We start from the raw sequence: 72089 nt of genomic DNA, 5'->3' as shown, positions 1-72089 counted from the left end.
GTTTACATAATTTCAGTATTGCTTCTCCATGTTTTTGTATTAAGGGGCTTTACATTAAAGTGCTAACTAAATTGCAGATAACCTATTAGGACAATCAGTGAGCAATGGCAAAACAAGTCTTATCAGTTATTAAAACAACAATAAAACTGAGCTTCATTTATAGCTTTACATAAGTAAATGATCAACTACAAACACACTATTTATTATGTTTAAAAATATTTCAACTTGCATCTAAAATCTCTAGTATAGAAGTAAACAGAAGGAAAATAAATCAATAAAGGCAAGATTTTCAGTGTTATTAAATTGCAACATTTTTGCAACAGAATAAAAGAAAACTAAATTTTTATTCAACTTCTAATTTTATTTCAGAAGCAAACTTGTCTTTTTCAAAAAGTCTTGAAATCCTTAGGTTTGACACCTTTTATAACCCAACTACCTAGCCACACTATAAGCCCTTGTGATGGATTTTATCTGTATCAGTGTTAATAACCTTCCTGGATCCTGCTAAACGCTATATCTCTGTAGATTCCCGGTAACTAAGGTAGGTTTAAGCTGGATTTTTTAACACAGTTTAATGTTAAAACCTGAATGTCGGCATATCAGCTGTACTGTTAACATGCTCTGAATCATTGAAGTAGATCTTCTGCATCCTTCCCTATGTTGCATTGGAATTAGCTAGCATACATTAAAACCACTAATTAAAAATAATGACAATTTAGAATTGTACTGTCAAAAGAAGGGATTCAACAGATAACCCTCCTCAGTCTTTCTGCTCTCCAGTATCATTTACTCATTGTACAGTCCTTCCTCTGAATGAATGAATATTTTCTTGATTTTCATTTATTTGTGTCGCTTTACTTGTGAATGAGTAAATACTCATAAAAAAGGAATTCCTTCTCTTCTGTGCTTTGTAATTGATTTGCTCAGTTGATATTACCACAGTCCTTTTGTTACACTTGTGAAAACTCTTCATGAAAACAAAAGTGGCAAACATTTCCTACATCTCCCTGCCAAAAAATCAGTCCCGCAGGGAAACATTGGTCTTTCTTTAAGAATTTAGTCTCATTCCTCAGTTTAAGAAGAAATGGAGATATACAAAATTGCCTTTAGAAAAGATTTCACAATGGCATCTCTTTTGTGCACAGCCCTCTGACATTGTTTAAAGTTACTTTCAGTGCTTGAGTGCTGAGCAGTGGTAATGACAGCAGCTTGGAAGTGATTCTTGGTATCACAGTGTTTCCAGCCCAGGCAGATGACAGGGTAGTAGAGGTGAGACCACCCTGTGTAGCCCCTCTTGGAGACTGTTCTCCAGCTCATCTGTCACTTCTTTCTTCCACTTTCTGCAGGACAGAGTTGAGCTCATCTCTTGTTCCTCTTTCCCATCCTCCTCCTGCAAACCAAATCCTCATACTCTCAGGTGACCCCTCTGCTCCTGTCTTTTCTGTCTCTTCCCTGTGCCGCATTTTGTGTAAAGTGGACCTCCTGCTGCAATCTGCTAGAGTAAATTCAAAGGAGGATGATAATTATTGGAGACAAGGAAAAGACTTGTACCAAAAGGGATAGAAAGAACTGAGCTCTTCTACTCTAGAAAGGTAAAAAGAGGATGAGTGTGAAAAATGAACATAAAGCAATGCCTGGGGTAGAAAAAGAAGATAGAGAGCCCTCGTCTTCCAAGACATTAAATGGTGCAGTGAGGCATTGGCTGGTATAAGCATCAGTTAATGAAAATAGAAGGCCACAAATGTAAAATTAAGGAAGAAAATAATTTTTCCAGTATTGCTGGGCTGTGAAACATACTGATACTGGAACGCATCCCAGCCAAGGATTTGCATCCCAGGACCAACCATTTACAGCGACAATAAAGATACCCACAATTATGACAGTTAACACAGACAAAGTATTGTAAAGATTTATAAATCTGTCTACTGTGCCCCGACTATTAGGGAAGGCATGAAATGACCTTTGTCAACTGTGTGGTTGTTGCACTTTCTTCTGACATATCTGGTACTATATACTATTGTAGACAGGCTACCAGACCAGATGGATCACAAATCTGATCCAATATGGTAACTCCTTATGTTCTTAAATGAAAATTTTACCAAAAGCATGTCAGGAAAGCTTTTGGAAATCTCAGCAAACTAACACAAAACATATCTAAGAAATTGCCACCTTCTGTCTGCTAAAAGAATGTCAAAGAATAATCATTTTATTGCTGTCTAATCCAGTATGCTTTCTGCTTTTTCAGGGCAACTGTAGTCATCAAACTGAACACTTCCTGAATTCCGTTATTTTTTTAGGAATTACTTCCATCTGTCTTCGAATAAACTACCTCTGATCTGTGTTCTGCATGTAGGTTGTATCTCCAAATGTTTTCCCTGGTCACATTCTGAAGCCTGGACAAAGTGTTTTCAAGGTGGATATATTTCAGTGCTGGAACAATGTATGTGAAGAAATTTATGACCCTTCAGTATAGCAGGTGTGATAGTAATATAAAAACCAGAACAGGCAATGCTTATCAGAAACAGGAGGAAAGCAGGCATATTTTTCCAAGATATGGTTCTGATCCCCTTATCGCATCTCTCCCTCCAAGGCGGTAGCTTTGATCAAATAACATTTCTCCCAGTAAAACTGGTAACAGTTTCCCTTCAACTGCCAGTTACTCTGAGTTCTGCAACACTCTCATCCAGTGTATTTTTCTTCTATCCCCAACTCATTCTGTTTTCATGATAGCTGGATTATTGAACCCCTGTAGGAGCGATGAGTGTGTTACATGTGGAGAAGACCTAGCTCGTTGGCCCTTGTTCTTCTTCACACTTAAGACACAATCAGGCACAGGGCATGTAAGTGTACTGAAATAGCTATTCACTGCTCCCTCTCCCATCCAGTAATATTTTACACCCATTTTGCACAGAGGAAAGGATGCAGTGAAGAATCAAGTCAATTATCCTTCAAAGCAGTGACAAAACAGCTTCTGACTACACACATGAAAGCTTAGCAGTAGCTTCAAGGCAGGACAACAGAGGTCTGCTGCACAGTGCCTGAGAGGCCATAAGAAATATACTATTTCCCAGTGGATTGCTCCTCTGGAGGACATGGACATATCCCTATTTGAAACAAGTCCATCTCATGATGTTGCCTCCCTCACACTCCACACTGCAGGTCAATCCCAGTGGATGCAGATTTAGAAAATTTCCAGGGACATCAGGTCTTTATTACTTCCCCTCTCACTCTCCCTGCAACAAGACAGTATAACAGTACAGTATTGTTGAGTACAGAACAACTGGCACATTCCCAGCACACCAGGAAAGTTTTCTTTTTCCACCCTGATCCACGGGTCCCAAAACCAAAGAAAAGCTGTGACAGCATGCCATAACTGAAGACTAAGTATTTTTCTCCATGGCTGCAACCATTTGCTGCGGCCACATCTTTACCATTATACCTTAACAGTTGTGGCATGTCCTGTCTCTGATTTAATGTAGAGGCTGCAACCCTGTTATACCATCTGATAAAGGGACAAGGACACAAGCACACAGTTTGAGGAATGAGTGTAAGATGTGGCCACATAGGTTTCTAGCTACTTCATTCACCTCAGGGCCTCATCTGATCCACCTGAATGTATGTCTGTGTATATATGTGTGTAATGGCATACAGGATGCCTTATAACAACAATGTGGCATAAAATATCTGTCAGATGAGATATTAGAGACATGACAAAGTTCTTGGCAGCACAGTGGGCAACATGAAGCACCCAGAGAGGTGATTCGTATAGGCTGAACTTCACCAGTGATTCTTTGCCATTTGAAAGGACATCTTCGATAGGTGTCAGATGTATGAATATATTCAGCATCTTGCAATAATCCCCACTTTCAAACTGCACCCTAGATTGCTTTCTCCTGGTTATCTGTCACACCTTTTTCTTTTGTTAAGTTCTTGCAATTTTGCTTCTCTAGGTGTTAAGCAGCTCAAATGCCCTTTGTCAAAGACAGACCATTATTTAGAACAATTGCAAAGAGAGAAAGCTCTTGGATAACAAGATATATATGTCTTGTCTTTTAAGCATGTGCAGCAATATCTTAAATAGAAAGGTTGTGTTGCTTTCCTGTTTGATCCTGCCACAGCCCTCTGTTAAAAAAATTCAATAAGTTGATTCAGAAAAATGTAATAACCCAATATACCAGAGCTTGCCTTTGTGAGTTAGGTCATAGATAGGGTTGATAAAATAATGACATCTCTCAATTACTAAGTTAGTACACAGCAATTCTAAATAAGGAAGAGATATGAAATTAGATGTCCAAAACTGAAAAGGGATTTGGGGCCAGTCTTGCAAGGTGGGTTGTGGCTGGGAGACACACTAACTGCTGAGTCCAACAGTTAGAACTGGCTGGGGAAGGAGTCGTCAGATGCTGAAACGAAGGTGAGCCAAGATCATGTGTCAGAGAAGGCCAGATGTACAGAGCCAAAGATCTGGGACAAAAGGATCCTATGGAGACCAGGCAAATGAAGGGCAAGACACTACTGATACCCCTCTAAGGCTGGCTGGCTGGGAGCAGGAGCTGCACCTGGGACTGCAGGAGGCAGGAGCTAGGGATGAGGAGTCTGAGGACGGCAGGAGAACCAGAGTGAGAAACAGGGGGCTGAGGCTCAGCAAGGAGGAGGCAGGATCAGGATTAAGGCTGGAGATTGGAGGCTGGCAACTGAGAAGTGCAAATCAGTAAGACAGGAGAGGCCACTCTGAGCAGGGCAGAGCAGCTCACTGGACTGCTTCCACCAGCTGAGAAGCAGATCAAAAGCTGAAAAGTATACCTTTGCTGGTTGCACTTTTCAAGTTCTGATGGTTGTCAACTGGCCAGCTGCAAACTTTGGTTATTGCAGGGTGAGGATGCTGCAGAAATGACATTTCTATTTCTTGTGGACAGTTAAAGAAAAAGGAAGTAGCCTCATTTGCCAAGGGGAGGTACAAATAGGAATACCTAGAGGAGCTTCAAGTAGGATATTGGAAAAACGAGATATCCTAACTAGTTAATCACCTTGGAAAAAAATAGGCATTAGTTACTAGAATGATTTATCTCTATTTGGCAACAAGGATCCTGTTTACCAATCTATACTATGTGTATGACACAGTAGTTCAATGAGAAGAGGAGTGATACAGAAATCAGGGAGACCACAGACTAATAAAGAGTTTCCTCTGCACAGGAACTAAAACTGAGTGAATAAACTGAAGAAGTGATTATCCAAGAAACATGTGAAATACAGAAGATCAAAGAGTGAATTTAACAGTGAACAAGGGATTATAGGCAGTTGCAGTTAACAGGGTCTAGTTACTAAACGGCAGTAAGAAAACTGGTTTGGGTTGCCAGCTGGTATAAACTGCCACCACTTGAGTTATTTCCTTTGAGTAGCACCAGTTTACACTATCTAAGAATCTTATCCCTCACCAAGAACATAAAAGAAGATGAAACACTGTCTGACATTACCTTATCTAAGCAGAAGTCAAAAATGCTGCATGTATATGTGTTTTAAGCAGATCTCCATTCTGTAAGAAAGTTAGGTCCTCGGTGAGCTGTCACAGAAGGAAACCAAACAGGGAGCAGGGAGAGGCCCACTCAGGTGTAATGCAAGCCCGTGAGGTGGATCATTTTGGAGGTGGGTACATCTTTTAGAAGGGATGGTTGGATAGAGGCAAAGGCGCGGCCATACTGCACAGCAGAAATTGAGACCCCCTGAGCTAGCACCAAGCCAAATCAGCTACAGAAAGAATGCGGCTGTGTATGTGGGGTGGCACCCTCGTTAGCTAGCTCTGCTGGGAGGTGGACATGATCAGCCCATTTAGAAGCACCACGTGACCATGGTTGTGCTTCTGTGAGCCGAGCTTGTTCTTTCAGAACAGGAATATCTTAACCACGTACAGCATTGTCCATTAACTAGGCATTTATTAGTCTCTTCATTTGCTGGGGAGAATACCTGTGCATGCAGTTTTTATTTACCATAAATTATTCTCCCCATGATGGAGAATGAAGAGCAAGAAAACTCTGCAGGAGAGAAATAGCTGCCATTCCTCTCACACCCAAACACCAGCCCTATGACTGGAGTTGCACATGAGGGGTCTGGCAGGACCACGCAGCTCTACTGTATTCTTTGTGTACCATATCCTTTGCGTACTAAACCCCTTGCTTACTGTATCCTTTTTATAAGGACTTATTTAATCTGCCTTTTAGTTATTCACGACGCTACTGATGCTGACTGGAGTATGCTGATCAGGTGCACATACGGTATGTTGGTCACTAAGCGCCAATTGTGTATGTTATTGGAAAAGAATAATTGAATAAAGATAATGATTGTAATAAAAATTAAATTTAAAAAGTAATGATTTATAATGAATTAAATTATAATTAACTTAATGATCTGTAATGAATAAAATAAGTAATTGAATAGTGATAAAATAATGAAAAAATAAACAAAAATTAAATAATAAATAAATTACCTACTCCATTGTACAATGTGGTTGGTTTTTGCCAACCTAAACCGAGATGTACAAAACAAGGTAATGGAGGGGAGGTTTTGTCCCTGTTGTCGTGTCCTGTCCCCCTGCCCTACCAACAGTTGTTATTTCCCCTGAAAACTTCCCATAACAGCATTGTTGAGCTTTGCAGGCACAAGGCCATGAGAGCAATATGAAAATAACGGCATGAGAAAACTGAAGGAGAAATATTGCAGAGGCTTTGAGAAACACTGCCTCAGCAGCTTCAGAGAAAGGTTACGACGATGCTAAGTGCTTGCTGTTTGCAGTGCTAAGGTACCAAAGTAAGTGTGCACCACAAATACTAGAGGCTTGTGATGGGGTGATATGGGGTGATAATTTCTCAAAGAACTGGTCAGGGATCTTAGTGGAAACCATGACTGTATAGGCCATGACATAGTGGGAGCTCAGGATCCTGAGGGACGTGGGGACGGTGTCCTGGTTTCAGCCAGGATAGAGTTAGTTTTCTTCATAGAAGCTAGTGTGAGGCTATGTTTTGGATCTGGGATGAGAAAATGTTGATAACATGCTGATGTTTTGAGTTGTTGCCAAGTAGTCAAGGACGGTCCAGCTTCTCGTACTGGCCTGCTAGCAAGAAGGCTGGGAGTGCACGGGAAGCTGGGAGTGGACACAGCCAGGACAGCTGACCCAGCCTGACCAAAGGGATATTCCATACCATATGACATCATGCTCAGTATATAAAGCTGTGACAAAGAAGAAGGAAGGGGTGGAGGGACGTTCAGAGGGATGGTGTCTGTCTTCCCAAGAACCCATTACGTGTGATGGAACCCTGCTTCCCTGGAGATGGCTGAACACCTGCCTGCCCATGGGGAGTAGTGAATGAATTCCTTGTTTTGCTTTGCTTGCGTGCGCGGCTTTTTCTTTACTTATTAAACTGTCTTTATCTCAAACCATGAGTTTCCCCACTTTCACTCTTCTGATTCTCTCCCCGGTTCCACTGTGGGGGAGTGAGCAAGCGGCTGCATGCTGGCTGGGGCTAAACCATGACAGAAGGCAACAGCAGAGTACAGACTCTAAGGCTCAGGAGAGCAGATTTCCTCCTCCTACCAGAGATGGGGGAACTCTGCATTCCAAGAGAATCATACATGTTACACCTATAGATAAAAATGGAAGAAGGATTTGAGGATTTGAACAATTTGAAGACCTACAGATACGTCAGCCTCACTTCAGTTGACAGGAAAATGATGAAACAAATCTTCTTGTGAGAACAAGATGACCAAGAATAGTCAATATGAATTCATTAAGGTTAAATGATGCTTGACCAATCTGTTTGGCTTCAGTGCTAAGTAAGATGAATCATTGCAGAAGGTAAGAGCAAACGATGTTGTCTACACAGACTTCAGTAGGGCTTGTGACATGTTTTCCTGCAATAACCCTGTGCTATGCAAAGCACTGCTCTGGCTGGCTGGCTGGGGAAAGAAGCTCTGGGTAGCTGGACAAGGTAGGTGTTCCAGCTGGCTGGCCAAGGCAAGCTGCTCTGGCTGGGCGGCCAGACAAGATAATCTGGCTGGCTGGCTGGGGCGAGAGCATCTGGCTGGCCAGCTGGAGAAGAGACTTCAGCTGGCTGACCAGAGTTGAGAGTCTTCGGCCGGCCAGCTGACTTGAGATGCTCTGGTGGGTCGGACGGGGTTGGGCAGCTATGGTTGGCTGGATGGGTAAGGTGATATGGCTGGCCAGCCGGGGCTGAGCGGCTCTGGCTGGCTGGTGTGTTTAGCTGGCTGGGGAGGGAGGCTGCGGGTCAGCTCTTGATTACAGAGTAGGGCAATGCTGGGTTGTTTGAAGGGAATTATTTTTGGTGATCTAGCAAGATTTGATAATTTATCCAAATAAAATGACAATTCAAACACTGTGGTAATTGCAAAGAAAATAAAATAATTAATGATTAAAGAAAATAGAAGTATAAAAATGAAAATTGTCTCTAATGACCTTTTTTTTTTCTGTGCTGGATTTTTTTGTCATGTTCATGCAATTCTTGCAGTTAATGTCCCACAGTTTAACTGTGTATTAATTGTCATTAAATTAACATCCCTTTTTGTCCAGGTAGACAATAGCAATATTTTTGCTCTCTCATGATACTGAATTGTCTAATCAGCTACCTTTTAAATATATACAGTTTAAGGAATCAATTGAAGGAGAAGCTGTGAATGACTATTTCTGGTGCTGTGATGTCAATTCTAGGTTGTACAATTCTGGAAGCTGAAAGACACAAACCCCTGGGCACAGTAATTGCAAGCTGAGGTGGCAGGAGGGAGTCCTGCATCTCATCTGACATATAGGCAGATACACCAAACTTGCTGCATCAGCTGGAGTGAATCCCTCTGTGTCCTCTGTAGTGGCATACAGTTTACCAGGATTTTCTGCAGCATGGCCAACTGAGTCATTTGCCTCCCTTGAGTTACCACTATAATGCCACCAAGCGTTCTAAAGTGAGTTTTTTCACTTTTACTTTCCCGATTGTCTCCCCTGTCCCACCGTGGGGGAGTGAATGAACGGCTGCATGGTGCTTAGTTGCTGGCTGGGGTTAAACCATGACAGCACCTCTGACAGTCTGGTTTAAAAAAAAAAGTAAATTGTAACAAGGAATTTTCTAGAGCTTTTATCTCCGTAACTGTTTTGATAGTTTGAATTCTTTTTATTCTGTTATTTTTATTTCATTCGATTCAAAGTCTTGTCAATCGGAGGCAGGATTGCTATTTCTTCCCCAATGGAAAGAAGTATCACTGTTTCCACCAAAATTGTGTGTCATGGAAAACTGTGGCCACACACTGTGGTCACACCTGCACATTGTCACTTGCACAGCGTCTGCCTGTGTTCTTTTTCTAGGAATACATAGTGCGATTTTCTACCTGTAATACATAGTGCGATTTTCTACCCATTCCCCAAGGATCATGATGATGAAATAATTCATCATTCTTCCTGTACTGTGGTATCTTCTCTAGTCTGCCCACATTGGATTTAATGTGCCATACTGAGAGCAGTGCTTTATACTTAGTCGTAACAAACAGGTGCTGCTCCTCACCACCTTCTTACCTAACACAGGATCTATTGACAAGGTTACCTTAGGATGAGGTGTTTGGGGAATGAATCATATGACCAGCTCGCATTGAAGCTGTGACCTCCAAATCTTCGTGCTCTTCTGCTACGTGCTTATTTTCCATTTGTACGTATGCATTTAGTATCTCCATCTCAGTCCTTCTGAGTGAATTTCACTTTGATTTGAGATAACTTTTGAATTCTCATCACTTTCTCTAAAATTGCAGTTCCTCCCCTGCCTATTTTGTGCATTCTTTCCCTTTTGTCATCCAAGACTGGATGCAAGGTTGAACAGGGGCCATCCTCTGACAGATCCTCACATTTTGAAAGCTAGCCACATTTTTTCCCCCCAACTATCCTAACAAGGATGCACACTCAATAATTCCCCAGTTCTCTTTGTTTCCCATATTTCAATTCATGTGCCATGATTATGCTTCTCCAGTCCTCTAGGAAGTCTCTAAAGGTGATTCAGAAATGGTTTTGGCTAATTTCCAAAGTACTTGAGTAAATTTCATCAGGTTCTGCTAACTTTATTATGTTTTATTCATCAAAATATTCTTTAACCTGCTCTTACCTTCTTTAAACCTGTGATTTTTTTTTTTCCTCCTGAATTTTATTAAAACTAATCCTAAAATCCAGGTAAGTATCTGAAAGCAGCTGTAGAGAAAAGGCAGCAAAACATTGTTACATACCTCAGTGCCTGGGTCTCCTTCTCCTCCCTTTGCTCCCAGGCAGCCAGTGCCTCCAGGAGACACCTCCAGTGGCTGCCTGCACCCTGCACCTGATTACGGGATCCTGAACTTCAGTAGTGAGGACTGTTAGACTTCTTGGCCTGTGCTTCTCCTTTGTCTCCTTTGCAATCGCCCAGAAAACAGGAGGTCTCTGACCTCCAGAGCTGGAATGAGACGGTACCTTGATGTCCGAGCAGGTGGAGGATGTGCGCTGTGAGTGTTAGCATTGCTCTTCCTCACAACAAAGGCCCCAGTCAGCCATCTTACTGGTGAGTATCACGGTTGGAAGCCAAGGGTGCTCTGCGTCAAAATCTGCCTTTTGTCAGCTCTCACCTGTTGATTCTTCTACCGCAGTGGTCTAGGCTGATATTTTGTGGATATGAAAAACTCAATTTCTTCAGATTTTTTCTTGCTGTGTGTACAGGGTGGGGGTGCCCAGGGGCTGGCAGGGGGGTGCCGGGGGCCCCTGTGAGGAGGGGCTGGGGCTGCCCCGTGCCGGACACAGCCAGTTCCAGCTGGCTCCAACCGACCCACTGCAGGGCCTGGCTCAGCCCCGCGGCCACGATGGTAGGAAGGGCAAAACACTGCCTGGCTGTGAGGGGTGAGGGGAAAAGTGTGAGGAAGAGCCCTGCGAGCCCCAAAGGGAGAGGAAGAAGAGGGGGAGGAGGTGCCTCAGGACCCCGAGTGAGGAGAAAGGAGCGGAGGGAGGAGCCACCATGGTCTGGCTGCAGCCCCTGCCTGCACAGGGACTGAGTGTCACCTGGCCTGGACAGGCAGGGAGGAGGGATGCCGGGGGAGGAGTTAAGCCTGGGGAAGGGGGGCAAAAGGCCTTTTCCCCAAGCACATAAATGGGTCTTTACATGGCCTTTGTTTTCCACTACCGGGATCAGTAATTCAATATTTATTTTAATTGTCAATTAATTGGCATTGAATTGGGAATTTCCCCAGGATGAGTCTGTCTGGCCCACAATAATAACCGGTGAGCGATCCTCCTGTCTTCATCTCTACCCATCAGTCCTCTCGCTCCTGTTCTTCCTATCTTCTCCCGTGTCCCTCTAAGAGGAGGGAGGAAGAAGCTCGGTGGGAGTTTGGCTGCTGCCCGGGACCAGCCTACAGCACTGTATTAAACACTCTACATTGGTACAAAACCCAGGATGAAGGGAAATCCAAATGGGAAATAAAAAAGAAAACAAACACCACAGAAAGGAAACATGTATTCCTCATCCATCCAGCCGAGTGCTGCACATCGGTGGATTGGCTTTATTTATCCCAACCATCTGTATGAAGGAAGTCTGCTTCAAATATTGGCTCTGCTAAAGGAAGAGCAAGAATGAGCAGAGAAAATATATTTGCATCAGAAAACACGTGATCAGTGGTTTGGCACAGAACAATATATTATTTGTTAAAGATTTTTGTATACTTGGTTTAGCCTAAAGGATTACATTATGCTTTGATGCACACTATCAAAGTAACTGTAGCATTAGCAAGAGTTTACAAACTATGTCAACACTGGTAAAGGTTTGGACAGTATCCAACATACAAACCCCATTCTGAGTACTCATCCAGCAGTAAATTTGGAAATGGCAATAACAATCTTTTGATCAAATAGTTACAGAGGGAGTAACACAATTTTCTTTTCAGTGGTTCCCCTCAAACATTTCTTTGCTCGCCTGCTTAAGACAGTGCTGAACATACCAAACTAATGGAAATCATTAAGAACTTAGCTAATCATTATTTTGGCTACTTTATGGCAACCATGACTATATTCATCGTTGGTACTGTTCATCCACACCAGTGGGGACAACCACTACACATCAAAGTACTCTTTGGAAGTCACAGCAATAATGGTTCTATAGTGAATGACTTCATTCTAAGAATGAAGGAGGTAGAGAATGGGTGAAAACAACAAAAAAAACCCCACAGAAAATAATGGGTAGGCAAAGTGAGAAATAAAAATACTCTTCTGTAAAACTACACTGATTTTCTCACATGACCGTAACCACTTTTGCCTCGTTAAAATATTCAGAGTTAATAGTGAAAGTTAAAATAACAGGATAATATAGTTAATAAATTGTTCCAAATGGTTACTCTAGAGCAGCTAAATGGAAAGGTGGGGAGTTCTTTCAGTGATGAGTCAGATTTGCTGCTGAAAACATAGCCCAACTTTTTCCATGGCATTTGTCTAAAGGCAGGATGTATTTGATATTGCTACGTGTATTGTTGAGGAACAGAAGTAGCAATGTGGAGCAATGTAACTTAAGAATTAATGGGCTTGAACCTACTGTTCAAAGTCAAGAACTGAGAACAGCTATATTTCTTCCTCTGAAAGATATATGAAAATGGTGCCTCTAAAAATGATACAAAAGTATGTATATTATATTACCTGATTACAAAAATACCTTTTGTAGCTCAACTTCTGTATTCTTCAGCTTTAAATTTTTTTTTTTTTTTTTTTTTTTTTTTTGGTAAGAAACATGAATTTTCATCTGGATAAGGAACGAAAAACAAAGGTTATAAAATTCAGAAATTGTAGGGCTGATTGTATGTATCAAGAGTGATTGCATTAGTCAATAGAGTCAAACTACCATACAATTTGTGAAGGGGTGGAGAATGCAAGAATAATCTTAAAATTAGAGAAGTTAGGAGCCTGCTATTTTCTGACACTATCCATTATGTCAAGAGTACTTTGAATTCTAACTGTGTCTTCCAGTATATTTTCAGCTCCTCCTGATCTGGTATTACTTACAAATTTCTTAAGTCCCAGCCTAGGGTGATGGGAAAACAATGTTTTTTTAAAAATTTTCTTGTGCTTACCCTGGAACAAAGGTGCCAAGTCTGATACTTAATGTTGGTTGTCCTGTATACATGATGGTTTCTAGAGTACGGCAAAGATATGAGAGAGGCAAAGTTGTATGAAGAAAGCCTTCTGTAGACTTTTCAAGTGAAACAGGAAATATGAAGGAGTTGTCTGGTTTGCAGGCTCCAGAGCTCATTCATTTTTTGCATCAGTCATGTCAGCTTACCTCATAAATGTTCACTCCCCCAGAAGACTTTCTTCATCCCCCTCTTCCCAAGGCAGGAATAAGCTTCTCAGTCAAAATGCAGCTCTAAGTTCACATACAGAAGCATCTTTTTCAGAAGGCAGACCCCTTGCCCTCTTCTACAATAGTAGAGGACCTGCCACTCCATTTCCTACTTATTTCTCACCTTCACAAGTTCTCAACTTCTAAGCTCTTCTGCATTTTATATTTTCAGCTTCATGTCCTCCTTTTCCTCTCATCTTTTTTGCTGCTTCAGGATTCCGTCAGCACCTTTTCTTATCTTCTGCTAACATCAAGTCAGTCTTCTTGTCACCTTTTTTCCTCTAAATATTTCTCCTGCTCCCTCTCTCTTCCTTCATCCTGTGTTTTTCAAATTGTCACCATTTTTTCCCTCCATTTTCATAAAAATATTTAGTTGTACATGATGTATAAGGAAAGGCTGAGAGAACTGTACTTGTTCAACTTGGAGAAGGCCAAGTGGGAGATCTAATTGCTCTATCTAGATACCTAATAGTTAAAGATTGAACTAAAGTATTCTTAGAGGTGCCCAGAAAAAGGACAACAAATACTGATCTTCATCAATGACATAGACAGTGGGATCGAGGGCACCCTCAGCAAGCTTGCAGATGACACTAAGCTAAGTGGTGCAGTTGACATGCCTGAGGGACAGGATGCCATCCAGAGGGCCCTGGACAAACTTGAGGAATGGGCCTGTGTGAACCTCAAGAGGTTCAACAAAGCCAAATGCAGGGTCCTGCACCTGGGTTGGGGCAACCCTTGGTACCAAAAACGGCTGGGCACTGAAGGGATTGAGAGCAGCCTTCCGAGAAGGACTTGGGGGTGCTGGTGGACGAAAAGCTGGACATGAGCTGGCAATGTACACTCACAGCCCAGAAAGCCAACCATATCCTGGGCTGCATCCAAAGAAGTGTGGCCAGCAGGTCGAGGGAGGTGATTCTGCCCCTGTGCTCTTGTGAGACCCCACCTGGAGTCCTGCATCCAGCTCTGGAGCCCTCAGCAGAGGCGAGACATGGACCTATTGGAGCGGGTCCAGAGGAGGGCCACAAAGATGATCCGAGGCATGGAACAGCTCTGCTAGGAGGACATGCTGAGAAAGTTGGAGTTGTTCAGTCTGGAGAAGAGAAGGCTCCGGGGAGACCTTATTGCAGCCTTAAATGGGGCTTATGAGAAAGATGCGGACAGACTTTTTAGAAGGGCCTGTAGCAATAGGACAAGGGGTAATGGTTTTAGACTAAAAGAGTGCAGGTTTAGACTAGTCAGAAGGAATAAATTTTTCACAATTAGGGTGATGAAATGCTGGAACAGGCTGCCCAGAGAAGTGGTAGATACCCCATCCTTGGAAACATTCAAGGTCAGGTTGGACGGGGCTCTGAGCACCCTGATCTAGTGGAAGATGTCCCTGCTCATTGCAGGGGTGTTGGACTAGATGACCTTTAAAGGTCCCTTCCAACCCAAAGTTTCTATGACTTTATGATACTAGCTGAGGCATGGGAAACTGAGGTTATGTGTAATGAAAAAAATTATTCACAATGACAGTCGGTCAGACACTGGTAAAGGTGCTCAGGGAGGCTATGGAATCACCAATAGTGGAGATATATAAAACCTAACTGGGCAAAGAAAGCTCAGAGAAACCTGACTTAACCTTGACATTTAACCCTGGTTTGAACATGGGCTTGGTCCTCAAGTCCTACAGAGGTTCCTTCCAACATAAATAACATCATGATTCTATGTCATTAAGACATAAGTTATGTCAGAGGCCACACAAACAGTATGTGACAAAACCCACCTTTATCCAAGGCACCCTGTTTTCGGTGTCAATTGACAAATAGTGACCACAGAATCATAGAATGGTTTGGGTTGGAAAGGACTTTAAAGATCATCTAGTTCCAACCCCGCTGCCATGGGCAGGGACACCTTGCACTAGACCAGGTTGCTCAAAGCCCCATCCAACCCGGCCTTGAACAGTTCCCCAGGGATGGGGCATCCACAACTTCTCTGGACAACCTGTTCCAGTGCCTCACCACCCTCGTAGTGAAGAAATCGTTTTACCCTTATGACCATTGTCTTAGTCTTTTCAGCTTTAATAGTAATGGGAAGTCAAGGTTATTCTGAATATGAGAAAATTCATCAAATTAAAACATTTCTTTTCACATGGAAACAAACAAAAATCACCAAATCCTAATATTTTCAGGTTCCTAATAAAATTAAAAATTTTAGAGTGTCAGATTGCTCTCAGCCCAAATAGCCACAAGTATCTTTTACAGGATACTACTACTGTCTTCTTAAAATGCTTATGCCATGCAACAGCATGATTATCCTTTGTTTACTGCACATGCTATGGTGAAGCCATTCCGAAATTTTAAAGCAACCTTTACAAAGTGCTTCCAAGCATCTGTCCCCAGTCATACTGTGCTTCTTCAACACAGTGATGTATGTGTGTGCTTGTCTGAAAAAAAAGAAAAGGAAAAATAACTTTAAAAACTAAAGAAAATACTGCCATAGTGTTGTAGTTTAACCTGGCAGGTAGCCAAAACAACCACACAGCCATTCACTCACCCTCCCCACCCAGCAGGATGGGGGAGAGAATTGGAAAAAAAAAAGGTAGAACTTGTGGGTTGAGATAAAGGCAGTTTAATAGGACAGGAAAAAAAAAAAAGATACTAATAATGATAAAAGAATATACAAAACAAGTGATGCACAGCACACTCACTCACCACCCGCTGACTGATGCCCAGTTAGCTCTCGACTTGTGGCCCCACCCTGGCCTACTCCCCCAGTTTATATACTGAGCACGATGTCGTATGGTATGGAATGTCCCTTTGGCCAGCCTGGGTCAGCTGTCCTGGCTGTGTCCTCTCCCAGCTTCCCCTGCACCCCCAGCCACCTTGCTGGCAGGCCAGAGCATGAATAGCTGAAAAGTCCTTGACTGCTTAGCAACAACTAAAAACATCAGCACGTTATCAATATTTTTTCATCCCAAATCGAAAACATAGCCTCATACACGCTTCTGTGAGGAAAATTAACTCTATCCCAGCTGAAACCAGGACACACAGGAAAACTGTCCCTTTGGAAAACTTGAAATCCAGTATCATCCTCAATTATCATACTCAAGAAAGTATTCCGGAGTACCTCATGCCTTATCCAATGGCATTAGCCTGAGAACATCTTCATTTTTTTCTGCACCTCCAGCTACTTTGGATTGTCAGGAGCAAACCATGCCTTGAGAGGATGTCTGCAGTCCCTTTTAAGTACTTCTGCTAAAATGAGGCTTTTTAGATTTCAACTACTCTGGACTTTGATATCAAGTAATAATTTTGTCCCTCCTTGAAAGGTGTATAGAATCTCCTGGTACTTGGAAAACAATATTTAATATTGCAATATTTTTCATACTACTACTTTGTAACGTCTTCAGCTTTACTAACCAAAAATGATGCTTTGATACAGATAAATAAATTTTAGATGCAATGCTTAGTTTTTCATTGTACTGTATTCAGATCTATGGCTATGTTATTCCAGATATTTGCTACCTTCAGTCTCCATTGCTTCAATACGTACGTAAGGCATCCATATGCTGGAAGAAGAGTTAGCTGTAAAAGGTAGCCCATTTGCTTGGAAATAGATTCACCTTGGGTACATTGTTCTATTGTCCTGGTTCTCCATCGTCTGACTCAAATCCCTTCTTGATAACAACTACTGGCTGGAGGAGCATCGTCTCTTCCTTTTCATGTGGCTTCACAGGAGATGAGACTGGCTGAACTACAGGGAAGGATGATGAACAAGGGAGAGAGAACCTTTAAAGGCGATAGACTCTGGCACTCAGCCCTACAGATTGCATCGCTGTCAGGGCTAAACGCAAATATCATTTTTCACCACAGCAGTACTTTTCCACACCCACAATTAGTAAAACCCTAGCCAAAGTAAAATCCAACCACTTAATTTAAAACAAACAATTTTCCCTAATTTGAATGAAGAACCTGCTTTGTTTGGGAGGAGCCAGACTCAAAGTAGACATATGTGTGTAGTATAATGCTGTCACCTTCTATCTCAGATGAACAAATAGTAGAAAATCAAGAGGGAGGGAAAGGGGTACAGAATTTCACCTCCTCTTTGGGCTGGGTAGAACTAAAAAGTTGGCTTTCCCTTCAGCTCCACTGACCGCAGACTTCAAAGTTTTCCATTTGTTTTTCCAAGATGTATGCAGCTTTGGTTCCACTCCTCACTTGTTTCCCTCACTTTTCCAGCAGTTCAGCTCTGTGTTGCTCAGAGTGTCCTTCCCTAGGGAGTGCCACAGGCTGTGAGTTTGTCTCTGCTTCAGCTGCTTCTGGATCCTGAACAGCTTTAAGAACTACAGCTCTGAAATTCTCTGTTGGTAACAACCATTGGAGGAAACAGAGATGAGCTGCCTCTACCTAAAAGCAGAAGTTTACTGGTTGAATACCATTTATCAATGCAAACTGTCATCAACTGTTAAGGATAGATGTCACATAAGGATGCAAAGTTGAGCAGTGCTTTGGCAGAACTGTTGACTAGGAATGATGATAATATAGGAGCAATACAGGTCATTTTTGTAAACAGCAATTGCTGTTGAAAGGCAGTGTAAAGGAAAATCCATATAGCTTTGGCTTGTTTGTAGACTAGACACAATGAAGACTCCAATTAAACAGTGGAAAATCTTTCCACATGTATATGAAAGGATGGCAAAACTCCAAAACACAGAAGCTAGCTGTGCAAAGCAGTAGTACCATGGCAATAGCTCTAAGAGAGGAGTGGATGATGGTGAGAAACATTTCTGAGCTTCCATCCATCTCCCACTTGATACACCTGAGGAGTTTTCTATCCATTCATTAGTTGCCCACACAACCACCTTCTTATGATATAGTAGCTTGGAAGATGGTGCAGGTAAGAGAAACAATTCATTTATTAATGTATTAACAGCAAGATGAGAGCACGCTCATGTGCTCAGGATTTTGTTATTTGACATAATAAAATACAGTTTCAGAACCTTCACTGGGAAAAGCTGGCTGGAGCCTAGTTATGCAGGTGCAAAGGTGTCCTGAGAAACAGCACATGCAATGGGACTGGTTAGCACAATGGCCAAGGTCAAAACCAGTGCAGTTGCACACACCACAGACCAAGTGAGATTCATCATATGGTCTAGGAACTTGGGACACTGTGATAATAGAAAACTGATTCACTTTAATGAGGTGGATGTAAATATCAACTCCTTTGCACCACTGTATGTTTTGCCACGAAAAGATTCCAGCTGAGTTGAGTGGAATAATTCCTTTGACAAGCTGCAGGTGTTGGGCCTGGCATGTATTCTCTGACTGCTTGGGGTTGCTTTACTCTGGTTGTCTACAGTAGATCTTACAATATAAATGATTTAATTTTTCAGTGGGAAAAAAACCTACCCCAACATGGGGCTGAAATGTCTTCTATCATCCAATGAAAGGAAAGGATAAAACATACAGTACACAGAGCTGCTTTATATGATTATAGCAACTTGAGTTCTGAAAGAAAGGAGGCTCAGAAGAGATTTCTTTTCCTTCCCAGATAGACCTTTTGTGAAACATTGTCCTAAACAAATAAAAGATTTTTACTCAAATGATCTACCTTGCTGTTTTCCTTTCCTTTGAAGAATCCTGTGGTACAATAGGCAACCCATCAGGAATAATTAGATTATACGGCGGCATCCATGGAAACAATACAGCTTTTGAAAAGAACTCCTACAGAAGATCTTAGAAATCACATCTATTATGGATATCTTTTACTATTTCAAAGACAGCACAGCTCCAAATTATGGGAACTAACAGTGGGGCAAAATCTGACTGCTCCATGCTTTGTCCCTTTGTCAATAATTATTACTACATGAAACAGTCAAGTAGTCATTGTGCTGAAGAGAACAACCGGGTGACAGGAAGAAATTGGTCATGTTTTATTCCAAAGTTTGGGAATCAGTAATGAAATCTACATGTATTTTATATAGTATGCTTAGTAAACTCGCACCTTTCACATTCTTCAGTTTTTCTATAAGGGGGCATTTATGGATGTCTCAAAAAACAAGAAGGAAGAGGTATCAGACCAAGCTATATGTATTTTTTGGCCTTATTTATAGCAGCACAAGAAACTGCAGGCTTATTTGGCCTTACTGTGGCCATTTTGGCCACCTGACCCTGTGTACCTTATTTGTTGTAATGTATTAATGATTTCAAAGTTGGAATTGTCTTACAGGTGATTAAATTGGAAGGAAAAATATCACAGTTTTTTACTGTTGAAAGCAGGGGAGCAAGACACTGGTTCTGTTTTCCAATAATAGATTTTAGAGGAAGCAAAACATTTGACCTGATGATCCTACATATTTGTGCTACAGATGATCTGTATTTCACACATCATTCTGTATTGTTGCAAGTCTCATTGTCTGTCTGGATTCCCTACTGTCCCTGGTCTCTTGGTCCTTGGGGGTACAGGGTGTCAGAAAAAGGACCAACAAAATGAATCAGTTTCTTTAAAACAAAGGAAAAAAGCAACAATAAAAAACCCCACACCACTGATTGTGCCGTATTGACTAACTACAGTTTGATGTTTCAAAAGCACTTAGGTAACTTAGGAAACAAGGTTTTTCTGAACCTTCATGAGATGCTGGGCCCAAAGAATTGTGATGAATGGAGTTAAATCCACTTGGCAGCCAGTCACAAGTGGTGTTCCTCAGAGGTCAGTATTGGGGCCAGTTCTGTTTAATATGTTTATCAATGAACTGGATGAGGGGATCGAGTACACCTTCAGTATCTTTGCAGATGACACCAAGTTGGGCGGGTGTCTGTTGTTGATCTGTTTGAGGGCAGGAAGGCTCTACAGAGGGATCTGGACAGTCTGTGTCGATAGACCAAGGCCAATTGTATGAGGTTCAACAAGGCAGGGTCCTGCACTTGGGTCATAACAGCCCCATGCAACGCTACAGGCTTGGGGACAGGCTTGAGGAGGAGTGGCTGGAGAGCTGCCCGGCAGAAAAAGACCTGGGGTTGTTCGTTCAGAGAACAAACAACATATACAGCTGTATATGAGCCAGCAGTGTGCCCAGGTGGCCAAGAAGGCCAACAGTGTCCTGGCCTGTATCAGCAATAGTGTGGCCAGCAGGAGTAGGGAAGTGATTGTTCCCCTGTACTTGGCACTGGTGAGGCCGCACCTCGAATCCTGTGTTCAGTTTGGGGCCCCTCACTACAAGAAGGACAGTGAGGTGCTGGAGCATGTCCAAAGAAGGGCAACGAAGCTGGTGAGGGGTCTGGAGCACAAGTCTTATGAGGAGCGGCTGAGGGAACTGGGATTGTTTAGCCTGGAGAAAAGGAGGCTGAAGGGAGACCTTGTCACTCTCTACAGCCACCTTAAAGGAGGTTGTAGCGAGGTGGCTATTAGTCTCTTCTCCCACATAACAAGTGATAGGAGAAGAGGAAACAGCTTCAAGTTGTGCCAGGGGAGGTTCAGATTGGATATTAGGAAACATTTCTTCACTAAAGGGATTGTCAAGCATTGAAACAGGCTGCCCAGTGAAGTGGTTGAGTCACCATCCCTGGAGGTATTTAAAAGACATGTAGATGTGGTGCTTAGGGACATAGTTTCTGGTGGACTTGGCAGTGCTAGGTTAACAGTTGGATTTGATGATCTTAGAGGTCTTTTCCAAGTTAAATGATTCAATGATTCTACGATTCTATGATTCTTTGTGTACGCCAACATCACTGCCACACAGCATCATGTTTCTCTACAGAAGAGGTCTAGGAGCAGCAGTACAAGACTCCCTGAAATGCCTTGCCAATTGGTTTTTATACCTTAACAGGTGGATTAGAATTTTAAAGATGAGACAATAAAAAAATTCATCCATTAGACCCATTAGACCTGTAGACACAGGGCTAAGTTATATGTTAGGATTTTTGGGAAGGGGAGGCTGGAGACTTCCGTGGGATTTCACTGGGAAGTGAACTAAACCCACAGTCATTCAGGACTTCATAGAATATATTACCATGAGAAGGTAATGGCATAGCATTCTTAAGCAAGGCTGAAATTGAACTGAAAACCAGCCACACAGCAGAAGAAAGTGGATAGATGGAAAAAATAAAAGGATGAACATTTGCTAGCAAAGTCCCTACCCATATAATTATTGTATGCATGAACCTCTAAGGAAAAAAACCATATATTCTCTTTTTACATGTTGGTTCTTTGCCCTACTTATTGTGAAAACTGGAAGGGAGAGATAAGTCTCCATTTATACAGAAGGCCGTTATCATCATCATCATCATCATCATTATTTTTACAACATCTAGCCATAACACAGTGAAGATATGCTTCTCCCCCCCCCCCTTTTTTTAAATAACCCAGTGTAAGGTGATAGCACATAAAGCCAATACTCTGTTCAATGTATTTTTCTAAGAACAGTGGTTTTGGTCAGGAATGGGGTTTTCTCCTAGTTCACATGGTTATTTGGTGTGCATCTTTCTACTCTATTTCACTAAAAAATCTTTCCTGGAACTAGCCGTGGAGAATATGGAGGTTTCAGCTTTGCAAAGCACAAGTGTTCATAGTAGCAGTACAAGCAGACTGTCAGGACTCACTTCTATTTCAAATAAACTCAAGGCCTGAGTCACAGAAGTGGTAGCCATCCACAGTTCCCGTTGAATTCATCTGGAGTGTTGGAGCAGGGCAGCTCTAACAAATTAAATCCGTAACTACAATCACTATTCCGGGGAAGCTGATTGCTTTTGAAAGATTACTGAGTAAAGTGCACGTTGTACGAAGGACCAGTACAATTGCCTTAGATATTATGCTCCTAAAGAGACTCGTCCTATGCAATTAGAAAGAAATCTGTTTCCAAATTCCACTTATCATGAAAATGGAGAATTATGGAAATCATGGGAGCTTAAAAACAGCAACAACAAAAACAAAGCAGAACAAATTCATCAAAACCATAGAAGCTAGGTAAAATGCAAGACTATATTAAGGCAACACTGGGAACAAATATATTTAATTAAAAAATGCTGTTCATTGTAGTACACACAGTTTCCACTGAGGTGTGCTAGCTCTCCAAATATCATCATCCACACCCTTCTCTTAGGCAACTAAATGTGCTGTTATATCCTCAACAATGTCCACTACTGTGTCTCGGATTGCTAACCCTTTCACGCAACCATTTTATACACAGCATGTTTTCAGGCAAGAACAGCAAAATGCTGTAGAAAAAATCTGCTAAAACAAAAAATGATTTCTCTATTTTTAAACAAGACAGCACAATTAGTTCCTGTCTGAAACTAGCCGTCTTTGTGAAGGGAATGACATGGATATTAGGTTTGAATTCATCAAAATGATTGTGTATGTTATTCTGGGAGAATTCTTGGCAGTCTTAACAGTGTGCAAGAGGAGTTTTTCATGCTGTTTTGACATTTGTCTGCTTCCAGGAGCCATTGTGTGATGTTGTAGCATCATTAATGCTACCACCATAATGTAAGCTCCTTTTGCTTTTACATCAGACTGATTTCTCCATTATTCAGACCTATTTAAACCCCAAGGATGCTCAAGCACACCTATTGATACCTGAAAAAACAGATAACACAGTAGGGCATTTTAAAATAAGCCACATAATCAGGAAAGTAACACAGATCCAAAGGTTTAACAAAGGTGAATCTGGGGAAGGGGGGAGGGAATTTCACTTTGTCAGCTTTTTGTTACTTGCAGATACTTAAAAACAGATTACCTGTGATTTTAAGAAGAGTTCATTCTATTTTAAGGGAATAATGACACAATAATTTTCATCCTACAGGTAATCACTTTAAATTGCCACAAGGTGAATGCTGTGATAGCCTTCCTTCTCAGCACAAAGCTCATGGACTCCTAGTGTTGTCAATGGGGCATATATATTGGTCCATCATCAAAAAGATACATGTTCCCCCAAAAGACTGGCAGATCTTTAAAAGTGGCTTCAGTATGAAATATAGAAAAGGGGGCAGAAAGGATTTAAGAATGTGGCTGGAAGTAATTGAACCTTAACTATTAACATGAAGGTCTTGCAAAATGCCACTGTACTTTCTCAAAGCATTACTTAGACATGCAGGAAGTATTCACCTCACCTAATATTATACACCTGCAGTGTAGATATCTGAAGTCTGCTGTGTACCGAATGGAAAGAAATAAATACACTTCAACTAATCCACCGTAGGTGTTTGCCTTAGGATGAGAGGAAATGTCTTCCCCTCTATTGTCTAGCAAACGAAGCCTAGGGGACTAGCTCACATGTAGACGTCTTGCATTCTATGAGACGAGTGCCTTTCAAGAGTGTCCATATCTCCCTAAACTCAAAAAAACCCAAATGCAAAGGATGACAGATCTTTCTCTCCATTAAGTTAAAAAGCAGCTACGAAACAGGCTTAGCTGGCCAGAGTTGTCCCTCAAGAAGCCTAGGAAGGGTTCTGCTAATTTATGCTTTTCCCTTTCTGTACTGTATTGCAGCCTAAGAGCTCTGCTTAGGGAAAAGGCAGCATGGTCAAAGTACCCTTTCAATTAATCAGTCATGAGCTTGGTGGGCTGCCCATGATGGTGGGGTACTGCAATCTAGAGCTTGTGCTGAGACACTCCTTAGATCATATCAGCACAGCTGCCTGGGGACAACTTATAAAAAAGAACCCATGTTGCCAACTTCCTCACTAAATGGCAAATCAACAGACCCCTAGGATATAATCTTAGACACAGCCAGGACATTCCTCTAGCAGGAAATAATCCTCCAATTAATTTTGCCAGTTTAGGGAACTGCATTCAGAGTACTGCTCAGGTATCACAGAGCTAGAGCATCTCGTGAGCACGTCGTGAGCACAAGGCAAAGACGTCATGTGGAAGACAGGGGATCCAAAAAGATCACTTTCATATGACAATTCAATTTGCAGGCTGAGATGCCAAAATAAGCTGATTCAGACACTTTTGCATTTGCATTGCGTTTTGATGGCCCTACAAGAGAGCTTGTCAATAATTTTTTTTTAAAACTGAGATCTGCTGGTGATTTTATCAAGATCTGTTCAGCAAGAACCTCCAGCTTTCTAGTCTCAAGGATGGAAACTGAAGTAGCACACTCTAGCTGCTCTTCAAGAGACTTTGAAAACAATAGGTCTCCTATTGCAGCATAAGAAACATAAGAGGACTTGGATCTTGAATCTCTTTTAAGCAGCCCCAACTTCAACTAAAACCCGGTGAAGACTCCAAAACATGCATTTGAGAGATGGTCAGTGAGTCAAACAGGGGCATGACAATCCAGAGAATGAGCAGAAGAGTGAGGTTTGCCAAAGGGTTACGCAGTTATTAGATTAAATTATAATGCTAGAGTAAATATGAGAAAAACCTAAAGAGGAAAAATTATGGACTCTTGCAGTAGTTTCAGAGAGCAAATAGTCACTGCTGAGTTCATAATTTGCATAGATTATTGTGCAGCTAGTCCGTGTTTCAGCACAACAGGGGGCTTGCAGGAAATCATGCACAACCTTTGCCAGCTACAGCTCTAAAGAGCCAGGAGGTTGGGTCAATGCCTTTCAGTGTAGGAGCACAATGATTTGTTCAAAGCGCTTTTGCTACCAGTAAAGCAAAGCTACTTGTGTTGGAAATCGTCAAGTTGCCAGACTTACCCAGCTTCACCCAGACAAGTGGAGAAATGCATGTATTGGGAACTCCACTGGTTATATGAGCACACATTTCCCTGTGCCTTTAGAGAGCTCTTTCAGCAAATCCAGGATTGGCAGGCTTTTGGCATACCAGGAAGGTCAGGCTTTAGGCAAAGTAAGCAATTTCTAGGGCAACAGGTTTCAGGGAGTGGCAGGATGGCCAGTATTTATTGCCAGAGACATGCTGCTAAGCCTAAGTAGCAGCCAGCCATGGTGTGGGATGGCAGTAGTCCTTCCTATGAAGAGTAGTGATTTCGCTAACCCTCTCATCTCACTAAGAGCTAAATGGGCAGAAAATCTGGCTCTCCAGGGCTCTCCTCAGCATGCTGTCTCATCACTTACACTTTCCCTTCACTCCTTGTCCTTTGGTAAAAGCAACCCTAATCCAGCCTGCCCTGAGCTCCTCAAAGCTTATCAGCTTTTACTGTACTCTGAGGGAGTCATGTTTATCCTCTGCAAAAACAGCCAGAGAATTTTACTGACTTTCCTTGGGAGTAGTGAAGTGAAGCGGGACAGAGTGGAAGCAGAAATATTTTTAAAAGGGGGAGAAAAGTGCAGATATTATAAAAGGGGAATTTTGATGTCTGGTCATTCACCTGACATCTCAGTCAGACACCTCAAGTAACAAAATATTTGACCCAATTTTCAGTCCTCTTTGGATAGGTTGACACTGCTAAAAGGATTCCCAATTATCAAACAAACCTGAACACCAAAATATCATTTCTGAACATATAAAAGAGGCTCCACTAAGTCTACCTATATCTGCTTGGAGTTTTTCAGAATAGCCAGTGGAGTTAAAAGTTAAATCTAAAATATGGCTTTCTTATTGTTTGTTTCTTTATGCCATATAATAAATGCCTAAAAGACTTATTTAAAACAGTGTTCAGGAGTGCCTGGAACCAAAACTTTGGCTGAGTTTCTTTACAGAGACAGCAGGAAACCACAAACTTTAAATCTACATTGAACTTTCCCAAAGATCTGGAGCATTCAAATTGATGATTTTGATTCAGATCCATGTATAATCATAAGGTCAGTGTTTGATTTTGGTGTATGTATGTTTTTTATTATATTTTTGTGAGTGATTGAAAACACAATGATAATAACATTTGCCATATACTGAATGCATTTTATTGCATCTCAGTCACAGTTGACTATTGCCAGATTTTCTTTTTTTTTTAAGATAACAAAATTGTGCACTCCTATCCATTTCAGAGTATGACTGCAGTATAGAGTGCATGAGAAAAAAATAATTACCTGTTTTCAGAAGAATTATAGGCAAAGGGTTAATTTTGCCAATGACCTTTTAATTACTTTTCACCTTTCACTTTCCATCCCTGTTCTTTGAACTGCCCCTATTTCCAACAACAAACAAGGCAGGCAGTTTGTTTCCTTGGCCATTGCCAAAGAAAATCAGCTGAAGAAGTGGTTTCTAGAGATATAGGTATATGTTCTTCATGTTAATATGTAAATCTGATTTTCTGTTGCCAGGCTAAATCCCAATCAGAGAAGATCTTTTACATCACCCAAATTCTTATTCTTTTGCGTTATACAAATTCTTATTCTGTAGACCAATGTCAGTTCCTACAGTTATGCTCAGCATACAAAAAACCAAGGGGATCTGAGATCATTCCTTCACATCACTAAAAATCTCAGCAGGCTAAGTAGTCATAGACCAGATTTACCTGGGTCTAGTGTCTATAATTTAAGAAAATATACTACAGTATTAAAACTTAGATGTGATAACAATTGGAAATGCCATCATTATGAGAAAACCAACTAAAAACAGATATACAAATGGAAAAAAGAAAGTTCTTAATTTCCAACAGTGATGAACTTGTGCCCAGAGGAAGGAAGAAGCTATCCCTAATGCTAATTGTCACTGTTCATTTCCTTAGCTTTTACATGAGCAAAAGTCTGAGTGGTGGGAAGTTAGAAGTTATAAATCAGAAGAATGGCTAGACTATCAGATGGCATAGGTGAATATAACCACTCATCTGAGGCTACAGAGAATATCAGAGCATTAAAATATGACCCTGATAACCTGTTCTGTGTTGCACCCAGTGATGAATGAAGCAGAGAGTTTGTGACTGGAAACTAAAATGAATGTATTGAATATATGCATCCTTTCCCCTAATTATAGAACCTTATCTTCATCTTAAATCTGAGTGTTAATAGTATTTTTAAAAGATTTGACTACTTATATAGATGTCTGATTCTGTGTGATGCTGAATTCCATCATACTACCTTGATTTTGGTAGGAGTGGGGGAAAACACATCATCTTTGTGGGATTGAAGCCTGAAGCCATAGGGAGCCTTTTTTAAAATCTTCTAGCCTGTAGAAATGTGACAGTAACATCCAGTCTGAAAAACATGAGAGAAGCTGAAGCCTAGTTGACCTACATTGGATTAAGCAGTTCCAGAAGGCTGATCACTGGACAGAGAAAGACGCAAACGCTGAACCCTTCCCAGTGAAAAAAAGAATCATAGGCACATGAAAAAGATACCAGAACACATTATTCATTTAAAAGGGAAGCAAAACCAAAACAAAGACAGTTAGTATCAGAAGAGCAACAAAGAAGATTCAACAGAGCCTCAGTAAAACATGATACAGTTGGCTAAGGAGGAACATTAGGTGAGACCACAGAGGCTCTTGGTTTCCTGAAGAGAATCCTCATCTCTCGGGTCGTTCACCTTTTCGTAAATTTGATCTGGGTAATAGTAGTGCTGTCCTCAAAGCTTAAGGGGTCTGGAGGCTAATTAAGTGAGATTCATTAGGAGTATATCAGACAATTAGGGATCTATATTAAAAGGAAGTTTCTCTTCAAGTAAAGCCTCTTGCTTCATAATAAATGAAAACAGCAGTGTTATTCAGAGAGCTAAATTCCCTCCTAGGAATATTTCAAGAGAATAATAGTAATACACATCCTGTAAAACATGAATTGCACATATGGATATGTTTGAGAAAGACTTAATTTTATATCATTTACACAAGTAAAATAAAGACAAGTACATGTGCTTGAGTTTCTTCTAAAACTATAATATGTCATGACCTGCATATGTAAAAAGAAGACAACTACAGGATTCCACCAAAATACCTATTTCTTGTGCCCCTAGAAAGTCAAATCCATACTCCCCATCCAGAATGTGATTCAGATCTCTTATAAATAAGGGTCCATATATATGTAAACCATCTGACTGTTTCTTTATTATATATTGTGTTAAATTTAATAGCTTTGGAAGACATTTGAGAGTTTGGTTTGCATTATCACCCTTTCTCTCGCCTTTCTGTCCCTCTTCCAGAATAAAATAAAAAACATTACTTGAGATTTTTGGTTGCTTATAGAGAACATGTAAAACACTGCACAGCTGAAGATAGTCTCTACTCAGGCTTGCCAGTTAGGTTTTCTGGTTTGTATTTGTGTCCAGTTGATATTTGTGAGAAATTCTTACAGACACAGGATGAGTCAATGAGCAGGGAAATATTTTGTTTCATTCTGCGGTCAGTTTTCCAGAGAGTTCAAAAGGACTGCAAAAATATGAAGCCATAGCATTTTAAGAGCAGGGTGTGGAAGAGGACTCATTAAGGCCTAAAGTCAGCCAAAGGAGGCCAGAGAAGAAAAAACAAACAGAAAACCCCAAACCAAACTGAAATGATACTAGAATGATAGAATCATAGTGTTGGCTGGAAGAGACCTCTGAAGGTCATTTAGTCCCAACCCCTGCTCCAAGCAGGACTATTGCCAGATCAGGTCATCCATGGCTTTGTCTAGCCGAATCTTGTAAATCTCCAAGGATGGAGATTTCACAGGGTCCTGGGGTAAGCTTTTCCATGGCTCCACCACTCTCCCAGTGAAGAGGATTTTCCTAATGTGTTTTGAACCTCCCAAGCCAGAATTTGTATTTTTTACTTCTTGCTATATTTTCTGCCACTGTCAAAAAGTGTTTGGCTCTGTCATCTTTTTAACTGCCTTTAAAGAAACCACAGACTGCTATTAACCACCCCTAAGCCTTCTTTTTGCCACACTAAAGAAGCATGGCTCTGCCAACCTGCATTTGTATGTCAGGTGCTCTAACCCCTGACCATCTTGAGAGCCTGTTGCTAGACACTGTCCAGTTTCTTAGTGTCCCTTTTGAACTCAGGCATCTAGTACTGGACACTATTCCAGGTGCAGCCACACAAGTGCTGAGCAGAGGCAGGTGCTGCCCTCCCCTGATCTGCTGGCCCTGCCCCTCCTGACATTGCCCGGGATACTGTTTGCCTTGTCCACAGTTGGAACACTCTGTCGGCTTATATTCAGCTGGCGTTAGCCATGACCCCAACTCCTTTCTGTCAATTGTCACTCACCCAAGTGTTGATGTAAGACCCAAGTGTTCCATCAACCTTTGCTGATGAGTGGGTTTTCTTCTCCCCTAGTGCAGAACTTTGTTCTTGGTGAACTATTCTCCTTGGTGAACTTCAGGAGACCCTCCTTGACAAACTCCTAGGTGTCAGAGAGTGTTTTGGGGTGGAAACTCTGTTATTTATCTGTTTATATATTATTTATGTATTCCTGTAATACCATAACTACTTCACAAATCCCTGATAATTATCTTCACTAACAGGTGAAGAAGATGCACAGCCAAATAAAACAAGATTCCAGCTATTTCCACCTTAAGAAATGTTTGGAAACGAAAAATGGGTTGCTAAAAGCCTGAGCAGAACAACCAAGATCTAATTTGGAGAACCCTGAAGTCTAACTATATTAAGTCTAGATAGTGAATGGCTAAAAAAAATCATTAGACCAGAAAAGTATTTAAAAAATGGTGGAGTGTGAAAATATACATAAAGTCAGAGCAGAAAATCAATGTAAGAAAAAGAAAAGCACATATATGTTTGGAGAATGTCTTAACTGATTATGAGATCAAGCTTCAAGAGTGGTATCTCCATTTTTTCCTTTAGTAGTAATTAATGTTACAGGATACACATGGAGAAATAAACCTCTTCCTTTTTTCTTGCACTAATGACATGTTTTCACCTGTAAAATGCTATGCAAAATATTTTCCCTCCATTTCTCACTGCTATCAAATGATGCTTAATCCCAAATTTTGGGGGGATTATTTTACATTGCACACTTCTTTCCATTATTGATAAGCACTGTTTTTGAATATAATTACGAAAGTGTTGATGTATAGACCATTTCAGTTGGAAGGGGTCTACAACAATCATCTAGTCCAACTGCCTGACCAATTCAGGGCTGACCAAAAGTTAAAGCATGTTATTAAGGGCATTGTCCAAATGCCTGTTAAACACTGACTGGCTTGGGGCATTGACCACCTCTCTAGGAAGCCTGTTACAGTGTTTGACCACCCTCTCAGTAATGAAATGCTTCCTAATGTCCAGTCTAAACCTCCCCTGGTGCACCTTTGAACCATTCCCACGTGTCCTATCACAGGATACAAAGAGATCAGCTGCTCCTTCTTAACTTCCCATCCTCAGGAAGATGTAGAGAGCAATGAGGTTGTCTCTTAGCCTTCTTTTCTCCAAACTAGACAAACCCAAAGTCCTTAACTGCTCCTCTCAGGACATTCCTTCCAGCCCTTTTACAAGGTTTGTTGCCTTCTCTGGTCACATTAATAGAATCATAGAATCATAGAGTATGATGTTGGAAGAGACCTCAAGGATCACCTGGTCCAACCCTTCTTGGCAAAAGCATGGTCTAGACAAGATGACCCAGCACTCTGTCCAGCCGAATCTTAAAAGTGTCCAATGTTGGAGAATCCACCACTTCTCTGTGGAAATTATTCCAACAGCTGATTGTTCTCATTGTGAAAAATTTTTCTCTCATGTCCAATTGGAATCTCCCCAGGAGTAACTTGTATCCATTACCCTTCGTCTTTACCATGTGACTCCTTGTAAAAAGGGAGTCTCCATCTTCTTTGTAGCCATCCTTTAAATACTGAAACATGGCAATAAGGTCTCCACTAAACCTTCTTTTCTCAAGGCTGAACAAACCCGGTTCTCTCAGCCTTTCCTCATATAGCAGAAAAGGACCTTAACATCCTTCTTAAATTGCGGGGCCCTCACCAGTACTCAAGGTGAGGCTGCACCTAAACCGAATACAGTGGGATAATCACCTCTTTTGACCAACTGGTTATGCCCAGACCCCTTTCTGCAGGGCTGCTCTCCAGCCACTCCTCTCCCAATTTATACTTGTGCCTGGCATTACCCCATCCTAAGTGCAAAATCTGGCATTTGGACTTGTTAAATTTAATCTCATTAATCATTGCCCAGTTCTGCAGTTTATCTAGGTCCTTGTTAAGGCCTCTTGACCCTCAAGAGAGTGAGCAACACCTTCCAGTTTGGTATCAACAGCAAACTTGCTAATGGTGCATTCAACTCCTGCATCCAGATCGTTGACAAATATATTGAACAGAACTGGCCCTAGAATTGAACCCTGAGGAACACTGCTGGTGACTGATCTCCAGCCAGATGTAGCCCCATTCACTACAAGTCTTCGAGCCCTGCCGTTCAACCAGTTCTTCACCCAGTGCACAAGTGGATCCACTTATCCCACAGCTGGACAACTTGTCCAGAAGGATGCTGTGAGGGACAGTACCAAAAGCCTTACTAAAATCCAGAAAAACTACTTCCACCACCTTCCCTTCATCCACTAGGTGGGTGACGTTATCATAAAATTATATCAAATTAAACTTTCCCTTTATGAACCCATGTTGACTGTGCCTGATGATCGCATTATTCTTTAAATGCCTTACGTTTAAAGAATACGTCTTCCTACTTTGCTCTCATTATTATTATCTGTAACAGACACAACCCCTATGTCATGTAGCAGATTTCTCATTGTGCTAGATATTGTACAAAGAGAGAATAAAAGGCTGGCAGTGTGTGGGAACTGGTTTCTTGTATCACATGGTATTGTTTCAGCTCCCCAGTTGGAAGACTTGACATTTTTCTAAGCTATAAGGCAGAAACCAAATAGATTTCCACGAGAGCTACAAAACTTGTAAGAATAAGCATTTTTTAGATATTTGTTTTACATGACCAAGATATGATCACTGTGAATATTCTTGAAAAATTAACAAAAAGGACTATGATGTTCAAATACATTTAAGGAAATGCTCATGATGCTGTTTTTTTTTTTATAATGTCCATCCAACATCAATAAATTGACCTCTACAGTTTATTATGTTGCTTGTGCAGAGCTACATTTAGAATGGGTGTAATTCCACCGACTTCGATGGAGTTACACCAGGCATGAAAGCAGCCCACCCACTGACTTTACATTTTGAAAGCAAAGCTGTGCAATTGTAACAGGCGCCACATTATGTCTTTGCTAAATTCAAAGACATTCTTCCACCCAAGGCCTTCCCCTTCTTTTTATGCACCTTGCTCCTTTCTTCACTTTTTATTACCACACTTCTCCCTCAACGTGATTGCATCTGCATTTTATTAGGATTACTGCTACTGTTTAGGAAACACCATATCTCACTGCATCATGCTGTGTTTTAATAATTCCTGTTTTCTTCTACTTGTATTTCCTTTAATAGATAAGTATATATTTTCACATGCAAAAAAATCAGGCTGCTTTAAGGAATAAATTGATAAATTGGCATCTAGAACACTACCAAGCATCCTAACTCTGTGCCAGGCTCAGAGGAAATATCCAGGCTGCCAGTTACATTGGCTGAAGAGTCAGACTATAGCCAGCCAGGAAGAGATCTGTCTGCTGGAAATGATTATTGTCATTATTTATACTTGAAATGGTGCCCGCTGCTTCTTCTTCAAACATAGGCAAGGTACAAGAAACCCTGCCCCAAAAATCATACAATACAACTTGGACCATACAAGCCATCAGTGCGCAACAGTGATTTCTAAGGGGAGTGGGGGGAGGGCAGAGGAGAGGAACAAATCCCTTAAGTAAGGAGAAAAACCCGCGAAAGTTCCTCTTGCAAAATACACATGCACATACATGCATGTGTATACATATGTCTAAATATATGCATGTTTTTTAAAGACTCAGCCTCTCTCTGTCATACAGAAGAGCACCCTGATCATACAGTGGATTCCACGGTTGTACTTGGTAGCCACACAGAAACCCTTGGGTAGCTGAGAGAACCTGCAGGGACATGCCATGCAGAGACAATTGCAGTCTCAGGGCTATATACCTACACAAGTCCTATTAAGAGGGCAGCATTACTGAACATGAGTATGGATGTTGCCCATGCGTTGAGAGTATACTACAGCAGGGAGGGACTGCTACTGCTGTCTGTCAAATGATATTGCCAATTTAGCATGAAAATATTGTTAAGTAAATATATGAACCTCCCCTTCCTTAACATGCTTTCCTGTCCCAAGGACTGAAGATTTGGGGGCAGAAAGAGAAGCCTGAGGGACATCCTGGAGGACTGCTGCTAAGATGTTGGAGTAAATTTGGGCATGAGGGTCCTGTGGGATCCAGTGGGTTTGCTTGGACTGTGTCCAAAGCTGTGCTTGAAGGCTTGCAATGCCAAAGGCTAGAAAATCTGCCCTTGAGGGCATTTTCTGAGCCATCTAGACAGACAGTAAAAGTATTTACTGCCATTCCCTCCTTCCTCCAACTTTATTCTCGTTTGTCCTGAAATCCTGCACTATATTAACCCAGGGTTGCAAATTTCTCTATAGAACTTCTTAGTTTATTTAGCCAGTAGATTCACTGCTCTGTAACAGGAAGTAAAAAACCCCGACCAAACAACAAAAAACAAAACAACAAAACAAACCCCAAAACAACAACAACCAAGGAACAACCAACCAAACAACAATCCCTGGAAACATTCAAGGTCAGGTTGGACGGGGCTCTGAGCAACCTGATCTAGTTGAAGATGTCCCTGCTCATTGCAAGGGGCTTGGACTAGATGACCTTAAAAGGTCCCTTCCAACCCAAACTATTCTATGATTCTATGAAACAAACACCCCCTCAACCCTCCTTTCTGCCCCTGCCTACCCAAGGTATAATATGCTTTAGTCTAAGGAGAAGGAAGTTTGGTCTATGAAAAGAAGACATGCCTCTAGCAACAAGGTGTGGTACAAAATGAGCAAATTCCCTGGAAAACCTTTTACTTGATTAGTTGCTTCTTCTACTTCTTAATGCATTTCAAACATGGAAAAAAAAAAATATTCAGTCTACCAACCTCCTGGCCAGAGAGGGTCTGAAGGGTAAAAAAAAAAGCAAAGAAATAAGGATGTGCAAACAGAATAGGAAAGGACTTGGAGGACTGCCCTATAATGAAAACTGATATCACTGTAAGCCAATGTAATAATTCATCTCAGCTGATAGATCAGCTAACTGCTAATATGTTGTGAATACAATAGACAGTCTGGGCTCTGTAAGATGAAATGTTTTTCTGCATGCAAGCTGCAACTAAAAGGGCTATTTTCCCCTTTCATTAATCTAGAATAAATAATGGTTATAATATTACATATCTCTTGCCTTATCTCTGACATCTTTTTCGTGCTGAAATAGGAGATTGCTGCAGTATGCAACACAGCTTCTCAGTGTGTTCTGTGTGCGAGAGAGAAAGGGAGTCATTCATGCTGGAAAATATCTGGCAAAATTTCAATGTTGCTTCCCTTTTTAATCAGTCTTGAATGAAGCTACAATGTGTTCCTGGAATTTTAAGTACAGTTAGATATGTTTCTGTTTGCTGTTAGTGAGTTACTTCTTTTTTTGCAGCACAGTTTCCAGTTGTTGACTATGATCGAGCCTATTGTGAGATTCTAAAGAGGAGTAAAGTCTAATTTTCGTTTATGGAGTGTCTATATAAATCCTTAGGCTGAGCAGTCTGTTATGATTTATGACCTATGAAGCACCATGCAATACACAGAATAGGAGCAACTTACCCGCTGACAGTCCTGACATGACAGGCAAGGTAAGATCAAATATAATAGTCTCATAACACTTGCTAAAATCTATTTGCATGTGACACTTACATGAGAGTACAAGGTTGAAAGAGACCTCCTTGGTCATTGAATTCTGTCCCCTGCTGTCACTGGCAACCATATCATACCCCTTGGCACCCATCTTCCTCAATGGCAAATTTCTTCTCCTTGCCTTGCTACTACCTTTGTGAACAAATTAATGTTGCTGCTAAACATCACACGAGACTCTGCACACACAGGCTTTTCATACATTATCGGAGACTGGGACCTTTGTTCTGCAACATGTTTGGGGTTAGCACCTTCTTCAGGTGCTTACTGTCTGGGTCACAAATACAAAGGGAAATTGCTGTTATTCTGGGGACTGAGAGTTGCAAGATCTCCACCTTTGTGAGCTGCACCACACGTGTGACGTGCAGTTTGCTTCTGTGCATGGCTTATGCAGTGACTGTCTTGCTGTGCTCCCTGGAGGAAAGCACAATGTACAAGGGATTTTCGGGGAGGCAACAAGAGGAGTAACTGTGTGTGGATTCATGCAGAAAAGTCCAGAGGAGGCTTGGTGACATTCCCCTTTGTGTCCCTGCAAAGACCCGCACTCTTGCTTAAAACCTGGCACTGGTGCGAGGCAAGCGCTAGTAGGGCAATGAAAGAAATTGGCCCCGTGTTGTTGCTTTCTTTCGGAAGACTGACACTGAGGCAACTCCTAGGAGCTGATGGACTTCAGCTCCTCCTTCCTCACCTCTCCAAAACAAGCAGACTGGAAACTTTATGTGAAACTTTTAGGCTGAAGAAACCTGCAGGACATAATTATTGTATTCTCTTGATACATTCATATCTCTTTTCAAAAAATGCATGTCCTTTCTTTACAGTGCAAATACCATGTCAAATTATCCAGAATGTAACCTAAATGAAACTGGCTAAAATGACAACTTATCAGCATGAAAATGATAGAAAAGATCCACATAAATTGACAGCACATAGACAACAATGGATTCCCCTTTTTCTGGAACTGAGATGTAAAAAACAATTTTCTCTTTTTTTTGTGCTTTTTTTTCCCCTAAGAGGAAAATAGATAGTCTAGCACTGTTTGAGTAAAAATTTTGTAATATATAATAGCAATTTGTTTGAAAATGTTCAGACTGCACTTTTATCATGTTTACTTTAACCAGTTATCTTCCATTTTCTGATGATTGTTGTAAGTTTTGTCCAAATGCTTTTTTTTCCCCCCTCAAAACCTACATAATTATGTAGCAATTTATAATTTGATAATTTCTGCTGCCATAAGTGAGTAGAAAAGTTGCCTTCTAAAGAAAGCAGCTATATTTCTACATTTGTTTTTTTTTAGTAGAGCCACCGTATCTTGCTGGAAATAGACAGAGGGATAGCTGGTTGAGTAAAAAGGAAGAAATATATTCTTCATGCAGGGTGCTCATGGGCTGTGCTGCTCATGCTTCTCCCCACCCTCTGCTTTCACATCAGAGCTAGCTTTGTAATTTTCACACATTTCAAGGCAAGCACCTTAATCCCTTCACTTAATTTCTATGTATTGTTTTGTTATTCTCTTGAAAGCAAGGAGATTATTTACTAGTGATAAACAGGTCTGATTCAGTAAAAACTTTTACTTCAGTGAAGAAGCTCCAGACTATCAGTATAGCAAGCAACAGCTCAAAAGAAGTCCCACTGAAGTACTTGTCCCAAGTGTTTACTTTTAGACCTGTGTTCATGATGGGGAGGTGCTGGGAGTGCAAGTCAAACCTTAGTAAAATGTAAATATAGGTGCCATATTTACTGATCAGTGAACTGCTCACTATGACTCTGACATCAGGCTGCAAATGAGACAGTCCATGCGTTGGCTCCTACATGTTAGAAATTTTTCTTTGACTCTGTTACTTTATCTGTAATATTGCCCTAAATGCAAAATGAGTCTCTCATGTACCAGGGTTCATATTAATGATTATTCTTTAATTCAGCAAAAGAATGTTTTTCATACATGCACTCATGGTGCTTCAATTTTTCTAAAAGGATAGGTGGAAAAAGTAATAAATTTGCTAAAACCACAAAAAGAGCTCTCACAGGAATGAACATGAGTAGACCTTTGATGTACAGAGATCCACAGAAATGAGATCAGACAGCATTCAACAGAAATCAATGACATGCATTTTCTGTGATTCAGATAGGGTATATTTATCCCAGTATAGAAATAAAAATTACTAAAGAAAAGGAGATGTTTAAAGCCCAACTTAAAAGAAAGGAAAAGATGGCCTTGCCGTTGGTGCACAGTCAGAGGAACTCAGGAGGTCTGGACTCAATCACTGACTTTCCTACAGACTTCCTGCTGGACTTAGGGCAAACCACGCAGGACTTGTCAACGCCGTGTCCTGGAGGGTGGCCGAGTGGCGTGTGTCGGCAGCGCTGGTGCCGGCTCTGGGACCCGATAGCTCGCCAGCACATGCTGACACAGCTGTAGTGCCATGGGCTGGGTTTTGGGGCCAGACAAGTTTGTGCCACACAGCACTGAAGGAGGGTCAGCACTAGCTCAGAGAATTCCTTCTAACATTCTCTGGTCCTTGGTTTCTCTTTGTCTCAGTTCCCCATTTTTGAAGCAAGACTATGTCACCATACAGTTATAAGGGACTGCGGAAGGAAAGATGTGCACCGATAATTTCAAATTTGCTGACAAAAATGTTTTTTATCTGGATAAAGCGTGGAACAAAAAGAGCCAAAACCTTCAAAATAGTCATACTGATATGTGCCTTGTGCTTAAGTTCAGTGCTGTGAAATGAATGACTGAGTGTATAAAGACAGACTAGTACATGAACACAGTCTGGACACAGGAAAGTTTACCTTGATGTGGTCCACTGGAACCAGGTAACAGAACAGTACCTCCCTCCCTTATTTTTCTAGGAGAGAGGATGAATGATCTTTCACTTTGTTTACAAAACTAAATCCAATTCAGTTGATATTAGGCCACTGAAGAGTTAAATCTGTGTATAAATTACTGCAACAACTTATTGGAAAGAAGGAGAAAAAATAATCCCGGAAGTGGGAATTTAATACCTTTAGTGGTCTATGGGGAAAATCAGTATGGGACAGTAAACTGCAGTGATATCATTCATTATCATAGTAGGCAATCAAAAAAATGGCAGATGGCCAGTTAAGTACTTTGATGTTGTTTGGGTTTCTCCATCCATATCTATAAGTGCATATACTTTTTATTACATGTGATGGACAAGAAAGCTGTTTACCAGATTTGCAGCTCTGAGCACTTTAAAACTTCTTTAAATTTCATTTCAAACAATAAAATGGCTGTTATTCTCCTTTCAGACTGCCTCAGAAGCATAGTGTTTTCTTGCAGCAGTTGAAACCAAAGAAAATGGGTCATTCTAGTTATTTTCATAAGTAGTATGAAAGTGTATTCCCATGCTGTCAATTCTGAAGAGCACTATGTATAGCTTGTAATTTACTATTTTCAAATGCAAGTGGTCTCTGTGAAATAGACACTGTTGATTCATAGCAGGTTTTGCTCGTATTTGAGATATATAGGTGTTTGACTTCATTTGGAGCAAGCCAGAGGGCTTAAAATACTTAGAAACTGAAGTAATTTATTTCAAGGGAGGCTGTGAACAGTTTGTGTCACCTCGGTGGCTTCAGGACTGCAAAACAAATGCAACTTTCCAGTACCAAATTTGGATTTTGAGATATTCCACTACAAAATTGCAAGCCTCACATACCAAGAAAACCATTCTTTGACTTATCTACATGCAAGTAATATCAATATAGCTCACCTAGTTTGTTGGTGCAGCTGGGTGGCCAGAAAAATAATTTTTTCTTCAGATTACATTGGTCTCTTTTCTGGAAAGTGAATGGTCTTTATAGGTCCCCCAAAGACTCATAAATATTTGAAAACACTTTAAAAATGATCATCTGGGGCTTTTTGGCAACTTTGTTGAGGTATACATTTCACAAAGTATGTATTCTCACAGCACCTCACAATGGCTTGCTAATCATGCATTCCCTGGCTCATTCACACACATAAAACTACTGCTGTACATTTGGATGCATTTATAGCACATATACAGAATGGATATTCTTTGTAACATCTGGGTAAAAGAAGCCATTTCAGTATGAGGTTCACTCAAACCTTGACACTTTTTCACCATCTTCAGAGTCTGAAAAAATGATTTTTCTGCACTTTTAATAGAATGAAACTGGTTTATACTATGTGCAAAAGAAAATAGATTTCACACCAATAAGTACTATAATGGCTTTGTAAAGAGGAGCTGTAATGTAGCAAGTTACAAAGTATCCTGTTTGGATTTGTTCACAATTTGGCAGCTATACCTCATTAGGCAAAGTTAACTGTACATGTATTCGTAGTTAACTTGGGACCGTCTAATTTAAAAATGGATCCCTCAGTCCTGTAATCATTGAATCTGGAAGCATAAATATAAGCAGTTCAATGATTAAGGGATTTTAGAGTATTTCATTAAAAAAAGGGACCCTATGCAATCTGTTACATCAGCCAATTGTACCTCTTTAAAAAAAAAAAAATAGAATTTTGTGATTCAACTGAGTGAAAGACACTGTGCCTCTGTTTATTGCCAAGTCCCAAAGTTAAGAATCTGCCCAAAGATTATGGGACTGTACAGCCTTTAACAATCACGCTTTCTGAGTATTTCCCGATTTTTTAAGCCCTCTCTTTTCCAATGCGTGCATGACAATGAGTTTTATCAGCTCTAAAAATGTTACCAGGAACAAATGGTTTCGGTTCCAGCTGTGGCAGGGAGGCTCACTCCCTCCCTCTCCTTCCTGCCAGTAGAGCCATGAACGCTGCAGCCTCATACACCGCGGCAACACTGCCTGCAGCAGAGACCAAGTCTGGAGCCTGTTTGCAAAAACTGACTGTGCTGGATCAAGCAACTGCTCTGGTTACAGTTGTAGGAGTATTGACACCGAAATGTAAAGACTGATACATTTTGTTATTGTACTCTTTGTAATAAAAGTCCAGGAGGGGAGAGGAAATAATCGGAATTCAGATGTTTGAGCTGAGCTGAGTTCAATTCTTTCCCTTCCCTGAAAGCTCTTAAAGACTCCGGTGGAAACTATTTGGTCACCTCATTTCCTAATCTATTAAACAAGGATGAAAGACTACCTTTGCATGCCTTGTCTATCTAACAGCAAACTGCTCAAGGAAGCAATAATATCTCACTATAGGTATATTCAGCATACAGCTTTCTGAGATCCTAATCTCACCGAGGACCCTTCTGACATAAAAATACTAAGAAATCTTCTTTTACAAAGCACGTATTTTATAGTACTCTGAAGGCTGGGTGTCATCTGTTTTCAGATTTCTACTCATTAGCTTCTACAGATGCAGAGTTCAAGCCTGAGCTTTAGCCAGCTACGACTTAGAGAACCCCCCCTTGCCCCTGCTGCACCTTGGCTGCCCGCTTGGCTCTCCGACAGCAGTTAGTGCCGTCCCAGTTTCTGCAAGCAGCGTATGGCACCAGAAGACTATTAAGGCAGCCAGGCACACTCAGCCAACATCCAGGCACACTTTTTCCTAGCCGTGAAGAGTTAGGCTGATGAAGGAATTGCTAGTGTCGTTCTCTGCCGTGCAAGGACCTCCTATAAACACATTCCTCCCCTGCCAGGCGAATAGTGAGAGAAGAGATTCAGAGAGTTTTTAAAGGAGAAAGGTATTTCCATTTGCATCATTCCAGAGACTCAAAACCAGACAAAAGGACAGCCTGAGGTGCTCTTCTGTCAGGAAGAATCATTGATTTTTTCCTTTCTGACTAATTCTCATGTACATACAAGCATAAAGCATAGGAAGCAAATCTACAAATCAAACAAATCTTTCCTTTCCTGGTGCTAGCTTTGCCAAACTTCAGCTGCAACAGGAAAAGACCTTGACACCATCCAGGTGTCCATTCTGCAGTAGCAATCCCTACCCATCAACCAGAGGGCCTGCAGCAGCAAGTATCGGCATAGGCAACATAGGGCTTGGAGGAAGAACAGAGGCCAACTCCTCTTTTCAGTCTGTCTGATCTCCAGTGAGGGGTCTGATGTAGATCTGATAGGAATCATAGAATCATAGAGTAGTTTGGGTTGGAAGGGACCTTTAAAGGTCATCTAGTCCAAGCCCCCTGCAATGAGCAGGGACATCTTCAACTACATCAGGTTGCTCAGAGCCCCGTCCAGCCTGACCTTGCATGTTTCCAGGGATGGGGCATCTACCATCTACCACCTCTTTGGACAACCTGTTCCAGTGTTTCACCACCCTCATTGTGAAAAATTTATTCCTTACTTCTAGTCTAAATCTACCCTCTTTTAGGATAAAACCATTATCCCTTGTCCTATTGTTACAGGCCCTACTAAAACGTCTGTCCCCATCTTTCTTATAAGCCCCCTTTAAGGACTGAAAGGCTGCAATAAGGTTTCCCCAGAGTCTTCTCCAGGCTGAACAACCCCAACTCTCTCAGCCTGTCCTCAGAGGAGAGGTGTTCCATCCCTTTGAACATTTTTGTGACCCTCCTCTGGACCTGCTCCAACAGGTCCATGCAGAAGAGTTGAGGTCTTGTAGGCTTTGGCTGGCAAAACAGTTCAAAACAACCTCAGAGCTGAGAAGCAAGATCCTGCTCTGTGCTGTTGCCTGCCATAATGTCAGAATCAATAATAAGGACACCATTTACTCTGAGTCATTTTAAACCCAAGACATTCTCTGCTGATGTGCCCTCCTTTGTTTATAGGTAGCCATATAATGCCTGTGGTAGGAAGAAGCCCTGGTGAACTGGGATGGTTCATTTAGATAGTGCATCAAACTGACAAACTGCTATTGTGTACTAGAAAAAAGGGAAAAGGAGTGGAAAAGAGAAAGGGAAAGATGCTCTGGTATAACACTTCCCAAATTCTTCCATGCCATTTGTTACTAACAGATTGTTACCCAGGTTGCTGAAAACTTGCTGAATTGTTTATCTTGGTTTATTTAGTCATATAGGTCATAAAAATAAGAAACATTGTCCAGAAATCCGACTAAAAATTTGGCCTGCTCTACCTAAACACCAGAAGAAATTCTGTCAGTAAAATTATTTTAATCACAAATTAAACAATGAGAAACTGTTAAATATGCTAAAAGGGAAAGTATTTGTTCATGCTGCAGCAGATATGGAGGGAGGAAATCCCAGTGTGCTTCAGTTGCTCTCTGCTACCAGACCACAGTAACTTACTCTCATTAGAAGAAGATTCAATGGTTTCAGCTGATATAAGTTACTCACTGAAATCACAAAAACCTCTTTAGCATTAGTTTCTTCAATTTTGTAAATGGACGAAGACAAGAGAATGCTAAAGGAGAAAAATCTGTGCATAATCCTATAGGAAGTTCTCATAGCTGCTATCATCCTTCTAATTAAATACTCTTTTATGTCTGTGTTTTTGTTGATCTGGGGTATTGAGGTTTTATTCCATTCCTAGATATTAGACATGATTCAAAGGTTATTCCTGCCCCCAAAAGCTCCTGATCAACTTCTACATGCATACCAATATAGGCCTGTCTATACTGTATATACATATATAAACGCATGTGTGTATATATATATGATTAGAAAACATTTGATTAACATTGCACTATCTCTTCTTTTTCCACCAGGATTTCTGTGTAAACGATGAGAATGAAGTCCCTTTTCACACAGCTCTGCTTCAACTTTATACTTGCCCTGGATGTGACAAGCCGTGTTTTGTTTCAAAAGAGCAACACAACATAAAATCGGAATGCTACATGCTGGTATTTTGACTTCTTCTCATCACAATAGTAAAGAGCCAGTTCCCAACAGGCTTAACTCAGGTCTGAACTCCTATTACAGTCAATATACACTTAACCTCAAAAACTAGAAGGTTGTTACAAGATGTTATTTAAATGACTAGTACCTTACTGGTAGCAAAGTAACCCAGTTGCATAATTTTTACACAAATAATAGTAACAATCAGAAAAGGCTTTACTGAAACTTATAGAAGTTGAAGAATAGATAGTTGAACTTATAGAAGAATAAACAACTATAAAGCTTTACACATTTGGGGGATTCATCACAGCTGAAATGAGATATGCTAATCTGAAAATGTAATGCATCCCAAAAGGAAGCACACTCTTCTACAAGCAACTCTCCAGCTACTTTTTATTCCTATTATCATTTTCTCCAGCCATTTGTCTCTGCCACCCATCCAGGCAAGGACTGTATTCATTTGACAGCCAAGGGGAAGGGTCAGTCTTGAAATTTACCTCAAATAAATATAAAGCAAATCAAAGAAGCTTATCCAATACTAGTTTCACTAAATGTCAGGGTACCAGCTCTGTTAGAAGTATGGCATAAACATGCTCAGTGGCACCGTTTTTCTGAGCAGCACCTGAGACACAATCTATGGGCAATATGTATAATCAGGTGTAGAAGCCTTGGTGGTCCTCTTTTTACCCAGATCTTTTTTTTTAAATCAAGTCTACCAAAATATATCAAAAGATAACATTTCCATGCCTACATACCTGACAACCTAGATGTATTCAGAAGAAAAATTTGTTCTCCAAGAATAATTTTGCCCTGTGGGGAACCATGAAACAAGACCTTTTATTCAAGTTCTGCAGCAGTGTCCCATCACATAAACAGGGCCACATTTACTTTACCATTGTGTCCAGCTTTTTCTTTCTTGCAAATACAGAAAATAATCAGACTGTGTGGTTTGCAGGGGATTCCAGCACTGCCATCTTCCAGGGCCTTATTTTTTTTTTTTCCTAAATGGGCCATGAATCATGCCCAAAAGCTTACAGGAGGAAAATATTTCTGTGCTGGGCTTTTTCCCAGGTGGCCCCAATCCCAGTGCCCAGAGCCTTTCAAAAATCAACAGGTAAAGCCTAATGTAGGCAACAGTTTGTCCCCACTTGTAGCGATCCTTGCTATGGAAAATTAAATGCTGTAGTTTGAATTCTAAGAAATTCAGTGAAAAACAGTGACTCCATGTGCAGCTATACCACCCACAGTTGTATTTCCTGCTGTAGGGGACAGCAGATTATGAGCAAATCATCTGTCAGGCACAGCATTAAACAGCTGACCCCGCATATAGTTTGGGATGCAGAGATAGAACATTCTTACGTGCACCTTTCAGGTTCAAAAGAAAATCTGTTCTGAAATGGCAAAGCTTATGTGTGGTAATATGACTAATTTATGGTCTGAAATAGATGAAAGATAAGAGAACATCAAATAGTAAGCAGAAGCCAAATCAAATGCTAAATGATATCTTGAGATGGACAGTAAATATACAGCTGCTGTAACTTTACCTGACATGTCCGATTGTAAACTTGTCTGACTCAAATGTATTACAGTAATGAAGAGAAAATGTAAAGATATGTAAATGTATGTAAAGTATCCAGAGCTCCTGATAAGTTTTCAGCCACAGACACTCAGCCTACTTGTTGGTGAAGTACAACTACTTTTGAATTTCCACATAAACTGCATTGATCAAGGCCTAGTTCTGAATCATTCAGCTTTAGGCATAGGTGAGAGATGCACAAAGGCTACAACAGGTTGTAATACTGGGATTATCCCATTACACTCTCTTGCAACCACAGAAGCAAAGTAAGTTACAGCGTCTCTCCTGTTCTTCAAAAACTAATAATGATTTAATGTAAGTCTCTCATGTCTTCCTAGAGTGAAGTGCAAAAATGTGGAAAAAGCCTTTGGATGGTGGGCAGCTGGGAGACTGAAACAGGCTTATTTTATAATAGAGTGTTTGGAGAAACATCCATATAAACGTAGAAAACTATTTTCTCCACTTCACATGGGTTGGAAAGATTTATATAACTCAAAATCTAATAGCTGACCTGGCTTCCAGGAAACACTGTGTTCCACACTCCGTTTTTTCTGATCAGTTTCCTGCTAGAAGGTTAGGTAAGACGTGAGTCCAAGTGAGTCAAAGCAGCAGAGTTTTTTCACCTTTCTTATGAAGGTACAGGTCAGTGAGAAGTATAAGTTCAAAGAAACAACAGAAAATAACAAATTATTTTTCACAGTTTGTGACTGTGTTCGGAAGAGACAAAGACTAAAAGGGGCAGCACAAATGTCAGATGAGACCTAATACTTGAGGAGAGAAGGGTAACCCGAAGCTTTCACAGGGCAGATATTCCCCTTGGCTCGGTGTTCAGTTCCCTGAGTGGCAGCTCCCTTCAGTTGCAGCTGCATGGGTCTCCATCAGTCAGACATCAGCTGAGTCCTAGAGATGAGTACAAAGAGAGGTTGCCTTAAGGTAGTAGATCAAGAACAGGAACCCAGCAAACACACAGTAGACCTGGATAAACCTCTGGAATGAGAGAAAGGGTGAATAGATGGTTCCCCACAGAATTTAATCAATAAATTTGTAGCCTGCTGCTTAAATACCCATCTTCCACTCTTGTGTGTCTTGATCTAGCTAAGTATGGGCCACGATTTGGCTTCTTCCTATGATGGGTTTAATTGGAAATGTGTCCTTTTCTATTGCCTGTTACCCAGGATAGTGATTGCAATGAAGATTTAAGAACATATATCTTAATTAAATTTAACAGGGTGTGCTTGCCCAAACAAAACTTGCTTTCCGTCTTCATGAATCAAAATAAAGAACCAATCTATTTCTTCTGACTCATGTGCTGATTTCCACGTTTAAAGAAGCCGTGCCCACAGAACTGGAATGTGAGCTGTCTGCATAAATATTTTTCCCGGTGTGTCCTAAATTTTAGAATAAACAATTTTATACATTATTATACATTTTTGATTCAAGTAATTTGCCACTTCTTCAGGGATTAAGAAAAATCATCTAGTCTGATTTTCACTGCATTTAATAGTCTTTGTAGGTGTTCTGAAATATGAAGAATTTCTTATGTATTTCAGTACCAAAAGGCAGTTTCCAAATCGCTGTATCTAATTATCATTTAAGACTTAATCAGAACTTCACTATTTACAGCTTTCCATATCATAAACTGCGATGTAACTTCAGCATGATCAACTATTCTAAAATTTGTTATTCTATTTTATTCTAAAGGTTTAGACACATAAATCAGAGAATGAAAGTATAAAATATATACAGAAAATTAACTTTCAAAGAATAGCATATTAAAGGCAAGCTTGAAGACATTAGTCACAGGTAAGTCAGGTTTAATGGATAAAATCCTTGGGGATTTTTTTCTAGATTTCTTTTGTACTCACATGAGGATTTAACAGAGAGTCATAGCACTTGAGATTCCCAACAGAATATTTATGCTTTCTGGACACGTGTGACTGCTTGACGACGGGCTCAATTCTGTTTCTACTAAGCAATGTGGCAAAATTCCCATCAATGTAAAAGAAAGTGGAATAGTATCCAATAGAAAGGAGTTATGGGTGTCTAAGAACTGGCAGTATTTTATCTTTAAAGACTATTTCTTACTAATAAAAAGATGCTCTGCCCATCCCATTTCCAACACCCAGAGCCAGCTGAAAGTCTGGACTAAATCAAAGCAGTCTGTTCTTAGACTTATCATTAAAATACCTATATGAAAGATGCTGTATATGGTGCAGATTGGTCAGTTTCTTTTAGTAGTGTAATACTCTTTTAATAAAGTATTTCATAACATTTGGAGCTTTCCAATCTAGATTTAAGATTCCCAATAATTCTGACCAAAGGTATAGAACTTCCTTAGGTTTCCTCTAGCAGCTGCCTGGGAGGATATTTGCCATTTATCCTAGAGATCAGACAATAAATTACTTTTAGAAACTCGTTCCTGAATCCACTAGCAAAACTTTTTTCATATTTAACTGTAACAGGTGGAGCTTCACTGATCCAATTGCATCACTGTTCTCAAAGTGGTGATATGATTTTTTATGATAGCAATGTGGCAACGTGGCTAAAAGTAATGAACCCATGACACTGAAACACTATTATCAAGACCATTAATGCTATGTATGGCATACATTTACAAGAGAATAATGTAAAATGGGACAGGGAGAGTGAAGGACTACTAGAAAGTCTGGGGAATGGAGATCTTTCCTTAGAAGAGGTACGTTTCTGAGCTAGAAATATGCCTAAACATACGCATGTGTGTACCACACTTGTAGTTGTCTTTCACAGATAGTTCCAAGTTCCCCCTGCCCTCACCAAGCTGGCTGGATGCACACCAGATCCTACCCAGAAGCCGCAGGAGTGCAGCACCACGTCAGAGCTTATAAAGCCAGGCTTTCGGCCGGGCTTGCAAATGCTGGCGCGGAGCAGCTTCCCTGCTTTGACTTCAAAGCCGTCTTACCCTCAGCCAGCTCAGAAGGCAAGCAGAGCAACCTCGGGTCTGTCTGCAAAAGGCTGCATAGGTAACCCTGTATGTGCTTGGCTTGCTTCCTCGCAAGGCTAGGGTGGTTAATGAACGCTCTCTGCGTGTAGGTAAGTCAAATTGTCTTTGAAGTATGTCAGGGTGAACAGAAAGAGGCATTCATGCTGAAGGAGAACGTCAGAATAAAGAAGTTGTCTCAAACCAAGTTAGCCTGGAAATTAGAAGGTCTCTAACCTGCAAAGTAGAAGGTTTTGAGAATATCTTTCAATCAGAATAATGAAGAGCAAAGAACCAGTTACTTCTAACAAGTAATTTCTGGAGGAGACTATGGAGACTCAGTGCATATGATTACAGGAACTGCATTTAATAACCCACAGAGTTCCTCCCAGGCATGCGCTTCTAATATTTACTTTGACAAAACAACAATATATTATGTAAAATCTATAGTACAAGTAATTCGCATTCTGCTGAAGAGAATGTGGATGAATCCTTCCTCCTTGAGGTCTGAAATGCTTAATGATGCAAGTGTCCCATAAATAGAAATGCAGAGTAGACAACTTTTGATGTATTCAGGGCTTTGCTTCAGGGAAGCGTTTGCACTAATGGATGCCTGTTTGTATCTTCAGAAGCAATTTGGTCTCAGAATAACTGGTCTGGTAGTTTTCTGAGAATGCATCCTGCAAAATTTTTAGTGTATCCATTTCAGATCAGATTAATGTTTGTGTTGTTTTGGTTTTCATTTGAGCTAGAACCAGGAAATATACAACAGATGATTAAACATAGCATGAATTTCTGCAACCTATTCTTGTTTCTCTCCAGGTTTAATCTGAGTAAGATTTACAGAGATTTCAATTATTTTTTATTTTAAAGCCTAATTTAAAAAATATCAGCGAGTGCATTTCCAAAAAAATATATCTTAGCTGCAGTTTTCAAAAAGGTCTAAATTCCAAATGGAAAAAGTATGTCTTCTTTTCACTAGAAGAAAATCTTTCCGACAAGTCAATGATCCATCATGTAAAATACACTGCTGTCTATTAGTGTGGGCAGCAGCTTTGATGTATTGACTTGTATGTTACACTAATTCCAGGGCATGGATGCTGTAGAAGTAATTACTAATTCAATAGTTAGGGAAATACTTATTTGATTCTTACATTTTAGTCTTGAAAAGAACTTTTTCAAACGTTTTAATATTATCTTAGAGGAATAATTTTAATTTATGGAGGCTGTAAAGCATCAAATCCTGCATCCCATTCTAAGATGGTTTTGAAAATTACTGCCGTTAGTCTCTGGTTTTGCATATGTATATCCCGCACTCCAGTACTGTATATTTCATTAATAGCTTAATCCTGGAAAGACAGTGGAAAAAAGTTTTGCAAATTTGACAGGGACTTGTGGACCAAATACAATTTCTGTTAGCTTGTGTTTCACATTGGAAAAAAAATACATTTTTCAGACAATGCTTTAATGTGTAAAAAATCCCAAATAACTCTTGCAGGTGCTTATGTAGGTAAGATTGTAAACCTTTTTAAGGTGTTACATAAGGGGATAAAAGAGCTACTTGTGAGCCTGTTTTTAACATATGTTAAATCCACAGCACAGCTGAGATGGCTTTTAGTTTGCAGCACCAGACTAGCCGGAAGGCAATTTCCTGCACGGAGAACATGTGTAGTATGGACGTCACAGCCTCAGCACTGACAAGCAGTTTTGCCAGTAATATCTGGAACTCACTCTCCTCTGTTGTAGCAGACCCAAAGATTTTGAGATTCAAATAATGGCAAAGTGTACATATTTTGATTGAGTTTAGTCTTGGAGAGAGATGTTTCTTTAGAAGTTCATGACAATGAATGTTCAAAATAAACATATTTACGAGATGATCTCTAAATCTAGCTATTTTGGAGATGCGGTTAGATTGGAATTTTAAAGCAAAAATGTTTCTAGAGAAGCCACCTCTTAAAAATTATATTAATTATATCTAAGTTTTACATTGAATGTGTATTTTTTTCCATTCTAATTTTGACAAAATACAATGTAATGTACATAATACATCTAAGTTCTACTGAAACTTGAAACATTCATTGAGAGAGAAAAGTTTTTCTTCAAAAAAGTAGACTTTGTAACCTTTTGATGCACTCTTGAGAGACCCACGAGGGACAGTAAGCATGTTCATAAGAAAGACAGATTCCCCGTTGGTGACTGTGTTGCTCATGAGTGTTGCTGACACATATTCACTGTGAGGTTGGACAAATGCTGGAAAGGTGCCCAGAGTGATGTCTCCATCCTCAGAAATTTCTAAACTTTACAGAACCAGAGGCACAAGTGGCCAGAGCTGAACTGGATGCTGGTCCTGCTTTGCACATGACTGACTCCAGCATGAATTTTATGCGTTTCTGTGATTCTTGAGCTACCACAAGCCACTTTGCGCTACCTCCGAAGCCAGAGCAGACTCCTTCACTGGTTTCGCTTTAATGTCTAGATCAGTCCAAAATACCAGAATGGTTGCTCACTTCTGTCTAAACTTTTCTTGCCACCAGGTGTTTCCTGCTAAGTACATACATACTGGCAGAGGTTCTCTTGCAAACAGATGTGGCCCCTTATTCTTCTCGTATTCCCCGGCTGGCTGCTGACAGCTGCCACTTCCATCTTTCCAGGACTCCTCCTATCACCCCCAGCAAAGCACCGTGTAGATAAGGCAACCTATTGCCTCTATTTCCTATGGTTATTTTAGTGATGCTGTGTGGTGGATGGGTCTCTTCAGTTTCCCTTCTCCAGTACTATCGATCAGCTCAAGTATTTAACAAGGAAGAACAAGGTTTCAGAGTAGCTGTACCTTCAAAAAGCTCCAATGTACCCACAGAAGATTGATAAGGCATTATTAAAAAGCCTCATATTAAACAATGTGGATTCATTATATTTAGATACGGAATGAAGCTGATCTCTGTCAAAATTGTTGGCCAGGAGTGAACTGTGAACAAGGGAGCAAGATGAATTAAAGATATGATATGCCCTCAGTGGAAGAACTGAGCAGTTAAAAGTCTCACCAGTATTGGAACTGAAATGCACAAAACCATTGGAGGAAGTTTAAATATCTCCTCAATCTGTATATTTAAACCAGACGTTTCAAGAAAAGGAAGATAGTCATGTTAGCTTAGTTCCTGGCAATAATATCAGTGTTTTAATGAAATAATATTTTAATAGCTTTCAGTTTTTCCTGAAAGATTTGCAGTTAATTATGAAACTTTATTGCAGAATGTGGTTGTCCTGGTTTTGGCTGGGATAGAGTTAATTTTCTTCCTAGTAGCTGCTATATTTCTGTGTTTTAGATTTAGTATGAGAATAACGCTGATAACACACTGATGTTTTAGCTGTTGCTAACTAGTTGTAGTGCTTGTATGCAGTCAGGGACTTCTCAGCTCCCCATGCTCTGCCAGTGGGGAGGTGCACAAGAAGCTTGGAGGGGACACAGCTGACCCAGCCTGGCCAAAGGGATATTCCATACCATATAACGTCATCCTCAGTATATAAACTGTGGGGAGCTGGCCAAGGCACAGTGAATGTGGCTCGGGAACTGGCTGGGCATTGGTCACCAATGGTGAGCAATTGTATTGTGCATAACTTGTTTTGTATATTCTATTATTATAATTATTATTGTTCCTTTCCTTTTCTGTCCTATTAAAATGTCTCATTAATTGTACTTTTCTTTTTCTTCCCAATTTTCTCTCTCCCATCCTACTAGGGTTGGGGGAGGGTTAGCGAGCAGCTGTGTGATGGGGAAAAAAACCCCAACAAAAACCAAGCTTTTGAGCAAAAGAAGTCACCTACTCCAGAAAAATAACCTTTGAAAGACCCTGCTTTGAATGGCAGGTTGGATCAGGCGGCCTCCAGAAGTCCCTTCCAGCTTAAATTACCTTGTGACTCCATGATTCATACAGAGCCCATGACAACCTATTCCGAGCAGTCCATGCCTTGCAAAGCACTGTAAGTCAATGCAGTGACATATGTAATGAGCTATATTACCATGTGGTTAATACCAGGCCCAGCTGTGTTCACGTAGCATTGACACAGAGGATAACAACAGTATTGCAAGCCAGAGGCACTCTCCATAAGGCCAGTGGAGAACCCTCTAGCAGAAGATGAATGAGACTCCATTTTATCATTTATCAAAGCAAAGGAGATAGTTACTAAGTAGGACTAGCTGCACCAGTGCCCAAATCAACAAATTTAGCATGGAAGGAAGGAAGAAGGACATGAATAAAAGTCAAAGCTGTAAGGTCATCCATACTGAGGGAATATGAGATTTACTGTATTGGGAAATAAATTGGAAAAACAATATTTAGGAAGAAAACTGATGCCAGTTATTTTTCAAAGCACGATGAAGGTTCTGGAAAGCATGCTTTGGAAAAACGAAGACCTCATGCCTCTCACGTGAATATTATTTCACATTCAAGGCATACAAAGGCAAAGTAAATAATATTTGGGTAGATAAAAGCTGGAAGAGCTGTTACATCTGGAAGGAAAAGTGTAGACAAGTAACAGCAGAGGCTACAAACAGGTTCTGTAGGAGCCATAGTTGGACTATACCTTGGCAAACAATAGAGGTACCTTATAGCATGGTTGAGGCCATCAGCAGTATGACTACATCACCAGGCAATGAATGGATATATATATCTCCTTGAAAATGGTGAACTAGGTATGCACCTAGTGCACTGCAGCTGTGGGTGGCTTTTAGTTTGTGGGACCAGACTAGCTGGAAGGCAGTTTCCCACACAGGGACCATGTATGGTGTGGTTGTCACGTCCTCAGCACTGACAAGGAGATCCACTCCTGTTGGTTTGCACTACTCGATAATGCAGATGTCACTGGTCTTTCTCTGACAGCTGCTCTTCACCCGTAGAATACTTGCTTATAAGTTATGGACACTAATGAAACTAGATGTCAGTATGCTTGAATACAGAAGGAGTCTTAATGTTCATTTTTAGCAGACTTTTTTGGTCATGAACCTATCAATGCTACTGACAAAAGGAACATCACAAATATCTGCCACTCAGGAATGCAGGGATAACCTTTCCATTTAGAAATGGTGTGAATACTGGGGAGACTACACAGATGGATTATATACTTAAAAAAAAAAAATCAGGAAAACTTTTTTTGCCTAAATACAGATTATAACTTCAAGAATTGTTGCTGCTGAGATGTGGAGAAAATATAAAAGACTATTAGCTCAGAGTGCTTAGGACAGCGTATTTTAAATTCCGGTTATCATAGCAAAAGTCATCTTGGTATTAAATGGTTTTTTATTGTAAAAGTCATAAGAATGTTTCTTGGTGCACTAACAATAGTGAAGGCACAGAAACGCACACACACAAGTTTATGTACAAATGTCTAGCACAAAGGCTGGAGACATTTGACAGCGATATCAAATGGTGAGCTTTTAAGTCTTGCTGTATACACCAAAAAATAGAAGGCAAGCAGCCACGTTGAAAAAACAGGAGTAATTTGCTCCCCTCTTCTGCCATGCCTCCAGCAAACTATGTCTCCTATGCTTTTTTTGCTTAGTTGCCCAGTATAGGCTTAGTAGCCAATATTATTACAGGTAACACCCATATCGGAACCACTTTCACTTGATGCAGTGGCATAGAGCTATAGGCAGCAAATAAATGAACATAGATTTAATTTTACATGAAGTACAGATTTAGATACATAATCACCATTGCCTTTGCTGAGTGTAGAGGAGCTAATAGTGATTATGTTCCAAGCTCAGCTACTCCCGCTTAGTAAAAGAGCGGACACAAGCCAGGGAGTCATGCTCACACACGGAGACTTTGCACACAAATGAAGCACTTGTAAATGTGTGTAACTGTGCTCTTTAGCAGATCTGGCCCTGTGTGACTAATATTTCTTTCCAGAATCTACTATCCTCTCATATTCTGTTATGTTCAATGTTAATTTTCACTTGATTTTAAAGTATATATTTACTTCTTGGATTGTTAGGCAGTACATTAAGCTTTCAATAAATGCCACTAATTCCTACACCCACAGAAATATAATTTACTCCAGTGTTTTAGTCCAATATGTACCGCATTGACAAGGAAGATTATTTGCCAATGTTTTGAAGTCAGGCAGGGTGAGAAGGAAGAGCTTTTAAATTTTCCAAGTTTATATCTAGGCCCCAGATGGAAACAATTCTACAACAAAAGAATGAAATCTGGTAGGATATTCTTGAGATCTCGTAAGTTCAGCAGCACGTCACTGGCACTGAGGCCAATTTTCCAGAAGACTGATTTGAATTGCAGAAAAGAGGAGGAGAGGAAGGCTGAGTGGTATTCCAGGTTAACCCATAACATGCTGCAGTCTAGCATTAAATGGGGATTTTATACAATTCAATACACATTATGTAATTAACTCACGTTACATGTTTGGCTCAGCTGTTAATATTGGCTGATAATATATGTGCCTGTGGTTTTTAAAAGGAAAAACCTTCAGCACTTTAAGGGAGGCAAGTGAATGATGTGAATTTCTGTTACTGATTACAGTACTTACAATACTTTAGAGGATCTGTATTTATAATCCTAATGTTTATCTTTGGCATCAGAGGCTTCAATCCGCAACACTTAAAAGCTTCATACATTTTGTTGCAAAAAGCTACCATTGAAACAAATAAATGATACTCCCTATCAGCCCACATATCTTTCAAAATAGATTGTTTCACTAATCAGTGAGCGAAAACAAAAGGCCTTTTAAAGCCTGCCAGCAAAGATGGAATGAATTACTTCTGAGATGCAGGACTGCAGAGCTGGTAGCTTGCTAAGTAATCATTCTTGGAGACTATGCGCCTTTCAGAGTTCTTAAAAAAGTTTCATGGCAAAATTAACATCCAGTTTAACATCTGTTTCCTAGCAGAGGAAAGATGGCCTTGTGGGTTATAGCTGAGGACTTCTGGACTCAGATTTCATGGGGAGCTTTGGCCAAATCTTAATCTCCCTCTACTCCATTCTTTGTAAGTAAAATGGGGGATAAAAATATTTCCTTGGGCTGCCTCTATCACCGACGATGAAAGCTCTTTCAGTGGAGGTTGTGTCTTATATGGGGACACACATCTCGTATGACAACGTGGTCCTTTGGGCCCTACTGTGCAACAAATGAAGAAAAGTAATCAGAGAACAGGCTGATGTATCACACGTTCAGGGAATTATATCATATAGACTAGAGCTAACAGAAAAAAGTTGGTAGAGTAAGATATGATTAATGGGAGTTTTTTCATGAAATTACTACCATGAGTTTTGTGACTATTTGTTGTTGGGAAAAAAACACCATGACAATCCTCCTTCACAAGGACTCAGTGAACTCAGCTGAAATTACCAAAACTAAAGCAACTAAATATAATCGATCACGTCTGAGAAGAGCTTTCATCTCAGAAATCTTGTATACTGTGAAAAATCTCAAGCCTAGGAAATTTCTAGTCATGAAGCCCAAAAAACTGATGCTGATACTGAATAGAAGCAATTAGAATTTGAAATAATTTTTAAAATTATTATCTTCCCCTAAAGCAAGGGTATTTTCCCATATTGCCTATAGTGTCAAGCTTCTCTTTCTTAGAAAATTACTCATATTGTTTTAAATAATGAGTTTAACAAGTCAAAATTAAAATGATTAACAGGTAAATGAAGGGATTTTTCAACCAGCTTGAGACTGTTTGAGATAAAAAACTAAAATAAATATAAAAAATATCTCAAACATGAAAATAAAACAAATTGATGGTTTTGAACCTTTCTACAGTAAAGTAGTTATTTTTATTTATTTTTATAGAGATTGCTTGGCTTTTTTAAACCAATAGGTAATACTAGCTTCCTACAGATGTGCTCTCCTGAAGGTTGAAATTCTTAGTGGGTTGAAAACGGTGTTTGATTACCTTCTGTGCATTGCAAATGTAGGTTTCTTAATCAACCTGTCAACAAACTTCTTCCACCATAAATAAATTCACCAAAGAAAACTGAAGTCAAAAAGGAACACTGAACAGAAGATTCCATTAAAGATAATATTCTTACCTCTCATTCCCTCCAGTATTCCTAGCAGTGCATGCAAACCGGCATGAAAAACAAAGGTCAGGGAGCAGTGAAATAAAATGAGGGCAGAGGAACACAAGGACACATACAAAATGGAGAAGACACAGCAAGCTAAGTGAATGACAATCTTGTCTTAGAAATTTTCCTGTTCGTGCAGTTCTTCAAAGCTGGTTCAAACAGAAAACAGTTAAATGGAGCATAACCAGAAATGAACTAATCAGTTGTTGTTTACTTATTACTGGTCAGCATAACCTTTCCATATTTTGATACATTTTTAATCTCACTTTTCAAGCAAAAATAATTTTGCTCTTCTGACACAAATCTCACCCTCCTGAACTAGTTTTTCAAATGAAAAGATTGCACATTTTAGAGAAGAAAAATAAGGCTGTAACTAGAACTAAGCATATGAAAAGATAGTTTCCACAAACATTTACCTGATTGTTTAAATTACATTGTTTGGACTTTGATACTGCCAATATGTGCACCAGCAGATATTTTATGACCAGGAGGGTATTGCAAACATGTTTACAAAATAGTTTAAAATGTATAGTCATGGAAACTGCATTTTGAATTTGTGATCAGGAGTGTTTGTGCATAAAAAACTTTAAGTAAGAGTTGGGACCATGTGATCTGCAGAGGTTTCTTCCAACCTAAATTATTCTACAATGATCCTATTAAAATAAATTTTTATGAGTTATTCACAGCTAATTAGTTTGGACATTCATCTCATGTGACTCATTTTAAATCAAAAGGGCTTGTCAAATACTGTAAGCTACTCACAATCAAACCATGAGCAAAGAATTCTCCAAAATAAGTTTTCCAGTGACCTCCTCAAGCAATGGAAGTATTGGTGGAAAATTGTAAGAAGTCACAGTCAGGACAGAGAAAAAACCAAAAACAAATAGATAAATCACCAGCAACAGCTTATATGACAGAGTTTGTGCAGAAATGGAGCAATCCTAAGATGCCAGAGCCGAATTTTTCTGTTTTTCTTAAAAAGTTTCTGCATTTCTGTGAGATGCCAATTTATTTATTTTTTATATATTTTGCTGATTTTTGGAAAGTTATGTTAAAAATAACAAACTTTGTTGAAAAAGCACTGGATTCTGCAGCTTCTAAACAGTTTGACTAGTGTCTAATGATTTAAGCTGTCTCTCTGAAGTAGGTAAATTGTGTTCCTCAGTACATGTCAGCAATATGAAGGCAAGCTCTAATAATAGGTTTGTTTCTCCAGATTTTTCCTGTGTATTCACACTGTGTGTTTCATCATGATTTGAACTATAAAGCAGTTTGTACACAGGAAAAGGTTGGCATTGGATAGCAATGAGCACAAGTTGTTTGCAATGTTGTTATCTTCTTTTCTCTCTTCTATTTGTAAACTATAAAGAAAAATAATAGTGAGAGCACAGAATAAAAGACCCTGAAAGACATAGTGGACACACTATGTCTTTAAAGATGACTTTCATGGATATAGTTAAAACTGTTGGCTGAAACACTCTGTGAGTCATGTTCCATCATAGCAATGAAGTGTCAGCCAACGAACTTTGAAAAAATACAACCCAGATTTCTCCTCCTTTAAACAAACTAACCTAAAGAATTTAAAATGTATATGGAGAAGCTGGATCAAAAGCACAAAAAACAGAACTGTGTTTTGAACCTTCCACTTTCTAAATAGTTGCGGGGTCCAATGGTTCGGTTCCTCTTGAACCCAGGGGAGAAAGGAACACCATCACAAAGATCAGGCTGAACTCTGATTTCAGGAGCTTTTGCACTTGGAATTCTCCCTGGCATATGGAAATTATTGCTCTTGACAGAGGAGTAAAGGCTGGCTTTTAGGCAGAGTCCTTTCAATTTCAAAATACTTTACTTAAATAGTTAATCCCTAACACTAGTTCAATTGAACCTTCCCCATGAGCTTTATGAACATAACTATTCGCCTACTTGTATCAAAGTGTACTTTGAATCAAATCTAAATAAAGGATAGGAAAAAATAATATTACGATGACGAGGAGGGAAATTAGTCAATGGGAGGAGTGCATAATTTACAGAGTTGATGAAAATTCAGCATAGCATTAAAACAAAAAGTGAGTTGTAATTAGCCTCCTCTATGGTATGATCTAAGTTTTTAAAATCTGAAAACCACTCTTATGTGCATATTCTTGAAAGAAGCAATTCAGACCCATAAGACTAGAGAGAGTATGACGTGGATGCATCTACGGAGGATTTTGCTCCCTTTTCAAAATCTCTTTATTTACAGCTCCCTTTACAGTTTAGATTTCTTTATTGAATGCTTTCAAAATACTGAACCTGAGACTAGCCCAGATTCCTTGTTCATGATTCCATCTTGGAGAAAGTTTTTTATTTCTGGGCTAGCAAGCTGTTTTTTTCTCCTTCCTTCCTTCCTTCCTTCCTTCCTTCCTTCCTTCCTTCCTTCCTTCCGAGGAATGTTGGAACACAGACATATCTCATTTCAAAATTCTCTTTTTTAGCTCAAAGTAAAACATAGCAAATGGGATTCATTCCAAATGTTATTTTTTTTTTACAGTTTAGACTGCCATAACACTGTATAATGCATGTTAAAGAAAGTGGTGAAGTGCAGACTTCCTAACACCCTTCTATTAGCTACAGCACTGACCCTGTACTAAGGGCCATGTACACTAAGCACAATCACACCCCTCAGCCGTATTTCCTTACAAATATAAAGAGACAATCACATCACATCAGACTTACAAGAGGTTGTTTCCCAAACCATAAAGATAAGTTTAAAACAGATGTAGAAACTTTGAGGCCAGTACTCTTCTGTGCAATATCAGTTTTAGCTAGTTAAACTCCAGTAACTCGAATTGTATTCATCTAACTTTACCTAGTGTGACAATGAAACATTTTATTGGCAGATGTACTATCCATCCTTCTCAGAAGAGAAAACTGTTTTATTGCTTTTATTCACATAATTTATATATTATTTATACTGCAGTACTCCCTGGAGATTCAGATTCCAGAATCCTGGATGGGGAACCAGTTACATCCAGCAGAGCAGGACAATGGGACAGTTGTCCCATGGAACATCAGAGCAATGAACCTTGTGCCCCAAAACTATAAATAATAGCAGACATACTATTATATTCTTTCCCAATGGACGAGAATAAATGAACATGGCCAAAGCACTCAATCCAATGACAGACTCATGAGGAGGAGCCAAGGCAGTGTTTTCAAAATAATGATGTATATTCTACTGAAGAAGTGACTGAAAGACTGTGGAGAGGTGTCCTGTGTGGCTTTTTACACCTAGAGTTCTCTACAATGGAATCTACAGCTGCTGTCTCCAAAAGGGAATCTCACAATGGATAGAAAGCATAAGCGCTGTTGAGGTGTTTGCAGATGGTCTGAATCAATTTTGCTGAGGGATTTCTCATGGACTTTCCAGAAGAAATGGCTTTCCTATTCATTTCAACAGATGATGAGATAGGAAAGAGCTTTTGTGTGGGGAACAGAAAAACATAAATATTAAATCAGGGAGAGACCTTTAACAGCTGGCAAACTTCTGTATAGCCACAATTGCCAAACATTGTAATTAATTTTTCAGGAAGAAAAAAATTTAGAGAGGTAAAAAAGGAGAAGGAAAGAGATGTCAATTTAGAAAAACCATCAATATACTGAAGTATGCATGTGAGCTACAAAATCATAGAACCATAGAATATCTTGAATTAGAAGGGACCCATAAGGATCATCCTGCTCCTCACAGGACTACCTAAAACTTAACCATATAACTAAGAGCATCATCCAGACACTTCTTGATCTCTGACAGGTTTGGTGCTGTGGCCACTTCCCTGGGGATCCTGTTCCAGTGACTGACCACTCTCTCAGTGAAGAACCTTTTCCTAATGTCCAATCTGAACTTCCCCTGATGCAGCTTCATACTGTTTCTTTGTGTCCTATCACTGGTCACCAGAGGGAGGAGAATCCATTAAATACTTCAGAGAATCAATGCAGAAGATTACCTGCCCAACATTTTTCCCAGCAGGCATGCAGAACCAGGTGAACTGGTTGAATTTTTAAAGCATCATAGCACATATATCTACCTAGGCATTCCAATTGCTATTACTTAGAAGATCTGCAGTTGTCTTTAGCATATAGACTCACTCATCTTCTTGTGCTGTGTTTTTGTAGTCAACTCCTCTATTTAATTTAATCTTTAATTTCTGGATTCCTTACAGTCTGTTCAACTGTCAGTTGCTAAAACTGAACCATTATCTTTGCTTGTTAACCATCTCTGCTTTTCTGTCACTGAAAGCAACTTGCTATGTTAGATGTTAAATATTATAATACTTTGCTAGTTCTACTGGGATTACAGCCACCATGTTGTTTTTCATTGTTGAAAGGATCTCCTTCTCATCCAACTCCACCTATTAAGTATATGACAAATATGAGTTCATTTCTCCTTTCAAGCCCTGCAAAAATGAAACAAAAGGTCTTCTCTCACTCCATTCTACAGATCTTTCTTTTAAACATGTAAGTCTATCACTTGCTTCCATTGTAAATCTTTGCCACTGAACAGAGAATTGATCTGATTACATCAGGTTCACCAGTCACTAGAGCAGACTAGAAAATGGACTTCATGACATAAGCAGTTTCAACTGAACAAAAATTGTTTACCTAAAATATTTCTGTTTTAAAATGTGATTTTTAGCTGAAAGCTGACTAAAGAAAATATTCTTTTGTAAACTTTAAAATTGACTTGGAAGTCCCTTGATATACCTCCTGGGAACTCCAGTTCTGAGATATCAGGACTCTGTTTCCCTATGGGCTAAATTCCTTAGCTGAATCGTGTCTCCTATCATACATCATCCTTTTAAACTCTTGCTTAAGCTACTCAGGTGTGTGATGAGAGGTCCAAATCTGCAGCATATCCAGGCAGATATTGGAAGTTTATTGGGAATTTAAGCAGACTCGTTGATTGTGCAAGTAGGTATAGATATTTGTGAGATATTTGGCATGGATTCTTTTCTAAAACTGATAATTTTAGGCACTCATGCAAACTCTATCCCTAAACAGTTGCCGGAATTTACCCATGGCAGACCTTCAATAACTTCCACTGAATAACGAATAACTTCTCTATATCAGACTGCTTGAGTTAGAGAGGTAGATTTGTGCACTTCTGAAATGTCCTCAGGATATTTTCATAACCTGAGGACTGGAAAATTTTAAAAAAACGAAAGTCAGACTTTGAAGGGTATAATTTCAATGACTTTTACAACTAAATTCTGATTTTTTTCTTTAGCAACCTTCTTCAACCCAAGGACTATCTTCCTGTTTAAATCCTCTGCTTAGAGCATTTCAACAGTGAAATGCCCCATTTTAAAGAAGGTTTGGAATAAGCAATCCCAGGGATTTATAGGTCATGGATGTTCACAAGCCTTTCTCACCATTTTGAGCTTCCTTGAAACATATCTTATTTCTCAAAGCTGCATCTACTACCTTGATTGACCTTGTCTGACTAGATTTTTTCCCTTTTTTCTCTTTCTAGTATTGATCAATGCATAACCTCTGTTTCAATTGTCTATAGATATTTTAAGAACACACAGAGAATGCAATATAAGCGATAACAGAGAAAATACACATTTAATCCTGTATTAAATCCCTGGCTGGAATGTTATGAAGTAAATCGATATTAGGCAAGATCCTCACCTGGTGTAGATTTGTGTAGCTCTGTGAAAGTGAATGAGCTATGAAAACATATCCCCACTGAGAGTCTGGTACAATATGTTTTATACAAAAGAGAAACATAGGTTCTTCCAGATTGAGCTGCTGTAATGTAATGTAATCATAAATTTTGTATCAATAGCATGTCTCAGTCTGTATCCTAAATCATATTTTGTATGCTTGGCTTCTTAAATGGGTTGAGACAATCTCATCAGAGCCCCTCTCATTCTGGAAAAAAATCCCGCAGTGTAATCTTTCTGGCAGAGCTATAGGAGATGAACAGAAGATAATGAAAACATGAGAGGCTGACTCAGCTCAGAGGCTAGTTAAGCTTGTGCCTTTCTGATCTCCTCAAGTGTGTTTGGTCTTTTCCTCTTGTCTTTGGGATGATTTTACCACTTCCATCTCTCCATTCAAATTGGTTTAGGTGGTTCCAGAAGGGAACAGCAGAGCCATGAAGAGCATTTGCTTGATGTTGATATTCAATGTCTCATAGTATAGTGAGTATTTATTATGAAGGGATCAGCCCTCTCAAGTGGAATAAGATGAAACTGTTGCCCTCTGAAGTGAAAAATCAAGTGCACAGATCAAAATGTTCTCTTAATACAGGTATTTATGGCTCTACATTGTTACAATTACAGTATTCCCTGCTCACAATTTATATTATATCCAGAAACCCCTACACTTTGTACTTCAGGCACCATACCAGGGATACCAGAGAATGAGAAAATAATAGTTTATTGCATGGTACCTTCTATTTGGATATGACAGTGAGTTCCATTATCTTCTAGAAACCTTTGTCATAATTTATAAAAGAACATTCATGTTGCATTTTACAATGATTTTGTAGTTCTTTCCTGATTTGGTATGCTTTATTGCTGAATATTCCACATGAGTGTGAAATTTTGATAGCCATTGAAGACTGCTCTTCTACATCTAATCATCACATGAATTTCTTCATTGCAAATTCACACACATTTATATTGCTATAAAGACACAGAGCTCATACATACTTGTATTACAAAAGAGTGCAATAGAATGGCCTTTTGGAAGGAACTCAATTATTACAACCTTGTGATTTGTAGACTGAAGCATAAGTTTAAACTTAATTAACAGGTACCTGGGTGTTTGGCACTTTGGATGAAGGGAAACTTTGAGAAGCTGAAATTTGAACACATTTAGTTATACCATGACCTATCAGTTCTGTTTGCCATTTCACATCTGGCCCCTGTCACACATATTCCAGATAGTGGTGCTTTACTCAACATGTTGTCATTTGACTGCTTTATATGTTTCTGATTCACCTTGCCACAAACTGCAGTGTCAGCACAGACCTGAATGTGCATTGAACTTTATGATGCATTTTGATAGTAAAAGATTTTAAGTAATATATTGAAATTTTTTGTTCAGACTGGAGCGATGCAAACCATGATCCTGAACAGGATGAATTATATCACTGTCCTATGGCCTACATTTTGAAAGACGATTTGATTTTATGATAAACACATTTCTGCCATTGCAAGTAAAATAAAAACAGATTTACAATGCCATGGCATTTTATTAGGAAAATGTGAAAACAACAGTTTTACGATGCTCAGTTTGTGGGCTAGTACATTCCTAAGTGTTATTACAACTCAGCAGAGTACACATTCTCATTCTGTAGGCCAATGTTATTAAAAACACAACTGGGAACACTTTCCAAAAACTTCCAGTATCCCTGTTACAGTCTTTCATCAATAGGTGTTCTGGTAGTAATCTCTTTTTTTCTTGATAACTACCAGTTCCTTTGTGTTACAGAGTTTCACCTCCCAACAGGCTCAGCTCAAGAAATGCCAGAGCAGCTCTGTCGGTCCAAGATCAAGGATCTACAGTGTTTCAGCAGCTGCAGTTTTGGCCAGGCAGCTGCGTGGCCCCGCGGCCCTTCCCGAGCGCCAGGCTGGAAGGCAACACCGTCGGTGGCCCATGCTGACTTCTGCTCAGCTGACAATTCCTAAATCAAAGCTCTGTACCTTAGCCGGGTCCAAAGCTCACTACAAAAGGCTGCTTGGTTGCTCAGCACTTTTGCAAATGGAGCCACCTGGATGTCTAAGCAGACCTTAGGGTCCCAACGTGGGATATCCGGGGAAGGCAGCTCAGGTCTGCCACTCTGTTTGACTTTTCTTAACAGAAATGGGTCAAATATTGACGGCTTTGGAAAGACACAGCTCTAAATTTTGATATCTCAAACAAGAGTTTCCTATGGTGGAATAAGTCACTACTTGCACTTTATACAACAAATAAAAGTGAATTGTGACAGCACTCACATGACTTATTAGGTTCTTCGGCTACATTTTATAGTTCTTTGGGTAGCTATACAGCTACACAAGCCCAAAATGTAATAGAAATCCGAAGAAAAAAAATCCCTTGCTCTCAGAGGGCTGTTTGAATTACCTGTGGTTTTTGAAATCTAGTACCAAGGACCCAGAGAGCTACCATAATTTCTTTTTACATATCTTGGCATCCTATCAGTAAGAATAACATCTACAAACCACTCCTTTGTGTCTCTTATGACCAAATCATATATGGGCTACACAGATGGCTTGTGATAAGGACAGTCACGCTTCTACTGCCAATTCTACTAAATTAGCTGTACTTTGATTGTGATTAGCTGTCCAAACAAAAAAGTTAGCAAGTATACTACCATTGGCCAAAAATGCCCGGTCTTCATTCAGCTGGCTTGTTTTAATAACAGATTGACACCCCTATACTGAATTCTCAGACAGCAGCCTATCTGCAGCATTTATTAGATCCCTGAAAGTGTACAGGATAAAAGAAACCAACAACTGAGACTGAGCATAAGGATTTATAATGCACTCAATATGGCTCACACTCATTGGGCCACCTATGTGACTTGAGTCTTTTCCAAATATATTAGTACAAAATCCTCCAGGCATCCATTCAGACCCCAGAAACCTGTAGAAACTCTTGGATCTTTTGCCAGAGCCCAGAAACCTGTAGATACCCTGGCTGTTTTGTTTTGACGCATGAAGTGATTCTTACGCTTTCTGCATTGCTTTTCCTGCATATTAATATTCAGGGGAGGAAGGAAGATGAATAAGACAGAATAATTCCCTCTTAATAACTTCTGATGGATCCATCTATTTCACTCTTGTCACTTATGCCTGTCAGTCTCCACTGTTTATGGAATTTAATGCTGTGTACTTTTTCCATGTGGTCTGTGTCGACTTAGTCAGCCTGCAGACTACAAAAACCTTAGCTGAAAGGAAAGGGGCGGGAAGTGAATCCACTCATGTCTCCTAATCATATGAAAAAAAATTATCAAGACTACGTAGTACTGAACTGGATATCAGCAGGAGGTAGGACCATGAGTGCAAGCAGGTAGGTGGATTTCTGGTTAAGCTGTCCTACAGACAGTATTTTCTAATAATTCAACAACAGGATACAGGTCAGGGGTCTTCTAAGTGAATAAAATGCTTTCATATTTTAAGGATTCAAAACAAATTTATCCTTTAAAACTAGATATCATAAAATTATACTAAAATGCATAATTGCCAGTCTGGGCAGCACTCCTGCAACTTTACTGAGAGTAAGCTAGATAAATAACAACTTACAGACTTGCACATTCAAGTGTGCTAGGAAAGATGGCATAACTGAAAAGGCATAGAAGTCAACAGCGATGCTTTTTAGTGTTGAACTGAAAAGCAGTCAGTTATCTCATTACTCCTGGAAGATGGTGTTGCAGACTATAGAGCTGATTCATTGCTGTAGCAGAAGCAAAGTGGGCTACAGAATAACAAGGCTTTGCATTTAGCATGTGTAACGCGAGCTTTATTACACCGCTCCATGCTTACCAGGAGGGCTACCTTGCAGGTCGGCTCCTGCCCAGACTCTGACTTTTTCCAAATGTGATTCGCTGTATGCTTAAAATGAAACTGCAGCAGCTTGGAAAAGTTGTCTTTGCTCATACTTTAGCAGATGGAAGTGAGGGTGCCTCCTGTTACCGGGTGAAGGGCCCCAGAATTGTTCTGAGAATCAGGCCCAAAGCATGCGAAGAAGATCACTTACAAGGCTTTTGATTCTTTAATATCAGAAAGATCCAATTTAAGAATTTTTTTCAGATGGGTCAAAATGTCATATTTACCAACAGATCATCTACTGCAGACAAATTAAATGTAACATTACCTGTAATTACAGATTTGAAAGATTTATACATTTGTGCACACAGCCTAGTAATGGATTGTTATTATTTGTGCTGTAGCAGGTCATCTGTGGTTTGGAAAGGTTCGTCTACAGGTCACTGAATGCAGGTAACATGAATAATTTACATTTTTTTATAGGTAGAGGAAGAAATACCTTATGCTATATTTAAAAAAAACATGCTAAACAACGGGGGTCTTTGAATATTTAATTTGATTTATTACATGTACCACAAATCTTAAAGCTAAATTGCTCTCCACATTCAAAAGCATAAATTTGATAGAATTCCTGAAGGCACTTTTAGTCTCCGATACCTAATTCCAAGCCAGTTATCTTTCGTATTTATAATTCAGCTAACCAGAAATGAGATGTGACCTCACTTGTAAACACTTCCTGAAAAAAAAAATGATGGATGGAGAACAAATAGAATAAACTGCACCGGGGAAATGCTAGTTCTTTGCTAATATAATGTAAAAATAATTTATAACGTATTTGTTTGTGTTAACGCTAAAGGCCCCAAACCCACTCTCAAATTTCCAAGTGCAACTGCCATTGACTTTACTGGGATCTGTGCCTGTATATTGGAAGGCTGAGCTGGTCCATAAGGAATTGTGCCAGATACGGTAATCCAAACATAGCAGTGGGATGAAAAAGAGAGGTGCTGAATTACATGAGATAAATAATTAAAAAACCTGCAAACATTAGGTAAAACTATGCATAAGAAACTAGAGACAATGAGACGTCAAACCACTACTGTTTTTCCTCGAAGAGAGCAAATACTGTGACTCCTTGTCATTCATAACTCTCTTAAAATAGCATGTTCACCAGGATATAGATCCCAGGGTAACTTCCTTCCACATCACCCACGTATCTTCACAAGTTAATAACATTCCAATCACTTGTTTTAAAGTTTCTGGGAGCTACATATTCCAGTAGCTTGCTGCTTTTATGGGAGCAATTTTCAGAGTCTGGAGAGAGGAGAGGGCAGGATAATTCAGAATAACTGATAAAGAGAATAAAATAAAGATCACAGTCATGTAACATACAGTTATGACATTGGAGGTGGTAATTCTCCAATTCTACTTACCTACAGGAGTTGAAAAGAGTGATACAAATCCATATAAATCCGTAAGAAAAGAAACAGAGTGCCTGCTGTCGCTAAGGTTAACGGAAGGGGCAAACACTAAGGAAACCTGTGGAATTATTATTACTCCAGTAAACAGTAGACTTCGGAAGGTTCACTAGGTCCAAATTATCAAAGTGAATGTACTGCAAGCCTAGATAAACACATGACAAGATTGCAAATAGTCCAGGGACATGTTTTTTTCTTTCCAGCAGTTATACACAATTGTTGAGACTTATCCTTTCAGCATCTTTCTAAAAATTTGTGGAGTGCCTCGTAAAAACAGGATCTGCTCTGGACCTTTAACATCTATGGATATCATCTGTATCATCATAATAAGCAGCAACTGAAATTGCTTCCATCTTTGACTTGTTTAGTCAAGTATTTTGTCAAACCACGGATACTCTTTTTTCACCTATTCTTCAGTTTGACACATCTTTCTGTGGCTTCGTCAGTGACAGTTTTTGAGACTGACATCTGTGAAAAACTACTTATATTTCTATCATCTCTTCCTGTTTATAATTTTTAGAATTTTCAGTAAGTTTGTCAGTTTTAACTGAACAAGTGTTTTATAGTGTAACCTCAAGTGCCAGAGCTGGATTTTTTCCTCTGGAGACATATCCCAACCTGTTTTATTCTTACCCTACTCTCACTTATTTCTGTTAAAACTAGTGAGGATGTAAGAGATTTAAATTACTGTGGAAAGTGTCCTAGCACTTCTGTATGAACATGATTAAAAGCTGTGATTAGCAGTTCTGATTAAGGATTCACAACATTTTATTCCTGTTTATAAAGCACTGTATGTGTGCTTAATACTATAGTTAAACAAAAGACAAGGGCATTGTCCAAAAAAATCTTACAGTCAGCGTTCTGAGTCTGCAGCTGTATCCTTAGGAACCACTCCTCATTCCTCTAGAAGCCCCTCCCAGAGGTCCCCCTCCACAGGGTCCTCTGCAGGTAAAAATGTCCAGATGCAGGATCAGAATTAGTGCTGAGGGGTAGCAGGATACTGTAAACTTGTAAGCATGGAAAGTAAAATCTGCGCTTTTTTTTCTAAAAAAAGCACAGTTTAAGTGTGGGTGGGACAAGTATTTGTCTGGACTAATGCTGTTCTACCTTCCATTCAAGCTTCTTAATGAAGCAAGACTGAGAGAGTCAGTTGTGGGCTCCTGTACATCATGAATCAACACAGAGTTAGGAAATAAGAATAGGGCAGGACAAGGATTAAAACCCAGCAACAACACACATTTATGTAACAACAGAAGCACAAAGGAGAAGAGGAAGTAACGAGGACTTCAAAAGGAGCTTGTAAAGTAGAATGGGGTAAAATTAAGAATGAGTACCTAAAGTTCACTGCATCATAGCAAAATCCTTCAAGGAAACTGTTAGATGCTCCCTTGGTTGAAACATTTAAGAGTAAGCATATACACTGAAACTTATTGAACATGACAAATATCCATTGTGAGAGAAAGGACTAGAAAATAGCCTCTTAATGTTTTGCAGACTAAGTCTCATATTTCAATAGCAAGACAGCTTCACACACCCTGTTAGCAGGTCATCTCCTAGTCATGATGACGCTGTTCCCCTTTGCAGGAGCTCATAAGGAAGAAATATACATGAAGTTAACGGGGCTTTAACACTCATGAAAGGACAGGTAGCAGCCTGAAACAAAAGAAAGGAGCAGTATATGGAAGGCATTGTCTCTATGGATTACAAAGCACACTTCATAAATTAGACAACTGAACAGGTTTTCCTTCTCAATGACTCTTGAGCTTTGCTGGTAATGACCACATGACAATGTCTTCAAATATTAGGTGAAACGGTATTGATTCCATTCTCCACCCAAACGTCATTCGTTCAAGTGTTATTTCTTTGCATTTTGTTGAGACATAGCATGCCACTGTTTCTCCTTTCTTTGGCTCCTCTGTTTTCACTTTCCTTTACACTAAAAAAAAGATAATAAATGCTAGCATTAGAATGTGTCTACCTGATTAAGACAGCATAGCATATGCAGAAAAGAAGGCTTGGTCATTCTATTTTCCTCTCCATCAAAAGCAAAAACCCCACATTTTTAAAATTCAATAATGAATTAACTACACGTGGAATTATACATTCCGTTGTGTATTGTACCTGAAAGTTGCAGAAATTCAAATTGTTATTATATTTTAAACATAAGAACTCCAAAACCAAACATATTTTTATTTTAAATGTAAGATATCTTCTGGTTACTTCTGTTTTCACAGCTTCCTAGAAAGAAACCAAATGCCTTTCATGAGAGGTGTGGCTGTCAAGATGGTGGCTGAAAGAAGAGTGAGATGACAAAGAGGTGCCATATAATTTCTAAGGCATGAACAAGAAAACTCTTTAAAATGTGAGTCATACAGCTTCTCCACAGTAGCTAAACTGACTACTGAGTCCTGAACCCCCTGGGGTTCATTTTTGGTACACCTAAAATGCCTTTGGAAAGACAGCTGTCTGAGAAAACCTAATCCATCCTTCAAGGAACATGTCTCTGAACACCACCTGAGAGTGCGTCTATTGCAGCATATTACAAAACAGAGAAGAAACAAGTTATTGTCAAATTAATATGGTCCCTTCTTACCTCTCCAAGCCTGACAAAGACCATGGAAGAGTCCTCTGGTGGGACTGGATGCGCACCATGAGCAGATAAGGAAATGAGGTGGGGAACATTTTAGAACCAGGTAGGAAGAAGGTTTTGTTCAGAGTTTTAATGTCTCCTGCGAGAGAGAATAATTAAAAGCACTTGAAATGTGAAATCATGAAATGTAAAATACTAAATGACGTTTTATTTTTAATAATAACAACCCCTATTTCTGCCAACAGCATTGAACATTTTACAAGCAAAATACCAACCTGTCTCAGTTTTTCAGAACATATTATAGATGTCTTAATAACCCTCTTCAGCAGGAAAGGGAAAAGCTGACTGAGCTAATCAGAAATACTTGTTGCTGAAATTGAAATCTGATGCTAGTCCCTTTCAGATGAAATGAGACAAGCATAGAAATGGGAAGGAAAACATCTAGGATATTGAAGAAAGTGAACAAACTGGCCATAATGCATAGCAAAGCAATGAAAATGACTGCAGAAATAGTGTACGGAATAGTGATCTTAACACTGGTATGCTACCAGTGCTTCTCAGTGAAGACTAGGAAGAAAGGTGAAGACTAGGAGGAAAGAGAGGGTGCTCTGGTCATCTACAAATAACGGAGGAGTGGAGAACTAGCAAGAAAGATGTGCTGGTTATGGTGACCCAGTAACATGTCGGTAAAATTAATGGGTTAAAACTGACTGAAGGAACATTTAGCAAAATTTCCTAATAATGACGTCTATTAGACTGTAGAAATATCTTCCAAGAGAAGTGGTGGAAACCCATTGCTTGAGTCATACGCAGTTGAGCTTGGACAAGACAGTGGAGAATGTACTCTGAGGAATAATCCTGCACTGGCAGGGGTTTGAGGAATGGGCTAAATGATTTATCAAGGCTTTCCCAGCACTTTTTGTTATTGTTTTTGGCAACAGCTCTATCAAAACAAAACAAAACAAAGTTATTCATGGACCTATCTCCTTGCAAAATCCCTAGCTTTTTTTTGTTCTTCATTCAAACTGTTGGTTTTACCATCACTTTTTATATGATCCACTTACAATCTTGCTTTCTATTCTCAGCAGTATCTTCCTGATTTGAAATACAACTCTTATTCTAAATTATAAAGAAACACAAGACTTGCTTATAAAGACCTGCTACATAAACCAAAACCAAGTAAGTTTTTTAACATGGGTTCTTAAGTGAATTATTGTAGCACTCCACACAAAGAGTTTTTCAATTGCAGGTAAACAGAAACTAAACTGTACTTCTCCTGCAGGCCTCTCTCTATTTTTTCAGAAAAGCTGTCCTGCTATTAAGAGAATCGCCATCAAAATTAGTTCAGAGATACCTCAGATGGTTCTGTCTCAATGCCACTAAAAAAGTGAAATACAATAACAGAAAGTTTAGTACAGACTTGTCAGTGGCTGCATCTCACTTGACCTCTCAGTCTGAGAAAAGACAAGACTGCAGAGGCCACTATTTCCCTACTTGTCCTAATTCCTAGCTCTCCTGTTATACTCCTTGGGAATCTGGCTTTTGTGGACTTAGTGAGAGAATGGATGGGAACTACCTGAAATGGGGATCATTTCTTCTCTGTGAGGACCATAGAGAGCAGAAAGTTGGCCCACCCATGACCTGTCTCGGTGGTTCAGCCTTTGGACACCAAGATATCTTATTGCTCCCCTACTACTTCTCTGAAACCATTTCCTTCCCATTTGTGCTGACCTCCTGCCCTGAAATAATTTATAAAAAGCAAATTCCAGAAACATTATAATGTTGGCCCAAAAGGATTCATTCTCATGGTTTTAAAAGGCAAAATATCCCATTGCAAAAATTTTCAAAAAAACTTAAATATATTCTGGCACACAGGTGGGTCAGATTTATGGATTTACGTCTTAATTTCTCACTTAAGAGATCAAAGTGTAGTAGTTTCTCATTATTGATTTAATCTTCAATTATTTTCTAATATTTTAAGCCTTTCAGTTATTTTAATAAGTCTGTAAACTGAAGCACGTCATCTAAAATAATTTCAAAACAGTGGAAGGGCAGCACAGCAGAGCACACGCAATCCAAGAGCCTTCTTGGAGTGCATTGATGATCACTTCCTGACATAGGTGATTGAGGAGCTCATGAGCAGAGGCACTCTATTGGGCCTTATACTTGCAAAAAAGGTCAGGGATGTGAAAGTTGGAGGCAACCTTGGCTGCAGTGACCATGAGATGCCAGAGTTCAGGATCCTCGGAGGAGGGAGCAGGGCAAAAACCAGGATTACAACCCTGAACTTCAGGAGAGCAGACATTGGTGTGTTCAGGGACCAGCAGCAAAGTATGCCATGGGATATGGTCCTGGAGGGAAGAGGGATAAAGGAGCAAAAATGGTTGATTTTCAAGGATTGACTTCTCCAAGCCCAAGAATGGTCCATCCTTGTGTGCAGGAAGCCAAGCAAAGCCAGCAGGAGGCCTGTAGGGATGAACAAGGAGCTCCTGACAAAACTCAGACATAAAAAGGAAGCATCAAGAGGTGGAAACAAAGTCAGGTGACCTGGGAGGAATATAGAGACACTGTCTGACCATACTGGGATGGGTTTAGGGATGCCAAAACCCACCTGGACTGGAATCTGGAAAGGGATGTGAAGGGCAACAGAAAGGGGTCTCACAGATACTTCAGCAGCAAAAGGAAGACCAGGGAAAATGTGGACCCCCTGCTGAATGGGGTAGAGGACATGGTGATAGGAGACATGAAGAAGGCTGAGTTACATACTGACAAGGCCAAGGTACTCAATGATGCCTTCACCTCAGTCTCTACTGTTAAAATTGCTCTCAGAAATCCAAGGCCCCTGAGACCTCTAGGGAACTCTGGAGCAAGGAAGACTTACCCCTGGATGAGGATCAGATTAGGGAACATTTAAACAACCTGGATGTACACAGGTCTCTGGGACCAGATGAGATGCTCTGAGGGAGCTGGTCCATGTCACTGTGAGGCCACTGTCAGTCACATATGAAAGGTTGTGGCAGCTGCGGGAAGTTCCTGAGGACTGGAAAAAGGCAAATGTCACCCCTATCTTCAAGAAGAGCCAGATGGAGCATCCAGGGAGCCTCACCTTGATCCCTGGGAAGGTGATGGGGCAAATACT

Source organism: Phaethon aethereus, assembly GCF_964289735.1.
Source record: "Phaethon aethereus genome assembly, chromosome: 1".
Taxonomy (NCBI): Eukaryota; Metazoa; Chordata; class Aves; order Phaethontiformes; family Phaethontidae; genus Phaethon; species Phaethon aethereus.
This window is presented reverse-complemented; position numbering follows the sequence as displayed.